The following is a 72,089-nucleotide window of genomic DNA, read 5'->3' on the forward strand; positions in this document are numbered from 1 at the left end:
GCAGCCTGGCTTCATGGATTACTTTAGGTCCGTAACTCTCCTTAAGCACTATGAAGGTGTTTGGGCACTGAACACAGAGTATGTATTCTACTACGTGGCAAAATATATGAAAGAACAAGAAATTGCCACATCAGGCATTTCCAGACTTATCTCCAGTCTCAAGTGTTCTATTATCTAGTGGAAAATGGATGACAATCTGGAGTCTTCGTTCAAGAGTTTCTTAACAATTCTGTGTAATGTACTTGTTACCAAATTAGAAAAAGTCCTTCTCTGCCTGGTTGTTCTGCTTTCCAGTATTTTAAATACACATCTAGATAACGAATCTTTTTTTTTTTTTTTCTAGAAAGAAAACAAGAACTCAGAAAGCTGATGTTCTCACAAAACTGCATAACCAACAGTATTTTTTCCTCTCATAGTGCACTCTGGAGTGGTGAATTATCATGCAATGGAATAAAAGGAATTCAGATTCTCACTCTGGTAAAACTGGCATTGCCTATGTTTTAAATGTGAAATGCCTTCATTTGGAGCAGACGCTCCAGAAAGGCAGTTTTTATTCTGATATATACCTCTATAAAACCAGTGTGTCATTGTATTTTGGCTATTTTTAAATTGAAAGTACTGTATTGACACCCCTGGAAAACAAAGTTCTTCACTCAACAATTAAACATACAGAAGCCATGTGGAGACATCAGAAGTTTATCCTCAAGTGCTTCAGATTGAAACTAGCACTTGTGTAACACATAGTTATGTCTTTGCTTTTTTAGTTTTAAGTCGTGGTCTGTGTGGTGGGTTGACCTTGGTGTGCTGCCAGACCTCCACCCAGTCACTCTCACTCCCCTACTCAACAGGACAGGGGAAGAAAATAAGATGAAAAAGCTTGTGGGTCAAGATAAAGACTAGAGCATGAGCATTGTGGGGCGATGGGGGATGGGGATTGCAGTCAATCTGTAACAGTTATTCTCTGCTGATCCTTCCTCATCCTGAGGTTGGGACGTTCAGTAACTGCACCAAAGCTATAATACAATCTTTTTCATTAAATAATGTTAATATCATGGCCTTGGCCCAAAATATGTTTGGTTTTTTTTTCTGTCTCCAGGTAGTTATGTTAAATTTACGTCATTTTAAGAGAATTTTAATATCCATCTGGAAAAGAAAAAGTGTTACCAGCTTGGATCTTCAGTCTTGGTTTTCAGTGGGTACACAATAATGACTGCCATTTTTCCATCATATCACTGCAATTTTCTTTAAAAGAATTTATTAAATTAGCTATAAAAAAGAAGTTAAGTAACGTTTTGGTAAAGTTTGGATCTACGTGGTAATCTGTACCTAGGTGGTAATCTGTAGCTGGTAATTCAGGACTTCTAAAATAGCTTTTCCAGGGTATCTATCTGACTTGTTTGTATTAATTTAATTTAATCACCTGTATTAATGACTTTCATTAAACCTTCTCCAACAAAAGATTTCAGTTCTTCAATTCAATGTTCTTTGAGCAAAATATGCTCATCTTGAAAACACAAAACAGCTATATTCCAAGATCAGATTGTATTTTGTTGTACTTTTCAAGTTTTAACCACTCAGGGCAAGACTGTCAACATTAATTAAACATTTCTACGGTAAGGAACAGATCTGGTTAGCTTCAACATATTCACAGTCTGGTTTGTTTTGTCGAATACACGAGAGAGAATTCAAGAAGGATTTGCACCTAACTTTAAGTAGGAGCGCTTAATTTTAAGCATTTTCATGATTAGATGTGACATACTCCTTTTCCTAAATGCTTCACATTTTCTATTGCATTTCCACCTAAAAGTGTTTCTTATTTTTACTTTTTAGTCAATATTTTCTTATTAAGCAGTTCTATTTTTGTACAGAACAAGAAATTTTATGTACATGTTGACAATAATTGGTTCACTATTTATTTTTCTTTTGCATCATTTATTCTTTTGCCTTTATTTTTTGAATCTGTTGCTGCTATCAGCAGTAAGTTTCTGCACATACATTGTGTCTGTACAAAGGAATAGTTGTCTTTTGAAACAGATACAGCTATCACTGACATTGGTCAGAACAAGATCAAATCATAACAGCTCAGACAAAGCCAAACACAGTCCATTTTTTAAACATATCTTGACTTCAGCAGGCTTTGGATCAGGCTCAAATGCCTGTGTTTTTCCACCTCCATTTTCCTCAGGCAAGCAAGTCCTTGCAGGAAACTCATTTGATTCTGCGGTGTAGGAGCTGGCTGTAGGAGGTCAGACCATGAGGAGCCCAGGCCAGTGCAGAAATGTCTTCTGAGCCCCAGGAAGCCCAGAGGCAGAACTGCACAGCTCAACCAGTTCTCATGCAAAGAAGTTAACAGCAGCTCAAGGCGGTAGCTGAACAGTGTTTAGAAAGAAGCACAATTACATTTTCCAAGAGTCTTACAGATCAGAAAAAGAGATATTAATTTAAAATGTGCGTAGAAGAATGTGTTGAATGCTATTTGAATGTACTTATGTTGAATTTGTATTTGCACATTTTGCAGGTACATCTAAAGTGCTTTTTTTTTTTTAAATGTGGACCTCTGACAGTGTTTACCATTTTGTACTATTTTTAGAGCATTTATCAGTAGCTATTGTATTAATATAACATCAAGCTGGATGCAAACATTTTTATTGTGCTGTAGTCACTAAATTGACAAAAAAAAAATAAATTATACAGAACTAGCTGTTTCCAAGTCTCATTAACAACTCAAATACAGTTCAATCAAAGGTCTGTAAAGCTTTGAAGAGGACTTTAGCACTGTTTTAAGGAAAGCTCTGTGTTTTATACATGTATTTTGAAATCACAGAAAATAGAGAATATACCAAAGCACTAAAAAGATATATACAAAATTAATTACTACATCATAAACTAAAAGACGTAAAAGAAAGAGTCAGAGATATTTGAGGCAGTCAAATCTTCCAGGTAGTCACCCAGTGAGACAGAATTATGGTATTTATCAAAAAGATGAATATTACTCATATTATGGTAGCATCTAGGTCTACAACAGATCTGTGATCATCTATCCCTTTAATAAATTCTGTACAAACTCATACAGCCCAAAAGGTATAAAATAATATAATTATCAGGAAGAGGAAGGAGGAAAAGAAGCAGGAAAGGGGAAGCAGAATGGGAAGGGAAGGAAATTTAAGGGTCTAATAATATTCTCATTTACCAAACAGGAATTCAAAGTGTAATAATATTAAGTAATATTAAGTAATTTGCTCAAGGTCACACATATGTGGGAAGGTAATTTAAATCTCCTAATTACTAGCTCCATGAATTATCTAGAACTGATATTCAAATGTCTTGGAACCCTTCCCATTAAATTGTCACCTTTGATATTCTTTTTTCACAGTAGCTTTTCAGGAAAACTTATTTCCTGTCTCTACATTATGGATTGAGGGGAACAACCAATAGAAGATCTTCTCTGACTCTCTCCCAAGACAATTACAATTGCAATACTTCAAACCAAGCAATTGAAGGCTCATAAACTGCAAGATGTGGTGACACAGTTCAGTTACTGTCACCCACCTGTACCTGGAGCACAATCTTTCCCTGAGTTCTGTCTGGCTTAGTATAGCTCTGAATGGCTTCCAATACATGTCTATCCAAAATGCACAAAAAGTAATCATAGCCTCATAGAATCGTTTTGGTTGGAAAAGACCTTTAAGATCATCGAGTCCAACTGTAAACCTAACACTGCCGTGTCCATCACTTAACCATGTTCCCTAAGCACCACGTCTACACATGTTTTAAATACCTCCGGGTGGCAACTCCACCACTTCCTTGGGGAGCCTGTTACAATGCTTGACAACCCTTTCAGTGAAGAAATTTTTCCTAATATCCATCCTAAACCTCCCCTGGTACAACTTGAGGCCATTTCCTCTTGTCCTATTGCTTGTTGCTTGGAAAAAGAGACTGACTTTTCTACAACCTCCTTTCAGGTAGTTGTAGAGAGGTATAAGGTCTCCCTTGAGCCTCCTTTTTTCCAGGCTAAACAACCCCAGTTCCCTCAGCTGCTCTTTGTAAGACTTGTTCTCTAGATCCTTCACCAGCTTCATTGTCCTTCAATCTTTGTTGCAATCAACCTTTTAAAAAATCACACACTATCAAAACCAAAACACAATCAAGATCTTGTTCACTTCTTCCTGAGGCAAATGGAAAAGCAAATGGAATTAATTTTTTTTATGTGAGTTGCATTTACTTCTCTGGTGAATGCTATTTTCAAAAAGAAAGCCTCCTTGGTGAGAATTGGTAAAATTATGAAGCCTTATAAAACTACAAGTTCTCTCTACTCTTAGAGATAGGTCTGCCTTTGTTTGGAAATGGAAGAAAAAACATATGATAACAAAGATTTAAACAGAAGGTAGTTATTTAAATCTAAAATTGTAATGCCTACTCATCTGTCACTGAAGTGAAACAAGATTATACTAAATCAGTCCCTACAGTTACTATTACTAAATTTTCCAAGTTAGAAATCCTGAACAATGTCGGATCTCCCTAATTCCTACTGAAAAAAAAAACAACTTAAGAAATAATATAACACACAAAATGTAGCTGGGACAGCTGTATACTTCTAAAATGCTTTTGATGAAAGATTCTGAAGTGCCTTTAAACAAACCTGACAGGTTGAAGTATCTATTCGTACAATGAAAACCTGAACTTCAGTTTCCCTCCATGCATGAAGGATTGCAAATGTACGTTTCTAATCCTCATGACAGTCACTTAAGCACTAAACTGGAGGCTGTCAGTTGGATATAAGAAAGGGTGGTAATGCTTTCCTTCCCTCTAAAGAACCTGTTGTATTAGCAGAATATGTCAAGATTTACTGGGGCAGGAAAAGAAAGCAAATGTAAACATGTCTTTTTGTCTTAGAGTTACGACATTTAAGCAGAGATGAAAAACCTTGATTTCCCATCCCTGTACCAATAATTTATTATATTAGTTTTACTTTCTAATGAAATTTAACATAAGTAACTGTCAAAAAGACTGTGAGCAAAGAAATAAAACTCACCTATCTCCTTCAGTCCCCTTTCGTAAAACACCCTGTTGGCTTTTGTCAACACCCTGATCTTCTTAATCAGGTAATTTAAAATTATTTACTCTTAATAGCCCATCTTAAGCAGGAGGAAAGCGTGCTAGACTTATTCTAGTATTTCTAGCTTTCTAAATTTGGAGCTACAACACTTCTACAAAGATAGCAAATTGTCCTGGTTTGGGGTGGAGCAGAGCCAACTTTCTGTTCAGTGAGGAGAGAGGCTCTTGCTGATACTTGTTGCTGTGGCAACCAGGGTCAGCTGACTTGTTTGTTTACCCCATGGAGGGGGTTGCACCTGTGGGGAGGCGTGGACAGGTCAGGTGACAAAAACTGACCAATAGGGTATTCCATCCCATCTGCCATGCTCAGTATAAAAGGTGAGGGATCAAGGAGGGATAAGGGTAGTTTCTTGAGTGGCTTTTTTTCTTTCTTCAGTGGCTGATGTTTGAGAAGGACCCTGTCAGCTCATTAGCCTTTTGATCCCAGTCGGTGAGTTCCAGTTTGTCACTGAGTCAAGTTTGGATCTTCCCCAGTGCCTCACAGTGATATCTCCCTGGGAGGCTGATATGGTTTTGTATGTATTGTATCTATTCCATTATTTCCTATTTTATTATTAATATTTCATTGAAGTAGTTTAATTTTTTTCTGAACTCATAAATCTCTTTATCTCTCTTTGTTCTCTCCTTGGAGTGTGAGGTTGGGGGAGAGCATCTGTTATCTTGTCATTGGCCAGTGCAGCCCAAACCACGACACAAAGACGTATGTGAAATCCCATAGCAAGTAAGATACATTCAGAATTGATTTTCTGTGACGCAGATGAGACCAGAGTTAAGTTTTTTTCAAAAAGTACCAGGGTTTTTTTTTCTTGAAAAAGTGGTTTCACGTATCTATTTTCACTCTAGAATTAGCAATCTCCAGTGTGGCATCAGATACAAGAGAGAGACTGCTGCTTAGCACTTGACCACTGGCTATATCAATGTGCTGGTAACTTTGGATCTCATTTTCAGGCCTCTTCCTCTCCATATGTGCTGTGAAAAGAGCCTTGGTTTCTAACAGAGGGTCCTCAGCACCCTTCCAAGGACAATTCCAAGCAGAGAGGCACCAATATTCCTTTTAAAACTCACTCATAGTTTTACATGTACTATACAAATACATATAACTACCACAGCATATGCTAGAAAGAGTTGGATACAGCTGAGTGGTGGATCAAAAAAGGTAAGGTTCATTTTACTATGTATAAGCCTTCAAAAGCCAGGTATAGTATGTAGGTGTAATTCATTCCACCATTCAAGAATGTGCTAGAGGGCTTATCACTCTCCACTGGCTTGGAAAATATCCAGTAAAGTTCATGTAGGTTAAATAGCTAACTTTTAGAGAATTCATCCATTTCAAATTATGGGTCCATGCCCACAAGATGATTAAGCCTATCCTCTTAAGTAAAGTTTGACAGTGCTGTAAAGAAAATACTCAATCTTCTCATGATTTGGCCGTTTTACCTTTTAAAGCTGATTCCAGAGCAGAAATTTTCTGAATACATGAATTCAAATTCTAATACACAACTTCAGTCTTTAATTCAACTTTTTTTCTGTTTTATTCAATTGTCCGGTGGTTGTTAAAGCAGAATGGCCCCTGCCTTTTTGAGGCCCCTTAAGCAAATCCCACCATGTAGTTATAAAATAGAAATGGTGTAGTCATGCCTATCACTAAAAAGATATTTGATATAACATGTTATGCATTTTGCTCAAGTGCACCAGTGAAAAGTACGACATGAAAGCTTGCAGATTATTAGAATGAGATACTTGTAGGGGAATCTTGCTACATAGTGCACACAACAAAAAGATGCAATCTTGTAGGGAAAATGATGTGCACATAACAACCATCATTTTAGCAATCAAAAATAATCCATATACGTTTTTACTTTTGTTCATCCATGTCAATGCCAAGTCGGGTTATTGTACAGATTCAGAATTTTAGTTTTAACTTAGATGGCTTTTTATTTGAAATGCATGTTACTTAAGTGCAGTCGGTGTGAAAAACTCACAAAAAGTCTACTTTCTTATGTAATTTCCTTTTGCTGTATCCTGTTTTCAATTTTAGCTTTAACACTAATTTAAAAGGATTTTTTAATAGTAACTTTGCTGAGAATTCCAGAACCTCAAGTACAGATATTTATGAAACTTATAAAATTTATAATATGCATTTATATAAATGCAATAGAATACATATTCAATGTTACATTGTACATATTTATGTAAAAGTTATGTTCACTCTATTGTGATGTAACATTTGTTAAAGTTCCTAATGTCTATAGAAAAACTACTGTAAATATCATTATTTTGCCTGTATATGCAAACCAGTAATGAATGAATTCTTTCTGTGACTAAAATGCAGTATTTATTTCTAAACATGAATGACTACTGCAGTCATTCTTGGGGGGAAAAAATGCATCACTGTCCATATATTAATAAGGTGGGAGATGTGATTAAGTTATTTTGTATATTCTGCAGAATAAAAAAGGCATTCACTTCTTAATATGGGCATCTATGTCTCAACACAGATAACTGTTGATGTTGCATCTGGTAAAGTCTGGAAGAAGCAGCTTGGAATCTTGATAGGTATGAAAGAAGCAAAAACAACAAAAGAGTTGATGGATGAAAGCCTGTAGATTAAACAGAATTACGTAACATTGTAAAATATCTCAGACTGCTTTTTGAAGTTACACATGCCCTGCCTACTGAAGCATGGACAACACTATGAGGTGGGGAGTGCATGTCCCCGTACCATGCCCTGCAGCCCACCTTCAGCCACTGAAGCATTAGTAACTTTGCTGTTCTTGGCTCACAGCCCCTAGTCGTTCCTCTGTGTTTTCACTTAGAGAAGTTCAGATAACTTACTGGAAATGTATAAAGCTTCAGGGGTTAATTACTGTGTGATGTTTTTCCTATGGATCAGTCACAACTTTGAGAGCAGGTACATTGCTCATTTTGTATAGCTTTTTTCCTTCCAGCTCTGGCTGGCTCACTTTTCCTCACCTGAGCTTAGCCAGGGAACTGTTCTGAAGAGTAAGAAATGTGCTCCTACACAAAGAGAGGAAAACAGATGCTTTATACACTTTTCCCCTCCATTTGGCCTCACCTTATTTCTGTGTGTGGTTTTGCTTTATGATCTTCCCTAAATTAGTCAAAGTGGTTACAGTATTGTAAATATAAATGCATGATTTGCCCTGTTATGCAAATATAATAGATTACATTCCCTGCATAGGTAGTTGGGATAATATACCAGAAGGCGAAAGTCATACAACACTTCTAATAAACACATACATTCTAATAATTTGCTATTTATATGCTCCTGGTATGAATAATTCATTTAAATACATGGTTCTATGTTCCAGGCCTTTTTAGTAGCATTGCTACTTTTACCCTGTTTGTGTCACAGGTTTTTTTCTTGCCATTAATATATTAATTTGTTTAATAAAGAGGTCTGTGTTTTCTATTTTCTGTTTTTTATTATGCTTAAACCAGAATCAAATCTTACCTATTATATGTAATACAACAGCTACATGAAATGTAGTAATGTAGCTTGTGGAGAGACAGAAGAGCTTGGAGTTATATATACATTTATATATAATACACACATTCCTTCTCTCCAAAGCTGTAGTCAGTTTGGGATTAAGATATTATGACACTTAAAGCTTTAAGATAAAATACTGAGTTTTGTTATCCTTAAAATAAGAGTCTCATAAGTTAAGACAAGCTCAATAACTTATCTGAGCTTTATACATCCAGCCATCCTTAATTGTTTAATTCAGAGTATAATTATGAGGTAATAATGCTATATTGTATTCATGAAAGGTATTTTGCCTGAAATTACTTTGTAAAAGTTGTAAAATATTATATTCAATAGTTTAAGGTTTTGATTTAGCACATGGGAGTCTGTATTTAGAAAGAAAAACAAACCCCCAGTAATATGAAAAGTCAGTCTTCCAAAATGCTTTATATTTCGGAAAGGAATCTTGTAAATATCACAGTCCTGATTCTTTGTTTTCTAGGTCATTGTGCAGTCATGCAAATTGGATTATAGATATTTGTTTAAAGTTATTTTGTACTCTGTGTACATATACAAAAATAATTACACTTGTTGAAAAGCTGTACAGAATTAAGCCAAAGAAACACTTGGATTTTGATAAATAACTTATTTTCCTCTATCTACATTAACAAGATGAGAGGCAAATGCAGATGTAATAGGGATATTCCCATTCAATATTTTATAATTTTAGTTTAGAAACATGCTAAATGGAAATGGCTTGAACCGCTGTCAAATTTTGTAGATAATTAGTATAAAAAGGAAAATGTACAACGGTAATTAAGGAGAGGGAAGTCTTGAATCTCTTGATTCATTACTAGGAAAGAAAAAAAAATCAAAATAAGTTTGAACAGCTTAATTTACGGATATTTTCAAGGCCACTACTTTCTCTTTATGTTTTTCTTTAAATATAAATAACAATAAAAAACATTTGATGAATTAGTTGGGAAGCCAATGACTTAATGACTAATCAGAGGTATGAATAATTAAATGGAGGAAATGAATAAATTCAAGTCACCATAAAACCATAGAAAGACTTTTTATCTCCCGATCATACATTCTCAGTCTTTCCCCTCCAAATTCTATAAATTCTATATTTATAGACTATCAGGACAATTCTTTTTATCAGGAAAGTGTTTCTACAAATAAGACATGAGGGACCTGCACTGACATTCCCTTTGCAAGACATCTTCTGTGAACTTGGAAAAATCCTAGCAGCTCTCACAGAGGGTTCCCTCACATACAGCTTTAGGCAGCTATGATAAAGGTGTCTACATCACCTGGTGACCCATTGTAATCAATAGAGAAAAACTTTTTTTAGAGCAGATTCATTGATTTACTTCAAATGTCTACATCGTGAAGAGACAATGTCTCATAACCACAAAAAGAGCCTGGGATGAATCCCATTTTACAGCTCTTTCTTTTGTCAATTGTAAAATGAGGGATGTATTCCTGCCTTTCTCCTCACAAGAATCATGAGATTTAAATCTGAAGCACTGTGAGTTGTACTGGGATTATAGATATATTTTAACCTCTGGACACTGAAATAGAACTTATAGATCCAACTATAAACAAATAATTCTGATATAACAACCCACTAATGGATTACATAGAGTCAAGGGGAACAGCTCTCCAGAACACCTTTGGAACTGAGGGCGTTCACTGCGTAGAGGTGTGAGACACAGTATGGGGTGTAGGAGAAGAACATTTTGGGATTGCACAAGACTTGCTATGGGATGTTTAGGTGAAGAACCAAAGGTGGGGAAAGGGAGGGATGCAGATGATTTGAAGTGACAACAACTGAAGTGGGATATCAGGTCATAAGGGCCGGTGTGTCTGTGGTGTCAGGGACTGGAGCGAGTGTACGTGTGTGAACAAATGTGTAAGCACCAGCAAAGATCAAGTTGGTCTAGCCAGCAAGAAGGTGAAGTGGCCGGGGAGACAGGGATGTATGTGTGTCTCTAAGGGTAAGCTGACTGTTGGAGGGACCAGGGGTGTGCAGTCCAGCTGCTGCAGAGACACTGGGGTCTGGGGTCTCAACTGGGACACATGTTTTATTCTGTGTACATGTATGTGTGTAGGGGTGAGGCACCCGGGGAAGATCCAGGATGAGGTACAGGATTGGCTGAGTGTCCATGGCCAACTGGACGATCTGGCATGTGTGTGGTTCTGCACGAGCCACGACCTCAGTGTCTTGTATGTCCAGACCGAGGGTCTGAGCCCAGTTGCAGGAAGGTTCCACATTGCACGTATGTATACATGCACATGCATATTTCCTACCAAGAGCTATTCACCCTAATCAGCCAGAAAGGGAAATGGATGAGGCCATTGGTGCTGTTTGTGTTTGTTTGGGTGCCGAGTGTGCCCGTTTCTGTTGGCTCTGTTTGTGTGTGTGTATGTATATATGCACATATACACACGTGTATGTGCTGTATGTGTGGTTTTGTGTGTGCATGTACCTACTAGGAATACATACTGAGCTGTGCTAGTGGTTGACATGGGGGCATGGAGCTGTGGCAGTCTCATCTCTGTTGGGCTGCCAAAATTCATGCCCCACTCCCTGGAGTCCCAACATCCCTAATAGTGTTTAGACAGGTTTCCATCCATTTCTTCATCTCCTGCCAGAGAATGAAAATAATGGTAATCTGAAGTTAGGAACTTTTCTTTAAACAATTATCTCTAAATTTTGCTCGGAAATAAAGCATAACAAGTGATGGGATATAGACTAATGTTATTTACAGAACACTGATTTGTATACAAATGAAAAGTAACTAGGAGAACTGGTAGATGCGAGCATTAAATCTCCTATCCCTTATCTGGTAAGGTTTCCTAGATCATGCAGGTGGTTCTTGACAGTGAGAAAGAAACAAGGAGAGGAAGAGCCTTGTCTGTCCAGTGGCCTGTATGTTAACTGACTTCCTTCAAAGTATAAATGTTTAAATCCACAAAAAAATGGGACGCTTACTCATCAGAAATAAAAGTGACAGGCCTAAAATCTTTTCAAGGCGTAATGGCAAATGGGCTTTCAGATGTGACCTGAAGGAGAATGGAGGTGGGGACTATGGTATAGACGTGGTATGTTTAAAAAGGCATCAGGGACAAAACTGTGTAAGGATGTGTATGTGTACGGATATACACATAAATGCTTGTGCATATTTTGCACGTTTTACACACACACACAGAAAGTTCTTTAAATATACTCTTCACTCATTTCTATTCAGAGAGAAAGTTGTTATAATAGCACTTGTTTTGAAGGAGAAAGACATGTTCATCTATTTGATATACTAGATGATTTCTAAGCTAAAGAGGTAACTTATGGTATTAAACGTTATCTCTGAACAGTATTGCTGTTCTGCAATCATTACAAAGAAATTGTAGTGTGGAACAATACACAGAGAACATCTGCAAAAGAAAAGATACATTTTAGATGGTTTTGCGAATACGTGCCCTGCGGTTAGATTTAACTGTAGAATTGTGTTTGAATGAAACCCGAGGTGACAGTTGAGGGAGCACACTAATTTAATAACAGTTGATGAATTAAGAAACTGTATTACTTTTTAAAATCACTTAGGAAGTCTCCTCTCAATCCCCTTGGTTGCCTGGTTGATTCTTCTAGACAGAATGTCAAAAAGATTAGGAAACACGCAGTCTGTACAAACCACTGTGTCTGGTTTAGCCTCTTTTTCACTTTCTAAAGAGAGTTACATCAAAGCTTTGTATTTCCATTCCAATAAATACACTCCGTATGAGAGTTTTCTTCCTTTTGGGACAAAATACTGCTGATTATCACAAAATTTCTTCTAAACTGAATACATAACCTTTAGCATCCATCACTTTTAAATATGTTTCCTTTCAAAGAAGAAGAATATGTCAATGACACAAAGTCATTAACTGAAGCATCCTTAAGGTGATAAACCACTCCTTTATGCATAAAAGAAAATGAAACCATTTATAAAAATGTACCTTTCCAGGAAAAACTCTTCTATGGTGGCCCAAATACCTAATGATTAAAGCCAAATACCACAAACATTATAAACTCAGCACCAGCAAAATGAACATGGAAGAACTATTTGAACTTGACAGTTGTGCTTTCTAAAATGTTTTCAAAGCAATCAGGGAATTACTATGATTGAGGTAAAAAAACCCTAACATACCCAAAAGATAATTCCCACCACTCACAAAGACCTCAGACAAGTAATTTCAGTTACTTTTTTTATGGATTTAGACCTTTTCAGAGTTACCCTTGATATTTCCTTTTCTAGAATAGATTATTTCAATATATGCTTCATGAAGCACAAATTAACATGATGCCTTATCTGATAAGAAATCAGTGCTCCTCTGGGTAGTGGTAGATAAGGGGAATGTCATTATATATAAAAAGGCAGAACTTCTGAAACAAGTGGTTTTTAATTAAAGAAGAGACAGTAATTATAGTACAAACAAATATGTTTCTATGCAGCACAAGTTCTAGCTACAACTTCTCATTTGTCAGGGGACCCTCCGAGGCTTAAAAAAAACAGCTAGCACTGAACACCATAAACAACATTCCAGTTTAACAACTCTGTGAAAACAACATTGAATGGAGCACAATACACTTGCTAATTAATTTTCTCTCTTGCTTTCGGAAGTGGTTCAAAGAGCCAAAAATGTCCTGAGTAGTGGATTAAAAGTCTTCTCCCACGAGAAAGACATGAATTCTCCCCTCCTGTAATAGCCGTAATAATATACTATGCACATATAGTACTTGACCTATGATACTGTCTCTCCCTGTCCAGATGTTAGGATTTAAATTATATACATGCATTTAGTCACAATGATGCAAGAAAAAAAAAGGAGTTGTATTTTTTTCCTGGCCCTGTGTGTATTAAAATGCAGAAATTATTCTAATTGTAAGCTATGTAAAAACAAAAACCTCACCATTGATCTTAGAAACCTAGAGCTGAAGTGAGGCCCCTGCTCCAAGGATGCATTAACTGTACTCACAATATTCTTGACAGATGCTTGTCCAGCTTCATTTAAAGACCCTCATAACAGAGATTTAACAGTCTCTCAGAGAGTGTATTTAAATGTTGTGACACCTTTTTTATAAAGTTCCATGGGTGGTTTTTTTTAGCTACATCTAACCTGATTTTCCCCCATTAAATTTTAAGACCATTATTATTTTTGAATCTTAGAAATTATTCCTTTCCTTTTTTCACCATATTTTGAGGTATTAAAAAGAATGTCACCTTGCTCCTTCCTTTCTCTTCCTTAGGATAAACAGTTCACTCAATCTTTTCATAGAAATTATATTTTCTAGGCACTGTTAATCTTTTGATGTTGTCTGGTCTTTTTTACAGCTGTTCTAAATCATTCTTAATGTATGACGCAAAAACTTTACAATAGGAGTTAAGCTGAGGCCTTTCTGGTTTTAAATAAACAGGAAGTATTACTATTTTTTGTACATCTGTTTTCTTTGCAAAAGTAGTCTTCTTTAATCACAGTCAGTTCATGAACCACTATGAAATGTCAATTTTTGCAAAATTTCTATCTAATAATTTTTTTTCTGCTGGTATTTGGGTATTTTCTTGTTCTGTCTCAACCAAAAAGCCCCTAATACTTTACCAAGGGATCCAAGGATTTTTTTATTTATAAGTAATATGTATGCATGCATTCATGCTTCTGTATGTCTATATATGCATGCATATATATTTTAGATGGTGATCTTTGTCAGTGATCTTTCTTTCAAACATTTGTTTGTCTTCAAATAAGTAAATAAACAGCAAAAACGTGTTCTTCCTTGTTATTACAGAGTAAATGTGTTCATACTCAAACAAATGGTTCAGCACTGTGTAGCTGCTTTGTCCTACCTTAAGCTTTTCTGTAACTTACATGAAAAATGTCTGTGATTCATGGCTGAAAAATCCAGATTCTATCATGGAGCGCGAATGTAATTCTCTTTCACATCTACAAAGGGCCAGTTACACAAATAGTATGTTATATGCCAGGGAAAATACAAACATACAGATTTTAAGCAATGCAAGAGTGAATTTTGGTAATTACTGAATTTTGACTGAAATAAATAAGAAATCACATCTTCGAGTTAAGCTATTTAATTTAATTTTCAGTCTGCAAATGACATTATGATTACTGAAGACCATGAAGCTACAATTTGTTCATTGATACTGCACAGCTGACACAACTCCAGGAGAGTGAGTTAAATTCTTGTTATTAGAACTCTGAATTCAAACCTTACAATGAGATCTTTTCTGTAAACCAGAAAAAATGTCATTTGCCTGTCAGATCCCACAGTAAGCTAACAAGACTGACAGTTAAGAAGCTTTTTTTTTTCCATTTTCTTTTTTTTTTTTTTTTCTATTTGCCATAAGCTGTAAGAAAATCTCTCTGGAGACATTTAGAAAAAGGAATGAGCAGTGCTTTTACAGCTTTGGTCATTTAGGTTGGCTTTATCAAAGGGTCTTGTAAAATAAAGAAGAACCCAATGTAAGTTTATTGCCCCTTTGTTTTTCCTATTCAGCTCTGCAAGTCAAGAGGAGCAAACACCAAACACAAATAAATATTTTTGTTGTTCTCTCACATTCCTGTGGACACAATCACTATACAGAGGTGAAGGAAAATAAAAGACTTATGCTCTCATTTCAGGGACTTCTTTTCCCATGTATATTAAAAAATCAATTTTAAATAAAGGCAGTCTTTGATAAAATACTTATTAGAGGGTTGTGCAGTCTCTACAATGTCTTTGCTAGTATGAATGAATATGACCAGTGTTATGGTAAAATATTATTAATCACTGATATTTACTAAATTTTCTACTTAAAATCTCAATTATTGTACTTCAGGAATAGCAAATCTTTAATACTTCATTTCATATATTAAAATGTCAGGCTTTGGTCCTACATTTGCTCAAGTTCTATCCCCTATGGGTTTTCTGTATCAGTATAGTGCATATATATGAATATATAGCACTATGCACTAATATCCTATACTAACCTCAGTGCATTCATAGATTTCTGGGTGATTACAGACATTTAAGAGGTCAGGGAAGAAGGATTTAATGTCTAAGAAGACAATCACATGGAAGTAAAACGTAATAGTATTAAAAAGTCCTATTCATAGATGATGAAGTTCAGCCATTTCTCATTAGTGCTGTAATGATATTTTTTTATTTATATATTTTTGTTAAAACTTTCCCTGTTTAGAAGCTTAAATTCCAGAACAGAGAGCCCTTAGGTATTTTTTCTTTCTTGTGATTTAACCCTTGCACAGCCTCTTCTTTTTCCATTGTACCTCAACATATATGAGGCATTCCACTGTATGTATGAACAGAAGTAGCTCTTTATTTGAATAACACAAAGTATAGTCTTGCTGTTGTTTGGAAAATGAGGTTCTAGGAGAAAATGTAGACAAAGAGTATATGCTATGGGGAAATACAGAGTTTTTATTTCTTAAAAAATCATCTTGATAACTTAAAAAGCAGGATCTATAATGTGAAGAGGACTCTTGTCTGGAAAAAATTGGAAACCATCAAACATCAGTTCAAGAAAAAATACCACTGTAGCAAATTCACATTTTTTAATAAATGAAACAATAAATAAAAATAGATAAAAATGCAAAAGAAAAAATCTGTATGCCTTATGGACTAATGTTCATGCAGAGAGATTATTGTAAATTGTGCTCTTTGAATTAAAATTGCTGGTAACGATTATAACATTTTCAATTCTCACTCAGTTTTGCTGATGAGAAATTGTTTTAAGGTATAGTATAAAAGCCAGTCTGCCTAAATGCCACCTAAGTGCTTAAACCCTACATTTTGTTTCTGCACTTTATTACTTAATTCTATCGATGTCTACCTGGCTGTCCACCAGAAAGTTTTCCCAGTGTCTACTCAAATTTTGTTATGGCAAAGGGGAACACATCATAATCATGGAGCTGAGAATTTATTGTTATTCCAATTAATATTTTAAATGTCCAAAGGTCTAAATTATCTAATGCAGAAAATCCTCACTAATAACAGAGTTAGGTTTATTATCAAAGCAAGTGGGGGTCCTAGTGTCAGTAGTTGGAGAGCCCATAGCTCTCTGGATGTATGGAGGGTCCAACAAACTCTGTAATAATTTCAGGTAGTGCTGGGAATTTCATTTTTGATTATGCACCTAATATGCATTACTAACTGTGAAGAAAATATTTGATAACTGTCACACGTTTCTTTTGTATAGACAACCCAAACCTGTTACCAAAGATAGAATTCCTTATTGAATTTCCTGAATTTGAAGCTTAACCTGTTGATGGGCCAGACAACTTATGTATTCCAATACATGTTTACTAGGAATGATCGACAAACACGTGTAATGGTTGCTGGAGTAGAAAAAACTGATCCATCACTATATCCACGGCTTAAGAAAGATTGATGGGTAAATAGGTAGAGAAACACACATACATCCGCAGCAGATAGATGCTAGCAGAGCAGCTTCTTTATTTCCCCTCAGCTCTTTTTTCCTGTTTTGGTGCTGGCAGCAGGAAAATGGATTTTCTTTAGTAAATGTCTCACAGGTAAAGCTGAAGACTTGGTTAGAGGATGACGTTCAAATGGAAATGAAGAAACAATTATGCAACATTAATACTACAGCTTCCTCTTTTATGCTCCACAGCAGCTGGTCTTAAAAAAATAGACAATCCAAACGTTACCTGTGATTTTCCATTGTCTTTTCTAAGTGGTATAGAAAGTACTAGTATTCTCTACAAGAGACAAGTACTAAAGTAGAAAGTCTTTCTTGAGATTATGAAATTATTTCCTCTCAGATCTTTGAAATATCCTCTTGAATGCCCATTTTTACATGATTTTAAATCCCTTGATAATTGGACTACTGAAGGTATATTAGTGACATGGTGTTTCTACTGTAACAGAGTTTCTGTGGTGCAATATGTAAATTGAGCAAAAAAGAACTAAAATCACTATCTTTGTACAAAAGGCCAATAATAAATTACAGATAAATCACTGAATTATCATAATGCTTATCATTCCCTCGTATCAAGGAAAAGTACATAGATACTGACTTAGATACATAAAAAAGGACATGACATAGATACTTAAAAAAGGATAAAAGAAAAGAAAAAAAAAAGAAAAACAAATGCAAACCCACCAAAAACTGAAGGAAAAAAAAAAAAAGAACAAAACTGAAAGCTCTTACACAGGAACTGACTTTATATTTTCCTAATAAAAACAAAATTAGGCCTTCTCAGTAATTATCATCTTACTTGTTCTTAAGCCCATGAAATTTTCTCTAAACTAGGTAGAAGGGAATTGCACTGAAATATTTTGCTCTGCCACTAGAAGCTGTTCCAAGCTGTGGGAATCAGTGGTCTAGCTCTTACATCTATCATGTGAACATTAAGGACATGCCGCAAGTCATCTCCTTCATGATCTCCTTTAGCAGGTTGGAATAATCACCTGCTACTAATCCAAGAGCAGCCACTGCACAGGCTTGCAGGCCTGGCAGTCGGTTTATATGGGTGATCTTAGACAGGTGTGCATTTTAAGAGCCTGGCATCTAAAACTAGTAATTTGTATTCTTATATTACGTTCATGAGAACTGATAATCTTAGTATAGTACACTGTAGGAATGTGTCTGAGAGAAAATGGTCATGTGAGCCAGCCTCCCTACTATGAGAGATTAGATTAAGAGCAAAACAGGTGGTAGAAGATGGAATTAGTACATGGGAAAAACAGGAACCGAGAAGGTAGAAAACATGTTGTGCTAATGACTAAGCAATTTACTATGTGAATTCTTGTAACCAATCTGATCTGTGAATGAACTGCATGGACAGCGCGTGGACAGTGTAACTAGCTAATCAGAAATAAGCAAGTGGCATGTCCGGCTACAACACAGGGTATAAAAGATGATGATCTGTGCTTAATAAACGGCTTCTGTTGATTCACATTGGATCGTCTGGAGTCCAGTTATTTCTCCTCAGTACACAAATGGTTTCACACACTGTTGTCAAATAGAAAAGTTTGAACTTCAGCTTTCTTTAAGCTTGCACCAAAACAGAACCCAAAATAGAAAAATATTTATGAAAAGCTGTTCATAAATATGTTCAACTTAAGAAAGAAAGAAAAAAAAAGGGGGGGGGGAGGGGAAGGAAAAAAAGTATATAATTCCTAAAGGGAAACATTCCATTAAATTTTGCCTGATCCAATTTTGGTTGTTACAGCCATTGAAACTCGTGTCATAACTGCCATAATACTCTCTTGTCTTGCAGTCTATTTCCCACATTCCTATTATTTTTGTGTGGCTAGGCTTTCCAGCAGTCAAGCTAGATGGAAAGTTGTAAAGATAAAATGGACAGTATTGCTCAATGAATAAACTTTTTGAACAGAAAAACATAAAATAAAATCATAAACTCACCTCTCACAATTTCCATAGGGTTTTATGAAAGATTAGAGGTGGGTAATGTCAAAATAGAACAGTCTGACTATATTTCATTATTGACAACTGTGTTCAACTCAAAAAATTAGGTGTCATTTTTGGCAAGAAAGTTTTCCTGTGTGAAACACTGGGGGTTTTGAAAACACATTTTTTCAATCAAGCTGTACTTTGATGGAAAATTCCCAGCCAACTTGAGCTGTAATTGGCTGTAATTCCTTTTCTTTTCCCCTCCTGTATAAATATTGCTTTACTTGTTTGTATTGTGATGTTTTTGCCCCAAAAGAGAAAAGAATCCAAGTAATGAGTTATACACTAGTAAGTTTATTAGTACCTTAGACATCTGTTTTCTTTTAAAAGCCCAGGACAGAGACTGCACCATTGTCCAGTGAAGATCAAGAAGCAAATCAGAAGTTTAAGAGAAATATATGACAGGCTATGCAGAGAGCAATGGATCAATACCTGCAATGTTTTTATCTTTCTTTAAGCTTTTTTATTCTTCTTATTGATTAATTTCTTTGTGGGTTATTTCGGGCTTTTTTACAAACTTGTTTTGATTAAAGCATTGCTTATGTTTTTCAGTCCTCTCTTGGATCTTCCTATTAGAAGTGAGACCAAGGAGAGTACTCACAGAATACTATGTGCATTAAATAAGTAATTTTCACCTGCTTAGGTATTACTTGTCTGGAAAAACTTTTTATATGGGAAGAAAATTTTCAAATCTTTGTGGGAGTTAATTGTCATATGTGGGTAGAAAACAATCACATATTTGATTGACATTAATATCAATGAATTACTTTACTTCTATCTAATTTTCTACTTTCAAATTGTAGGAGTAAGGAGCATTTTTGTGTCAATTTCTGAAAAAACCTTTTGAACTCATGTTTGTGTTTAATCTCAATGTAGCAGATGTTTCATTAAATTTTATAGATTATTCTCTGTGATTATTTTAAACATTTGAATTTTTCACTTCCTCCTCAGCTGGCTAAATAATTGCTCTGGTAGAAACACATCCAGGTTTGTACTACCTTTCAGAGCTTTAGTTTGCAAGATTAATATAATACAAAATCATCATAAGAATAGAAATTGTTTGGAAATTCTATTTAAAAAGATTCCATGCAAAAAGCCAAGAAAGCACTTCTTGTTATATTTATGTCTGTGAAAATTGTCTTCTACAGTGATCCTACACATGTAAATATTATGAACTTACTAACAGCCATCCTAGGTCAAATAAAAGATCCATTTAGGGGATGACTAAGAATGACTAAAGTACATTCCTAGAGAAGAGTATAAAAAAAGGAAAATACCATTGTGTGCATTTTTCCTCTAAATCTGCGTGGAAGTATCTAGTCCCAAGTAATAGATAACATACCATATAAGGACTGTGAAAAGACAGATTACTTATTAACACTACCATGAAGCACTGCACTTCAGCCAAAGAGAGGTCAGATATCCTTTCCACTGCTCAGCATTAATATTGCCCATACCTTCTTCTCCTTAACAACACACTCTAAGAAAACATAGGATTTGAAAGTTGAAAAGTGGCCTGATCTATTTTCTGAGATAATTCAAAGTCCAACTAAAACCAAAGAGATCTCATTTCTCTCCATTTGAGAAAACATATGTGGATAAATGAACCTTTTTGAGTAGTCCCATTGAATACTCACATTACATGTAAAGGAATTCCTATGTTTTTTAATATTCATCTTTCTTAAAGAGTTGTCATTCTTAGAAAGTGACACAGCATTATCTGCAGTGGTTCATGACCCAAAGGAAGGTGGTAAAACCCAAGACAATTAACTGAGGTGGTGATAATCAATGTGTAATAAACTACCAACAAACACATCTGTGATAATGTATTTATTGGAAAAAGTGTATGCTTATTTCAATCATCAAAGCCTAGGAATTTCATATTGTTTAAAAATTCCATTGATACAGTTGCAAATATGATCCTAGTGAAGTGGCAAATTAAGCTGAGGAAACGATAAATCACCCAGGGAACAGCACAAACAAACTGAAAAGATGACCTTTTTAGGATAATTCATTAGGTATAGTCATTCTAAATGCTGCTTAACTATACTAGATACTTTTTTTTTTTAGCAATATCAAAAGTTCTCCAAAAGTTACTTTTGCTAGAAGCATCATAAGCAAATAAAAAAAACCACAGCTCCCCAAATACCTGAGTGTAGAGCTAAGCAAATTGTCATATGATTTTTAACAATCAGAATCTATTTATACCAAATAGATCCTGATTTTTTAAATTAGTTACATTTAGAGAAGCACCTTGCTCCAACTGCTGCTTCATAATCCGAAAGTTTCAAAGTAACATTTTACGTAAAAAATATTTTTAATTTAAAATATACATTTATCACATACTGCATAACAATTTGGTCTTCTGACAAATAGGATATATAAAGTAAGAACTGTTAAAGCCTGGAAGATCTTTTGAAAAAGTTAGATTATCATTACCTTTGAAATGTATGAAGAATTACAACACCAATATGTAAAGAAAACAAGGTTTATTAATTCAACTAGTACAGAAATGGATCACTCTACAAGTGTTTCAGATAGTTTCAGCATTTTATTTAGAAATTTGAAAACACCTGTCACATAATAAACAAACAAACAAACAAAAACTTTTAACAATAAACTTAGGTAACCACAATACACATGCATTCTGACCAACATCAGAGAAGTAATGTTTAATTTGATGCAGCATCGATATTACTGCTTCTTTATATCTTACAGAACTTAGTTGAAATGCTTTTATTTCGTGACAGTATTTGCTGAGTATTGCCTTTTTCCTTAACTGCATATTCAGGAAGCCTACATATAGAAGGGAAAGCCTCTTCTACTTTGTCCTCAAAAGTCTTTTGCAGAATCGTATTAGAAACACAGATATTTTGCCTGAAAGGGACGTCTGGGGCTGTCTAGTCCAAACTCCTGCTTCAAGCGGGACTATTGCTTCCTCTAGACCAGCTGTGACTTTGTACAGCCAAGTCCTGTAGATCTCCTGGGGACTAAGTTTCCACAGATATTTTGGGTAACGTATGTCAGTGCTGCACTACCTCTCCTAGTGAAGAAGGTTTTATTATTATCCAAATATCTTTCAGGTGTTTACTATTGATGTTGACCCTTGTAACGTATGTTGTGATCTTTACATACTTATCTTTTAGGAAAAAAGCGGGGAATCACAGAATCACAGAAACTTCAGAGTTGGAAGGGACCTCTAGAGATCATCTAGTCCAACTCCCCTGCTAAAGCAGGATTGCCTAGAGCACATTACTCAGGACTGCATCCAGGCGAGTCTTGAAAGTCTCCAGAGAAGGGGACTCCACAACCTCCCTGGGCAGCCTGTTCCAGTGCTCTGTCACCCCCACCGTAAAGAAGTTTTTCCGTGTATTTGAACGGAACTTCCTATGTTCTAGCTTGTGCCCATTGCCCCTCGTCCTGTCACTGGGAACCAATTAAAAGAGTCTGGCACCATCCTCCTTCAACCTACCCTTTAGATACTTGTATGCCATAATAAGGTCTCCCCTCAGTCTTCTCTTCTGCAGGCTAAAGAGTCCCAGCTCTCTCAGCCTTTCCTCATAAGGGAGATGCTCCAGTCCCTCAGTCATCTTAGTTGCCCTACGCTGGACCTGCTCCAGTAGTTCCCTGTCCCTCTTGAACTGGGGAGCCCAAAACTGGATGCAGTATTCCAGTTGTGGCCTCACCAGTGCAGAGTAGAGGGGGAGAATGACCTCCCTCGACCTACTGGCCACACTCTTCCCTATGCAGCCATTGGCCTTTTTGTCAACAAGAGCACATTGTTGGCTCATGGATAATTTACTGTCTACCAGGACCCCCAGCTCCTTCTCCTCAGAACTACTTCCCAGCAGGTCCACCCCTAACCTATACTGGTGCTTAGCATTCTTCCTCCCCAGGTGGAGGACCTTGCACTTGCTTTTGTTGAAAAAAGGGAAAAACCAGACACATACTTTTCACCTTTTCAGGGGACAGTGTCATGGCAATCTTCAGAATAATTTTTGTGAAGTTAACATGTGGTTAGGCCTTATAGTTAAGAACAGTCACTGGTCTTGTCTACTTCCAATTCATGCTGGCTGCACGCTTGGTGCAGCAACATCCTTAAGTTTTTGCACACTTTTTTTTTTTTTTTTACATACATCTCTGCAGACAAAACCATGGACTTCTAAGATGATGATGCATAACTCCAGATCCAAAAGACATCATTCCTTAGCTTTAATGGCCCTTTGATCAGGACATGAATCAAAAATTCAGAAGACATAATTTTCTTTACAAAATTACTTTTACACAGGAAAGTAATAAAGTTTCTGTTTATTCTGTGGTCATTTTTATGTATAAAACTAATGAAGGAGTCTGAGCCTGCAGGAAGTCCAGTTGACTTCAGATGACACTTCAGTGCTCAAAACAGTGATAGATTTCAGTCTATAATAAACAATTACTTTAGAATCTCTAGAACATAATTCAGACTTTGTAATATCATGTATGCCAGCATGAATACAGCTATCCTCAGCACAGCATTTCATTTCAGGAAATCTGAATGCATGAGTGGTCGATAGATGGCAATGCCACCTCCCCCCATCTCTCCTGAAATTATATATTACTTAAAGACACTTAGGTAACACATGAGGCAGTTAAAGTCTCCATATCTTAATCTTCACTTCATGATATCTCATGGAATCATTTACCTTTTTTGAATAGTGTAATTTAAATGTTACATTTCTGATTTATTAGTGTTTTACATTCATCCTTAAATCATGTGATACAAGGGTGTGGGATATTGAACACCTCAGGCCAGATGAAATGAGCAATCTAAATCTTTAATTGTTGCTCAAAAACTTGTCCTCTATAACACATGACCTTAGAGATTTTTCACTGTGCTCCAAGTACCCAAAGATCCAGGGTGTCTGGATGCCCATAAACTAGCCCAGAATTGGCAGCCTGGAATTTTTCATTTTATCAAGTTTCTTAAAGATTTTAGAGGATCTTTGGGGTCTGATTTAGCAGATATATTGAAAGTATATTTGACACACAAGAGTTTTTTAAACAGTGAAGTTGCAACAACCTTACATTTACAAAAGAACATGATTGCATAGACTACTACTTAGGTCAATCCCATCTGTTAAGAATATCATGCATTTAATTGCTTTAAGTCTGAACTTCTTAGGTAATTACATCTCATATGAACTGTGTGAACATAATCCATCACAGGGATGGGAATCTGTAATATTCTACTTCTCAAAAAATACGTATAACAAAGTTACAAAAGAATTCATCTTCTTGTCTCCTTTCCCAGGAAATGTGCGTTTTTTCTGCACAGCACACTAGGCAGTTTCAGCAGGGAAAGATAGGGGGAGTATCAAATTATATTTGACAGTATTATTTTTTTTTAATATGCCTTGGTATGGAACCATTTAATATGCATTTAACTCAAATATGTGTCATTGTCGAAGTGTTATATTTGCTTTGAATTCTAAAAAAATGCAAAAATGCTGAGATGACTCAATTTAAAACCAAAAGTAATACTAACTTTCATGAGCTAACTAAATAAATTGTATAGTTTATTTTAAAGTGCAAGTTTATGCTAACATTCCATAGTATTTCTGCATATATAAAAAGGCTTCAGACTTCTTTCTGTTTGAACAATTATCTCTTCTTTTGCAGTTTATTTGGTAATTAATTACAACTGGAAGATTTAAAAATTTCTTATATTCTAAAACAATTTTTCTCAAAATTAAGTAATCTGGATGAATTGATCTACAAAGGCAAACAGCTGAAGTTACAATAAATACCATTTCTCCTTGAAATATTAAACCAAGTTGTTTCTTCTTTTCTGTTTTCCATCATTCCATTGCACAAAATTAAAGTAATAGTAGCAGTCCTTCCAGTAGTAATAGGAGAAACACACTGTGAATATTTTGAAGTAAATGTCTTAAAACAGAAAACTTTGCTAAATGTTTTATGAAATGTGCTGTGCACATGTACTTGCACTCCATCTTGATGTATCTGAATTAAAAAAAAAAAAAATCTCTTCATTGCATCTTGCTTTCATGGAGCTGAGCAGCATCTGGCATTTTACTTTCTTCCTCAAGGTTAGCTGCTTTCCATTAGACTGTGGCTCTTAGGAATTTGTTCTGCTGTGTAAAAAGCCAAAGCTGACTGTTAAGAGATGTGCAGGAAAGAAAGTGCCATGCTATATCTTTTCAGTATGGGGATTAACTTCCCCACATTGGTTCCAGCTATGGTTCACTTCTGTTTCAAGGAAAAAAAGGATTTGATACCAACTCCTCGAACACGATCAAGAATGTCATAAACTTCAGAAAATCAAAAAGGGACAGATCTTTTGACTTATACAAGATCAGTGTAGATCCATCTTCCCTGTCTCAAATCCAACATCGTGTAACAAACATCAGTTCCCAGAGGAACTGACCATTGAAGGCAATGCACACACTGCAAAACCTCTCCAAGGGGTAGTTTCAATTGCAACAGAAGATTGTACTGCCAGAGAGCTGTGTATGGCTAAGCAGAATTTGTCTGAGATGGAAACGCATTAATGGAAATGAAGGTATTCTGTGTTGGGGAGCACAAGAGAAGAGAAACGTGCCTGAGTCCTTAGTAAGTTTCTCAGTTGATCTTTTGAATTAAAAGAAGCGCTTGTTTTGTTTTTTTTCCCTCATGATGATTTCAGTGCATCTATGTGAAACTTGCAGATTGTGTTTTTGTGGCTGATAAAATATAACGCTGTAGACAATGGCATCCTCAGAATGATAATCCAGAATTGCTTCTGATGATGAGTTTGAGATTCAATCTCTATTTTTGCCTTGCCACTACCAGTTTATCCTGTGAAATAATGTTTTATTTGTGGTAAATACTTTTTTTTATTAACATGCCAGAAATGGATCTTTTTAAGATGGTTTGCCATCCCAGTCAAACTTATCTCTTCAGTTTAGCATACTATACAATTAGTAATCTCTATGTAGGTAAGTAAGTGGCACATTGTAAACATGTGCTGTTTGGGGTCATACTGAGGACTTCTTTGTCATGCAAAGAGGAGCCAAAACCTGATCCTCAGATTCCAGTCAGAGAAACAATGATGGCAGGTGAAAAAGGCTTGGATTCAAGCCTTGGTAGATTTGACACATCACTGACAAAAATGTATAAACTCAATTTCAATCTGGAATTTGTTTACAGAAAGGTTGATCTGTCATTCTAATGGAGAAGAATGTTTGAAAATATTGGACCATTTCTGAAAAGGCAAATCTGCTAATTTATGTGTAAATTTGCAGGTTTTGGGATGGGGGATTGTTTCTTTCTGTTCAGAAGCTTGGAGAGGCATCACTGCAGGTAATATATTTGAATATCAATACTAAAGCCTGTGTGAAAAATACCTGTAGCAGGAAGAAAAAGAAATACATTTGACTTTTATGAAGTTGAAAAGATAAAACCAGTTTAAAATAAAAAAGTGCTGTAAATTGTTTTAATTTCTGTTTATTTAGGGAACAGATCTATAGTGTTATTTAATATATTTTCTTCACTCAAATGTGAGGGGAAAAAAGGTAGTGTTGGTTACCTTGAGGTACCCTAACAACAATGACATAGCTTCCACGTACACCAGTGTGCTTGACAAAGCACTGTTCTCGCACTCAATTAAACTATCATGCTGACAGAAGAAAAATGGATCAAACATGCTTTGCCTTCCAGCCTCCACTATTGTAGCTAAGTGAAACATATAAAACCACTTAACTGTGCCTGTCAATGGAAAATAAATATAAATACCAGAATATGGTTTTAACAAAAAAATTCTGAATACCCTTCCCAAATTTCTGCAAACACCAGTAACATTAAGGACACATTTCTGATTGTTTTAATGAAAATTTCCCAAGGAACTTTTAGGAACAGATATTGCATCCTGCTTTCTTTGTATGTGATGCCTTCCTTATGTCATGATTCATTTTTTATCAGCAGATATTGATATTCGTTAGCTGAAGAATAATCATGTAAGGCCAAATTCTCATCCCTTTTAGTTATGGCAATATAAAGTTTCCTTATAACTGGAAAATCACTGTCTGAGAATGTTATGAAGAAATAAGGCTATAGGTAGAGCTCGCTCTCCTCATCATACAAACTTTCACTACATGGCAGTCCAGTAGGGACAGATGATAGGAACGTGGATGACATGCGCCATATTTGAGTGATTCCTGGATCCTGCAATACCACTTACAGTGTTACAGACTGCCACAGAGTGCAGTTGCCCTTATATAAATGAATCATGTGAATCTCCCTGCTAAGAGAAAGCTAAAAGCTAAAACTCTCTTTAATTCTGATGAGTGATGCTCTGATATAGCTATGTAACTGAGTTGCTTTAACATGAATTTAGCTCACTTTTTTTCTGATGCTTTGAGACTGCAATGAAGAAGGTTTTACCACACAGTTGTCCTCAACATTCTGCCAAACAACTGTTAGCAGTTAAGTAAAGTGACATCTGTGCATGTGGCAATTGTCTTTACTACTTCTCTTAAATATAAGCCTGAGGGCCTGAATCAACATTTCCCTGCATCTTACCAATCGTAGGGTATTATTTTTACACCCATTTGTTAATAAAGGAAATAACTACTGAAATGAAAGATGCTGAAATACTAAACTCTGGTATCAAGTACTATGTACATTTTTGTTGTGTTTTTTGGTTTGTTTATTTTTGTGGGGTTTTTTTCTCTATATCATTTGAGATCTCTGAGCTTCAAAAAGCAGCAATATTTGCAGGTCTGATTCTTTATTCAAAGCTTTCTAGGGTCACTTCCATTGACTGAATTCAATTTTCCATTGGATCTTAATTATTTCAAATAATAAATCTACTTAGTTGTTTTTTGGTTTGTTTGTTTGGTTTTTTTTCTGTGTGAAATTAATTTGTTTAAATTTAGACATCTAGTGTCATTTTGATGCTCTGAGTCATCCCACCCAGGCTCCAGTTTCTCCTCCAGATCAGGGCATGGGTTTCCATGGGTTCTATGGCATTTCCGTGAAGCCCATTCACATGTCTTGAATATGCAAGGACAGCTAAAATAACATTACATACCTAAGTTAATGTAAAGTCAATGTAGCTGCATTTTCGCTTTTGTCTCACCCTTACATGCATAAGTAACACTTATCATTATCTTTACTTGTCTGGAAAAAAGATAGCAATGAAACAAATATGTTTTCACCAGATTTACTCTTCTTAATCCTCCTAAATACATAGGTTTTCTGAACTAAATTATTCTCATAAAAAGAGGAAAGGATAGTGATTCTCTAATAAGTGACATTTTGATTTTTAAAAGCCAAGTTTGACTTCCATAGCAAAGTGATGACACCTCAAAAACATTAATAAGGAAGATAATCTGTTAACAGATAAAACATGTGGTCAGATCCTCAAATTAGAGAAATTAGGATAGCACCTTCAAAGTCATTATCTCTATGCAAATTTGAAAGAACTGAGAATCTGACTTTCGTATGTAGTGTAGGAAAATTTTCTGTCAGAATCTTACATACAAAGAACATGAAGAACTCACATTTGTATATACAAATAGGTAAGACATCAACAGTAAGCTCAACTAAAGAATATAACTTTTTACTTTGAATTTATCAAGACTTCAATGCTAACTTTAGCATACATATATAGACATGTAGTAATTAAGCTGATCTTTTGCTATACAAATAGAGATTAGAAAAAAAAGTTCATGCATAGTCAGTTTACAAAAGATTTGCTTAGAGGAAGATAAATGCAGGTCAGAATTTGTGTTTTGGCACTGTCACTCATGCACAGAAATTGAATGTCCTTACTGCGCTCTGAAGAAGATGCTTCTGTCCACATAATAGGAGTGAGAAGAGTTGTGTTTAATTCCCAAACAGTTCTAAATTGTGCATGCAGGATTTGCTGCCTTCTTTAAAAAGTGACCTTTAATAAAAAGACATTTAAAAACCTCTTTATTTCTTTTTAATTGATAGAGAGCAGTTCCTTGATTTGCTTGAAAGGCAGCCAGGAATAAGCTTTTTCGTTTCTTGTGAGTTGAAAAAAAAATACAAAATTATACAGAATAAATAGTAAATATAAATCTAGCTAGAATTCATTGCAAAAATAAACCTGCAGTGTTCTACTTTTTTTTTTTAACCTATTTTTCCCACAACACTTAAATTTCTTCTAATTTCAGAAAATATAACATATTTTTGTACAAACAACTAAATACTAATATTCTTCCACATGTGTGTGATTCGTTGCAGTTATTCTGCCTGGGAGTTGCTTTTGAGTAGGGTGGGAAAGGACCTGTATTTGAACTTGGAAGTTCCTAGCCACAGCAAACTCATTTCCTCCAAGAATATTTAAAGCCAGCACAGAAGATATTTATATATATATAGATATATAAAAAAACCCCAAACTTATTAAACACAGTAATATATTTACAGCTGATTCTCAGTAGCTTTTCAAATTGCCCAGGATTATGAGTTGAAACACCAGTGATGCACAATATTTTATAGCAGCAGCTCAAGAAAAGATTGTCCAAACTTAGGTAAAGCTATCAGGGAAAGTAGCAAAAGGCTTGCTTTTTTCTTCTTATTGAAGATGTTGGGTAAACATAGTTACGTGTTTTTCCTTCCACATACTGATACAGAATGCACATGATGAAGTTCCATGTAAAATACTTAAATATTTGCAGGCTCTGGGTGCATACACATTTTTTTTTTTTCTTTTCTTTTTTTTTTTTTTAACTGACATTTAGTATGACAACAGTTCAACTCCTTTCGTATTTATTATATGGGTATGTTATGTGGGGTTGCAGACAATGGTCATGTATGCAGTGCATGTACTAACGTACCTAACAAATACACTCTAATTTTGTAACTACAAACACAGGTGGTTTTTTTCAAAATGAACCTAATTAAACTGAGGGAAAAATGAAAGAGTAAAGGTAACAAATATTTCCCATACGTTGGGTACAGAATGGAGAGTGCCATACACACCTTTGTAAAATGTTAGAGTAATATTGCAATAAGCAATCTTCCTCCCACAGTTCAATCACACAAAGTTCATGTTTAACTTGGGGTGAGACATATTGCCTGCACGCAACCCCATGGCTTCCCACAGTGATCCCTGAGGTTTTTTTTGCTAGGATTACTGCTGTGCTTAAGTTCTGACTGTTGACATGTAATTATAAGGCACTTTTATTTACAACCGTTCCAACTTAAAACAGAATTACAGATAGTCATCCCCAGTCCAACATATTATCACTTCATGTTTGCTGCTCCAGGACTTCCAGGTAGTCAGGCTCAGCATGTAAGTTAGCTTTGAGTTCAAAATACTCATTTTTAGTTTGTTCTAGAAAAACCTTTCTTGGCCTGGAGTACATGAGTGTCTCCATTAGCTTCAGCTCCTCATGTGTTCCAGGATAATGAACTTCCACGTCAGGCTGGAGTTGGACAATATTTTTTCTTAGGTACTCTGTGATCCCTAGTTGCTGCAGTTCTCTCTCTTTTTCAATAATGTTTCTATAAAAGCAGCTGGCATCCTGAAAAGACAGAAATTCAGCAGATTGATCTGTAGCCTTATATTTGACATTTGAACCTGTAAGAGGTGAACTGTTCTCTCTTTCCAGGAGACTTCGTCGGAGATGTTTGGAATCATTAGCTTCTTTTTCACTTCCCTCCTCCTGTTGCTCAGAATGCTTAGGGCTGAAGGATGGGCTGCGGTAGACCTGAACCATGGGAGTAACCATACGTTGCTCATAGAGAGTTGCAGCTGGGTGCTCCGTTGTGTGGTGTGTTGTTTTATGCCCATACATGCTGTACTGAAGGTGAACTGGGCTGCTATCCCTCATTTGTTCATCTGCTTGTTTCCTTTTGCATCTTCGTCTCCGATGAAGAACAAGAACAACTATTCCTGCTGCACAAAATACAATAGTTATAAACACAATTAGAAGTCCTAGTATTAGAACAGAAAGTGGGACAGCATCTGTGAGAGACCTCAGGATGGTGTCTGCAGTGTTGGTAGTAGTAGAAGAAGTTGTCACAACTACAAAACTGGCATGAGTTGGTAGGGCAGGGCTGTTTATTAAACCTGGACACAAGACTTCACTGTTCAGAGATTTCAGTTCTTTTTTTGCTAGATGTCCTGGAGATTTACAAAAAATATCACCCATCATTGTGTTTTTACTCAGTTTTTGTATCCATTTTTGCAGCCCAACTGAATCACAGGTACAGTCCCAAGGGTTGTCTTCAAGTTCAATTTGTACCAGCATATCCAGTTCATCCAAGACATTGCTTACAGGCAAATGAGCAAATTGGTTTGTTTTCAGATTTAATCTGGCAAGTGGAACACCTGAAAAGATATGGGGTGGCAAAGTCTGCAGAAGGTTGTTATTTAAGTAGAGGACCTTAAGTTTTGGCATTGCACTAAATGTCCCTGGCAAAACTTGTTTGATGGCATTATATTCAAGGTACAAGTATTCAAGGTGGTGAAGGCCAAGGAAGAGATTCTGACTTAGCTTTGTAAGATGATTGCCATTGAGATACAATTTCTGCAGTCTAGTCAGATTTAAAAAGGATCCTTCCTCAAGGATTTCAATGCGATTATTCCCCAGATGAAGCATTTCCAGGCTAGCATAATCCACAAGATCTGATTTCAGTAATGTCTGAATAATATTTCCAGCTAGAATAAGCTTTTTAGGATTTGGAGGAGGCGGTCCTAAATCAGACAAGCTTTCAATATTTCGCTCCTGGCAGTGCATGAGGACTCCTGAGAGCATATGGCTGGTGCAGTGACAGGGGATGGGACAATAGATTCCTGGAAACTGACTAGTAGGCTTTGAAGTATGAATCATTAAACTTGGTTCTTTAGTAGGAGCTTTCAGGATAGGAATCACCTTAGTTGAAAGGTGACTATCACTGATAGAGGTGGTTACAACCAAGGGCAGCGACCCTGAAGGATCTTCAAGTTCATTGACAGGATGAGTGGGACAAAGTGATTCTTTTTTCAATCGGCTTAAGATGCTGCCTTTGATAACAGGAGGACTATTGCATACAACGTCACCTATTATTGACTGAGGAGGCATGTTTTCTAGCCATATCTTCAGCTGTAGCAAATCACAGTTACAGGCCCATTTATTATCTTCCAACTGAAGGTCTAGTATTCTACCAATGTGTTCCAAAAAGCCAACATAGGGCAGTGTCTGTAACTGGTTTCCACGAAGATCTAAATGGGTCAATGGCACAAACCGAAATATATTCGGAGGAAGATATTCAATGGCATTATCATTCAAAATAAGCACTTTAAGCCTGTTGAGCTTGCTGAAGGCACTTGCTTCAATCAATGTGATGAAATTGTTGTCTGCTTGAAGAAACTCCAAATTTTCCAATCCATTAAACGTATCTTCTTTAAGTGTTTCTAAAGAATTGTGATTGATATGAAGTTGCTTAAGAAGGCTGAGACCATTGAAAGACCCAGGCTCAATATCTGCAATATTATTAAATCCAAGATGTAGAGAGATAGCATTAACAAGGCCAGCAAAATCATTCACATGTAACATAGTCAGGCCATTGTTTAACAGATTAAGATGGAAAGGCCGTGATGGTGGGACACTTATTTCTGATACCGTCTTGATGCCTCTTTCTTCGCAGTTTATAATCATGGTATCATCCTTTTCTTCACAGGAACACAAACTCTGACAAGATCCTCTGACTGAAGAAAAAGAAGGCTGTGACTGTAAAGGATCAGATGCAACCACAACTGAATATAGAATAAAAATCCAGAGCTTCATCTTGCCCAGTAGTTTCTATTAAAAAAAAAAAAAAGAAAAAAAAAGGAAAAATGAAAAGTAATGGAGTTATGATTTCACAGCGTTTGTTTTGTGTTTTTTTCCTGGGGTGCAGGGGAGCAATAACCATTCCTAGTGCTTGTAATCAGCTGCCTCACCTTTCAAAGAATATTATATCATGCAAAAAATATGAATGATTCTCTAAACAGAGAAAAACATATTTCATTTAATGTACTGAATCAATGAACACAGTCATACGGGGAGTGTTTCAGTACTTTCACTCCGATACACCAAAGTAGAAGATAATCAGGAATACGTTGTCTTTATTTATATATCATATAGAATGTTTTGCCAGTAGACAACAGTAATAAGTTACAACCCTGAGCAACTTATATTAAGGCTAATACAATAGTTTGGATCATTGCTTTGTGTCACCATATAGCACTGCAAATTTTAGGAGTACCTTGCTAAGCTTGACTTCAGCTGCTGAAGGGAAGAAGTAAGATTTGGTTTGGTTCAACAATGTGTTGTGAGCAAAAGCCCATTTAGGCAGGAGACAGGGAATCTCTCCTTTGTTTCTGCATTATGTATGTAAATCATAAGGTATTTCCTTTGCAAGCCTTGTAGCCCCAAACTGAAAAGGAAGTAGACAATTTTTTATTTTTTTTCTTTACTTACATTTTAATGCTTATGTTCTAGTTTGTGGATATTTAATGAAAGTGGGAACACAGCACATAGTAGTGTAATATGTTTGTATATAATATACACAAAATAGTTGTGCACACAATTAAAATAAAAGAGAACTGACAACACAGTTCATGTCAGAAGAAACAGGTAGGCAAGGGGCAAACATTTTTTTGTGATTAATTATTAGACTTCTTCCAATTATTATAATCATTAATTACCACAAAAATTCTGAAATGTATATGGAACTAACTCTGGTTTATGAGTTAAAAATGGTCACGAGTATCATCCGTATGTTATATAAGTTAAATTATCAGCTGTCAAGCTGGTCTTGAACTTTGCAATACCTGATAAATGCATCATTACAGTATAACTATGGAGTCACCAGCAAAATTTACACGTTGAAATCAAGCGTTTGTTATTGGTTTGAATTAATTTATGCTACACTGTTCATTTGAAAATCCTACATTTGTTTCTATCAAGGTAGTCTAATTAGCAAAAACAATGGTATTTCTTGATATATGAGATGGAATGAACTCTCTGTTTATAATCTTTAATTATTTGCACATTTCCTAAAAGAAAAAAAAAGTTACAATGGAATGGATTATTTAAAACACAAGAACTTTTTTTGGGTGCACTATTTATTCTAGGACTGAACTAAGCAGGTTTCTTAAGTAATCCATCTAATAAAGGTCACTTGATCTTTCAAAGTAAGCTATTGAAACATGGAGTACAGAATGTCACTACACAATCAACCAGCTGAAGTGTCAATTTCTGAAAGACTAGAATGCTATAGAAGAATCTGTTCAATTACATACATGAACATTCTTATAGTGTGGCAACATGATTTGGCATCTCATCAATACATATTTTAATTATCATGTACCTTTGTAACCAGCAACACTGTTTACTCAAGGCTTCCCTTGAAACAGATTGCGAAGATTTATACATGCAGGCACTTAAGTACTGTGATATGAGTATTACACACACATAAAAGCAACAACAGCAAATGTGTGCAGTGAATTATGTTTTTCTCCATTATTAGTTCCTGATAAGTGGGAGTAGATGTATGAGGTTAGAAACAGTAAGTGCAATTCACAGTGTGAGAAAAAGTGACCTTTTATCTTCCTTTCAGTCGAACAAATAATTTTATTGTCTCCTCTAACACTCCTTGAACTCCAGATGCCTATGTTTAATATACATATCTTTAAGTTTGTTTTCCAAAAAAGTATTGGTTAAGACACAACATGTCAAGATGTAATTTTAAAGTAGGCAGAGTAATCCTAGGACCATATTATGCTAGAGATTCATTCATGCTTTACATGCATCAATATCCTTTCCAGTGACCCCAGGTAAAAAATGCAGGCTCTTGACACAGATGCCAGCTTCCAACCTACTGTATGACTAATTAGACTTTATTTCTGTACACTTTTTCTCTGTAGGAATTCCAGCTTCAGTCTGCATCAAATTCAAACTGCATTTATAAAGTCCCTGAGCAAAATTAACGGGGGGGGGGGGGGGGATCTGAAAAGCATGTTGCTTTCTAGTGCATATTGAGAAATTAGGTTATAGAAATTAAAGCCCTCTTCTCAGAGATGAAAGTTACAGCATTTGTAACCAATTGGAAAACGTTCTCATTTTAATCATCATCATACTTCTGTGGGGAACACTGCAAGAACTCTCACACACACATATACACAGAACAAAAATTAATAGGAGTTGCATTCTTTTTTTCTTTTTCCTTTTTTTTTTTTTGTGTCTGAACACTCAGGAATATGTAATGAAGCTCTCAGTCGGCTACTATTGTAAAACAAAAAAAAATGCTTTCAACTAACAGATGATTAACATTTAACTGAAATAATTCACAATAAAATAAAATTCAATTTAAAAGACTTGACAAAGATGGCCTTTTTCTCTTTCATGTGGTGAGGCTTTTCAGCAAAGTCTACATGGTAACTTGAGTTTCCTGGCTTTATCTGCTTTCATTTAAGTCACTAACTGCATAAAGTAACTAAGCTTTTTGCAATATGAATTCTGAAAGACTGAAAACTGCCACAGTCCTTTCTACGAGGCAAAGTTGAATACTTTCAGAAGTAGTCACCTTATAGCAAAGGCATCACATGCTTGACAAGTAATAATCAATAATATGTTTTTAAAACATTGAATTATCTTGTTTCATTTTACTTGGTGTTTTGTTTTAATTCAGCTATTTAAAAAGTGCTTGTTGAAGAATTTCAAAGCCTCAAGCTAAGAACTGGTAATTTCTAAAAGCCTTCATGATTGCCTCTTAAATTCTGATGGGAATCATAGTCAGATGATGCATTTAAGACCGTTCTTGTTCTTCAGAAAATAAAAACAAGTGCCCATTTCTCCCCTCTCAAGGGATCTCAAATCGGTGTTTCTTTTAATACACACATTCCATGCAGTTGGCAGTTTGAATAAATGCACCTGGCAGAGCATTTGAAATACAGTATAAACGGCCATAATTTAACGTAAAAGTTATACAAAGTCACGCAGAAAAATAAATTCAACTGACACTGAGAAATCAATTTATTATACATGAAGCTAATTAACTAACTGGAATCTTTCTTACCTGTACAGCAGTAACACTCCTTGAAACGCTCAGTAATGCACAGTTGCAGCAGCTGTTTCAATGCAATGTAATTTTTCCCTGTGAAAAATGCACACTTTCTTCTGAGTGTCACTCTGCTGCAAGCTCTGGTAATACTACAGCTCCACAAAGTTAAAATCCTTGTTCAGAAGACAAAGTACAAAGCGTTCAGTTGACGAAAATAATCTTCCAGACAGCGTGCACGTTAGACCATCCTGTAAGCAGTTGTCCTTTTTCCTCAATTAAAATTCACAGCATACTTCACAGCTATGCTGGCTTTTCTGCATATAGTTAACTGTTTGCAAGCATTTGGATGCAGTAAACAAACAAGATGTTCAGCAGAGCTTGACTTGATCACTTGGTTTGTCAAATTTTTAGATCCAAGCTGCTTCTATGTTCTCTCTGCTCTTTCTAGTCTTTCTTGTTAGCTCAGTTTGTTATTAGTCAGATTGCCAGGGGCTGGGAGGTAGGCGTAAATAAAGAGACTTCTTGGCTTTTGACTCAGCCTTTAAGCCCTTCCCCACCAGAGAGCTTTAATCTGCCAGTGTCATTTAATACAAGATACAGCTCCACCTTGAGACAGATCAGCTCCTCCTCCTGCAATTTCTCTCACCTCTTTTTTCCCTTATCTAAGTGAACCTCGGAAAGTAAAATTCAGCTAAATATCTTCTAGATTACTTAAGGTCTGTTAATGGCTGATTTTGCAAAACAGTAAACATCCACTGCAGCTCTTGCAGTTTGTTCTCTTGGGCAGATCTTGCATTTAGTTTATATCTGCAAATGCTTGCTGTTGAAACTGAAAGCATTCCAGCCCAAATACACTCGAAAAAAACACACCACAAGGGAAACCTTGTACTCTGGAAAATATGCTTATTACAATGAAGTGCAGGATTGTTCAAAGACTTAAATGACAGTACAGCTCTCAATCCTGTTCACCCAATGTGACTGAGGTAGGGATGAGTATGTACAGTTTTGCATACTTTATTTCTGAAAAAAATAAATTGTAGAATATTAGTGTTTATACTTGCACACTAATTGCCGTCAGTGCTTTTTAAACTGCCCATCTTGTTCTGTAGGAAGAAAACTGGGTTGATTGTAATTGTCTGTTTTACAGATGTTAGCATAGTGTGTTGGTATCTATCCATGTGAGACTGTAGTGTATTTGCATGAAATATTGCTTTGATAAAAAACAGTTGGGGGGGGAAGGTTAAGGGGAGTGTATTCTTAAAGGCATCTATCTGGTTTAAGGTATTGTTTTCTTCATGCTCATAAACAACTAATTAGCAGATACAGTAAGGCTATGGTAAAATGTTTATTCCATGCAAGGAACGTTTTCCTCATCCCTCCTGCACTGCATGGGATGGTTTGATATGCTGCAAATGCTACTTCCTTGTTCATCCCACTGCCATAGAGCCACAAAACCTTTTGGTGAGGAACAACAGATCTGGTGATTCAGTCTATTTACCATGTAGAGTATACCGTTTCGGTTTTCTTATTGTGCCTGGGATTACTTTACAGATTGTTTATTACATCCTCAATACCAGTCAGATTCCAGTAATGTCTTTTGTGCTGTTAGCTCTCCACGTGGCCTTTGAGGAGATATTGTGATGTACTGTTCCATGTGATGAAGGCTATCAAGATCTTGTCCTATATATACAAACACTCATATATAAACATACACATACACACATAAATATACACATACACACACACACATACACACTTATTAGGATGAGTTCTTTAGTACTTAATTTTCTACAGATGAAGTATATAATTTTGCAAAATAATAAAAAGAGATAAAATATTCCTAAGAAACAGCAACAATTTGATTTCCTTTCATTTCAACACATCACTTATTTAATTGCATTTTGCTGCTTTTAAGGAATCTTGCCGCTCTGTCTTGACTTGCAGACATTTTATTGTTAAGGCTCAAAGATTCTCAGCTACCTGTGTCCTGCCAAATAAATCATTACATTCTTTATTCATTTTGAATTTCTGTATTGTAAGTCAGATTCTCTCTAATTTTAACTGAACATTTCACAAGTGCTCACACTTCAACTTGTGGTTGATTGTTTGAGATGGAGAATATCTGTATATACAGATACTCATATCAGAAGTGAATACAACATAGTTCTTTGCTTTTCAGTTAACACCCACAAGACTAAAACCTGATCACAAAAATATTCCAGAAATCACCTACTAAAAATAGGAGAGCAGTTCCTGACCGTACACAATTAAAAAGCAGCAAGAATGCTTATCAATAATGTTTTTCATTCCACAAACTGTATATTTACCAGGTTTATGAAAATATGGCTAATGATTGTTTTTCTACCACAATTTTAGGAATCATTAAGCAGTTTATTATAAAGAATGTGATTCTGCAGGTATTTCAGTGGAAGGTAAAGCTGCCCTCCCCCCTCATTCACAAGTCATTGCCACTTCTCTGTGTGCACATGAGGAGCCATTAATTCCACACAAGATGTATGAGACAAATAATGTATCCTGCCCTACCTGCAAGAAGCTGCTAGTCCACATTGGCAACTCTTCCCCTATATTTCTTGCAACACCAACTCTTTGAACTGTCCGTAAGTGCTGGTCTGAGAGCTTAAGACACTATACCGAGAGGAAGTCGGTACAACTAAGTCGGTACAACAACTGGAACAACTAAGTAGCGTCTGAGAGGTGTAGTACCTGAGAGAGCAGACTGAGCAACTCTGTTGAAACTCATATACATAGTATATATGAAAATTCCAAATGGAGAGACAGTCACCAAGGATAAATCTTGACTAGGTAGAATTAGGGAACATAGAACATACTCATATTTACACACACCAAAAAAAACCCCAAGCATAATACAGCATAGCTACAATTATGGAAACTACCAGTGCCTGCTGTAAAGACAATGCAGAACCCTTGTCTCCCATGACAAAGGAAATTAAGAAAGGTTTTCTTGAACTATAAGTTTCACAACTGTCAAGTGCACAGGAAAGAAATAATGAAGACTGGCATTAGGAAACAGAGGGTTTTATTTTGTAGCCATCCATTTATTTAATTTAGATACACAACACCTATTTCCCTCACAGAACTATCATACTTTTTTTTGCATTGGGATAGGTCTTACTCAACATTTTATGCTCTGAACACAGTACTTGTGTGGCTTTTTGCAGTCATGAACACATTGCAATTATGTAAACAAAAATCAGGATTCCCCTGTAAAAGTGATATGCAAGCCTAATGACTATTCTATAAGTAAATATTTTGTTTAATTTTTTTATGACCTTTATTAAGAGGCAATTCTCTGACAAATATTCTGAAAAACATCTTAAATTTATAAGAAAACAATGAGGTTAAAAGAACAACTTTCTACTATCCTAGTGCAGCTTCTAAGTAACTAAATAAATTTAGACCTGTACAGGCATACCTAACATATATGTATACATACATATATAATGATGTATGTGTTAATAACCATCATTGTGCAAAAATCACATTCCCTGAAGTAAACTATTTTCAAGAAAGTTATATTGAAGCTAATATTTTTTATATTTTGTTTTCAAGGTAAAAAGTCACATGGTCCTTTGAATTTCCTGATGGTTTGAACTAGAATAACATATTTTATCCCACTATCCTTAGCACCATGGTTCCCTATGTCTTCTCCTGAGCTTCATAATATTTGAATGTCAATTCAAAATATACGTAGAGGTGACTGGTCTATAGAGAAAAAAAGTCACCTGAGTACCTGCAGTCTTCAGTTATGATGAATCAGATCCATATTTTTTCAAATGTACTCTTCTTGCCAATGACCCAAGAACCAAAAAAAATATTGAGTCATAGTCTGGCATTGTACAGCATGCTAGCAACCTAAAAACCTCTCTATTAATCTGCTTGTGCTCCCTTTTCTTAGTAACTTCTGCAACCCGAGAAGCATTGTTTATTGACCTTAAATTGCTGTAGTTTTAGGGTGAAGTTGTCCTCTCCATGACCACATAGCCAGCTGAAACTTTTTAAAGCAAAATAGGGAAAAGTGCCTTTTGTCCATGTAGAAGAAAAAACACAGTGTAAAAGCAACAGAATTTCCCTAGACTTCTTTGGGATTGACTTCTTTTGATTTCTCTGGACTTATCATTTAAGGTATATTTGAATAAAATCTAAATTTTAAATATCCTTGTCAGTTTATGTATGCTAGTTAAGTTCCACTTACTTCTTTTTTCACAATATGATAGTCAGCCAATTAGTTACCAACTACACCTTTAAGCGCTCAGCCTCACATTGTAGTTACAAATATTCCAATTGAAGTATAGTCAGATTTTCTGACTTTCATGTCTGACAGTAGTTGAATGCCTAGCTCTCATAAAAGCCATGAAAAAAAAATCAATACTTAAAATTGGTTTAACCCATATATATAGGAATTGTGTAAAGCTTTTGAAGTAAGTAGTGAAATATTTCTATCTTATGTACAGCATTCTTTTAAAAACAAAAATACACACGCACACATGCTGTATGAATTTGCAATGTACTTATGATGTTCTTTTTCAAATTACAACCTAAGATGTTCACGGTTCCAGATGAACTGCTAACTTTAGATTCATCTGTCAATAGTTTAAAAAGTTTACTGCTAGCACACAAAAGTGCAGATATACTTTAAAGGAAAAGGAAAAGGAAAGGAAGGAAAAAATAATCACTGGGTGTGCAGTAATCAATGATCAAAACAAAGGATATGACATAATTTACATACGTTTCCATTTATTTTTTCAGTGTTAAATAATTACTATGCTTAGTCTTTCTCAGTAAGTCTGAATAGAAAAACATGAAACGTTGAAACTGCTGTGTAAAATGATTTGCTTTCCTTTGGCTATGAATAATGCATTGATATTTAACATTAGTATCCTGTTAAACACAAATGAGTTTCTACATGCTGACTATGCCTAAACCTATTTATGATAATACATGCTTGTGCCTAACCTAATTGTACGTTACATGCTACTGCTGTTCCACAGAAATCCAGCTAACGTAGATTGTATCAGGCAACTTGGAAAAACACCTGAAGAGTAAATTCTTCAGTAGTCAATCAAGTTTGAAAAATCATTAGATTTCAAATAGCCATAGCATTCAATTAGTTTCTCTTGAGGACACTATATACAAACGCAGTAAAATTCACACACCCAGCACAAGTCTAATGCACTAATGAATTAATATTTAAGCTCTGCATTGAAGATGATTTCATCTTCTTTCTGATAATGCATATCCCTTACAGAGGCATTGTCCTGTATTCTGAACTCCAGCTTTAAATATGTAATATAGGAACTGAAGCAATTGAGCACAGGTCAGAGAATGAACACTCTTTGGATCTATAAAGTCATGGGTGGTATTCAAGAGAGTAGTAGATCTCAACAGCTGGAAGCGGGCCTCTCGCCACTTTGAATTCCCAATACAGGATCGATGGGAGCAGATTTTCAGTTTAAAAACTCATTAGTTAAGTCCAAGTTCATCGAATTATTGTCCATTTTTTAACACATGGACAAATCAACGATAATTTGTCTTGTATACTTTAAGATGCCAATCTTTGGAATGCATTACTCTGTAAGTCCCTATAATTCATTGAGATATCTAGAGCCTAGCTTAGACTTGGACAAGTAATTTTTAGGCATCTGCAGTGGCTGAGATAAATCCTACCCTAAATAGTTTTCTGTGGTTGGCAGCCAACAGTGTATACGGGGTCTGGCTGGGATGGAGTTGGTTTTCTTCACAGCAATCCATATGGTGCTATGTTTTGAATTTGTGACTAAAACAGTGTTGATAACACACCAGTGTTTTGACTATTGCTGAACAGTACATGTACAATGTAAAGACTTCCTATTTTTTGAACTCTGCCCCACCGAGGGTGGGTTGGCAGTGGGCAAGCAGTTAGGAAGGCACATAACCAATACAGCTGACCCAAAATAACCAAAGGGATATTTGATTCATATAGTATAATGCTCAGCAATAAAAACTGAGGGGACAGTCATTTTTTGGAAAGTAGCTGTTGCTTGAAGACAGGATGGGCATTGGTCTCTTTGCACAAGGCGATGAGTGATTGCCTTTGCATGATTTTAGTATTTAATTTATTTATTTTTCTTCCTCTCTCCTTTGTTTATTGAACTATCTGGGTCTTGCCCCATGAGTTTTCTTGCTTTTGCTCTTTCTATTCTCTCCCCCATGCCACTGCAGGTAGGGAGTGAGCAAGCTGCTCTGTGGTGCTTAGCTGCATACAGGGTTAACCCACAACACAGAGGTACAATAAATCTCCCTGTCTCTAAATTCACAGGGGTCATGTTCCTCTTTTGCACAATATCTGAGTAGTCAGGCTTTTCAGAAAGTGGTAGAACTGGGAAAAAAACTCTTTATTTTGGTTCTCCTCTGCTTCCAAAATGTCTGTAGGTAAAGCTACCCTTCTCTGGTGCAATTGCGGTATGGAAGAGCAAAGACTGCAAGAGAATTGGACTCTAATAGGAAGCACACAGGATATAAAAGAAATCTGAATATACCTGACAACAGATACAACTCAGGAAATGTGTGACAGATCTGTGCTGTGTTGTCCATGATGGAATATTTTTATTTGGTTAAAAATGCATGAAAAGGAAAATAATGTATTGAGTAGGCCAGCATTATTCAGTTAATCCGTGCATCTAAATCCTCAGACACTCTTATGAGCAGCTAACGACTTGAATATCTTTTCTTAGCTTTGCATTCTGCCATGTAGCCATACTCCTTGTTTCTATCCACACTATTGTCACAGAGCAAATAGAACCCATTAAAGAAATTAAATCTACCAGATTTAGAACCCGTTTCAGCCTTTCTGTCAAAGTGGGAAGAGCACACAAACCTACATCTGCCAGTGATTTCATTTTTGGCTTCTATTCTCAAATAGCCACTTATTTTTAGAAAACAGCTTTTACAAATGTGAGGGTAATGTTAGTCACTGTAGAAATAAACACATTATGTAGAAGAAAAATGCAATGGACAGAGTAAAAAAGTATACAGTTTCCTGAATTCAAAAAATATGTTAAAAGTTTCCAGGGGATTTCTCTCTATTGAAGAAAGTGCATAGCTATGTCTAAGCCTATTTTTGCAGAAGGAATGTCAGACTTCTGCTTAAAAAATGTATGCCTCAAGTGCATAAAAGGTGCTGAAAAGCATTGAAAGGTGTTTTTTGATCAGTTCAGCATGCTATATTATATGTGTATGTATATGTATATATATGTATATATAATTTCAGCTTAGCTGTAATTTTGATGGCACAACTTCAGCTCTAACATCAGACTCATTAGGTTATGTTCTGTTTTATTTCCAAAATAGGAATGTGCTTATATTATTTCCTTTCTTTTTTTTTTTTTTTTTTTTTTAGGCAGATGTGGACTCCTGTTTTGTTTTTATGCAGTCAGATACTGCAGACCAAATGAACCTTTGAATTGACTTTTGAGGTGAGAGTAAGAATTTTTATTCATATATAACAAACTGCATCTTATCTTCATCCTTTGTGGTTCAGATCTTGTGAATCTGGGTTTCTTACATGGACTAGGAAGAACATTAGTACAGCAAAATCAGACTTTTTCCCTCTGTAAAAGGGAAGAATATCCTCTTTAGGATGAAGAAAGAAAAATTCAATTTAGTATCCTCAGGGGTGAGGGATAAGGACAAGAGTGGGAATATTTCCAGTAAAGAAAAAAGCTGAAAGTAGGTCAGCAAGAGTGAACTTTCTGTTCTTTCTGCTATTGAAGAAGATGAGAATAGGGTAAAGTAGTGACTTTATGGAGAGAGTCCATCTCAACAGTTGTGGTGACATTGTTGCACACCCTTACCTTTCCTCAGTGATGCTGATAGATACAATAAGCAGGAATATATACATTATTTCTGCTTCCAAAAATCTATTGCCCTACACACTACCTGCTACGTACCTTGCCTATATATGTCTTTTATAATTAACCTTTTCAATTAAATCAGCCTCATTTTCACATGAGATTTTGTAGATAAAGCAGCTTAGTTTAGAACCCATACTAAGGGTAGCTTCTGAATTAATTTTCTGACTTTGTTTTTCCTAAATCTTTATCTGACTTAAAGATCTAACTACAACTGACCATCTACTGGCAACTGTGCAAAGCCATATGGATTTCACTGAGTCACAGACCATGAGCAGGTGTGAGCTTCACTGTAGGACAGCTTCTGAGTCAGTATTAGGGCCTGGTATTCTGCATGACATCAGGGATGGATTTTTTCATCTAGATCACCTATAGCATGGTAGTCATCATCTCAGTCCAATTACTAACAAAGAATGTGGATAGTGAATTAATACAAAGTGCTGTGCAACTGTTGCGTGAAAAGGGACAAAACAGTTTTGGCAGAAAATAAACCCCCTTGCGTTCTAAGACTCCTCACCGAGGTGGGAGACTAGGTGCGGCTAGGTTCAAATTCTGAGTGATGCCCAATTCACCACTATCAGTCCAATAGTGTTTAATGTGTATTGAACTATTACGATTTGGATACACTAATAGTGGACTGCACCTTCAGTCTAGTCATGCTTATGAACTAGCATGGCCACTTTCGAGCCTTTGGTCACGTTCAGTGAGAAACTGAAACAACTAGCTACTTAAAAAAGTGCAGTTTATTTAAACAACAGATATACAGGTTCTTTAGGATTGCCGGTGATAAATACACTGTCTGCAAAGCACGTGCAAATAAAGATATTGTTACATATACAAAATATGTGACAAAGTTATAAACAATACGGCCTGGCTATAAATGTAGGAGAGAGATTCTCTAGAGAAATTTCTAAGTTCCCCGAGGAAACACTCGGTATAATCTAAGTCTTACCCAAAGGCGTCCCTATGGCAGAGGAAGAAAGGCTCAGCCCATCGACTGAACCCCGCAGCTAGTGATGGAGTTCTCCTGACTTGTTTGCGATGGTGTCTTCCCTGATATCCCCCCTCTCTTGGGCTATTTTTATTCTATTTTTTTATCTTCAAAGTGGAGTTTGAGTGACTTTAGTCATAAATATTTTTATTATGATTGGTGTACTCAAGGAGGGGTAGTCGCACCTTGGGGGCGGGTAGCCACTGGGATGGAGGTGTGTTTTGGTACATTGTAATGAGCAAAGTTCGCACAAAGGACAGCATTTCATCAGAATTTGACAAAATGTTGGCTGGGGTAGCGAGTCAGCCGCTTATCTGTTTCGTAGTAAGCAAGTAGGCAGCTTATCTATTCCGTAGTACCATCTCATTTCCATATCTGCTATTTGTCACAAGGCAAGGCCACGGAACAATCGCGTTCCGTTCCATCACTAGTGTAGTTTCGCAAACAACCTTGTACAGGGAATCGCAGATGTTGCATTCTTTGTGTGCCAGCTGCGGCTGTATTCTACCTCAGAAGCCTCTTGATTTTATGACTTTCCTTAATGTGTCAACAATGCTGTACTTTTGTATTCTTGGCCAATTTAGTAATTATTCCACAGCAATGTGCAGTGTAATCTGACTGAAAAAATATAAATTATTTCTCCACCTCTGTTTTCAGGTTGTAGGGTTGTTTTGGTTTTTTTTGAAACAATGAGATATAGACTCTCAGAAAGAGACATATTTTCAGTTTAGAGTGCCTTTATTACATATTATCCATCCTAATTAGAAAAATAAATATCTGGATTTAGTACCAAAACTAATTCTCTTTTTCAGAGGCTTTTTTGTGTAAATGATGACCATATGTTTGCCAAAACTGAACTTAGTTCTTCCATTGATATTTTAAGTCATTCAGAATTCTAATATGCACATAACTGATGTGCGTATGCTACATTTAACAAATGAGTGGCAGCAAACACGTAGAACATAAAAAAAAAATCTAAGAAAAAGCAACGGTTGATAGTAGTAGGCAACTCTCTTCTGAAAGGTACGTAGGCACCCATTTGCCAACCTGATGCACGAGAGGTGTGCTGCTTACTTGGACCTCATATCAGGGATGTCACTGAGAGACTACCAAGTCTAGTACAGTCCTCCGACTATTATCCGCTGCCGTTGTTTCATGTGGACACAAGTGATACAGCCAGGAGCAGTCTGAGGAATATCAAAAATTATTATAAAGCCCTGTGAGCAGCAGTCAGGGACTCTGGGAATCAGGTAGTTTTTTCATCACTCCTCCCAGTCAAAAGGAAGGGAGTTGAAAGGGCCAGTCAAATCTGGCAAATCAACAAATGGCTATAGGACTGTTGCCATGGTCAGGGGTTCATCTACTTAGACCATGGGACTCGCTTTGAGAAACCTGGTCTACTGGGGCTTTATGGGATCCACTTGTCAGAGAAGGGGAAGAGTATCTTCGTTCAGAGGTTTTCCAAGCTTGTAAAGAGGGCTTTAAACTAGAGTTACTGGGGAAGGGGAGCCTCAGTCTGTCCCACTACTACCAGCATGATGTCAATGCCCGCAATAGATACCAAGAGCCTGGAGAAGGATCACAGGTCAGCAGGAGAGCACTGGGAGTGCAGCACAAAGGAATTCCAGCCCCTCCAGCCAGTAAGGACATCTTCATCAAGGACGCAACTTCAGTGTCTCTGTACAAACACAGGTAGCATGGGCAATAAACAGGAGGAGTTAGAGAGGTGTGCATGCCTTCAGGGGTATGATCTTACTGACGTTATGGAGACATGTTGGGATGGCTCCTATAACTCTGTTGGAATGGAAGGATACAAGCTTTTCAGGAAGATGAGGAGGGGGTGTGGCCCTCTATGTCAATGACCAGCTGAAGTGCATGGTGCTCCTCCTGGGGATGGATGAGGAGCTGACTGAGAGCTTATGGGTCAGAGTTAATGGGAGGGCAGGCACAGGTGATGTTGCAGTGGGGGTCTGCTACAGGCCACCCGACCAGGAAGACTGAGTGGATGAGGCCCTCTATAGACAGATAGGAGCAGCCTCACATTCACAAACCCTGGTCCTCATGGGGGACTTCAACCACCCCAATATCTGTTGGAGAGACAGCACAGCAAGGCACAAGCAATCCAGGAAATTCTTGAAATGCATCGATGATGATAACTTCTTTCTTCAAGTGATAGAGGAGCCAATGAGATGTGCTATGCTGGACCTTGCTTTCACCAACAAGGAGGGAATGGTGGGGAACGTGAAGCTCAAGGGTAGCCTTGGCTGCAGTGAACATGAGATGGTGGAGTTCAAGATCCTTAGGGCAGTGAGGAGGGCACACAGCAAGCTTATTACCCTGGACTTCAGGAGAGCAGACTTTGGCCCTTCGGGGATCTGATTGGTGTAGTACCATGGGATAAAGCCCTGGAGGAAAGAGGGGGTGAATAAAGCTGGCTAATGTTCAAAGATTACCTCCTCCAGCTCAGGAGTGATGCATCCCAACAAAGAAAAAGTCAGGCAAAAATACCAGGAGTCCTGCATGGAGGAACAAGGAGCTCTTTGAAAAACTCAAACAGAAAAAGGAAACCTACAGAGGGTAGAAGCAAGGTACTCCCAGGTACTCTGGGAGGAATACAGAGAAATTGTCTGAGCAGCCAGGGATCAGGTTAGGCAAGCTAAAGCACAAATACAGTTAAATCTGTCCAGGGATGTCAAGGGTAACGAGAAAAGCTTCTATAAGTACATCAGTGATAAAAGGAGGACTAGGGAAAATGTCTGCCCTCTCCAGAAGGAAACAGGTGACCTGGTTACCTGGGATATGGAGAAGACTGAGGTACTCAATGACTTTTTTTGCCTCAGTCTTCACCAGAAAGTGCTCTAGCCACACTGCCCAAGTTGCAGAAGGCAAAGGCAGGGACTGGGATAATCAAGAACTGCCCACTGTAGGAGAAGATTGGGTTTGAGACCATCCAAGGAACCTGAAGCTGCACAAGTCCATGGCACCTGATGAAATCCATCCATGGGTCCTGAGGGAACTGGTGGATGAAGTTGCTAAGCCACTAGCCATCATATTTGTCATGGCAGTCCGGTGAAGTTCACACTGACTGGAGAAGGGGAAACATAACCCCCATTTTTAAAAAGGGAAAAATGGAAGTTTTGGGAAACTACAGGCCAGTCAGTCTCACCTCTGTGCCCAGCAAGATCCTCCTGGAAACTCTGCTAAGGCACATGGAAAATAAGTACATGATTGGTGACAGCCAATGTGACTTCACCAAGGGCAAGTCGTGCCAGACAAATTTGGTGGCCTTCTGCGACGGTGTTACAGCATTGGTGGATAAGGGGAGAGCAACTGTCATCATCTACCTGGACTTGTGCAAAGCATTTGACACTGTCCTACATGATATACTTGTCTCTAAATTGGTGAGACATGGATTTGATGGATGGACCACTTGTTGGGTAAGGAACTAGCTGGATGGTCACACTCAAAGAGTTGCCGTCAACGACTTGATGTCCAAGTGGAAACCAGTGGCAGACCTCAAGGGTCAGTATTGGGATTGACGCTGTTTAACATCTCTGTTGGTGACATGGACAGTGGGATTGAGTGCACCCTCAGCAATTTTGCCGATGACACCAAGCTGTGTGGCATTGTTGACATGCTGGAGGGAAGGGATGCCATCCAGAGGGACTTGGGCAGGCTTGAGAAGTGGGCCTGTGCCAACCTCATGAAGTTCAACCAGGCCAAGTGCAAGGTCCTGCACCTGGGTCACAGCAATCCCAAGCACAAACACAGGTTGGGTGGAGAATGAATTGAGAGCAGCCCTGAGGAGAAGGACTTGGGGATATTGATGGATGAGAAGCTCAACATGAACTGGCATCATGCACTAGCAGCCCAGAAAGCCAACCGCATCCTGGGCTGCATCAAAAGAAGCATGGCCAGTAGGTTGAGGGAGGTGATTCTGCCCCTCTGCTCCACTCTGATGAGACCCCATGTGGAGTACTGTGTCCAGCTCTGGAGCCCCCAACATAAGAAGGACATGTTGGAGTAAGTCCAGAGGAGGGCCACGAAGATGATCAGAGGGCTGGAGCACTTCTATGAAGACAGGCTGAGAGAGTTGGGGTCGTTTAGTCTGGGGAAGAGAAGGCTCCAGGGAGACCTTATAGCAGCCTTCCAGTACCTAAAGGGTCCTACAGGAAGGATGGGGTGGGACTTTTTATCAGGAAGTGTAACGACAGGATGAGGGATAATATTTTTAGACGGAAAAAGGGTAGATTTTGAGAATATATTAGGAAGAAATTCTTAACTGTGAGAGTGGTGACAGACTGGAACAGGTTGCCCAGGGAAGCTGTGGATGCCCCTGGAAGTGTTCAAGGCCAGGCTGGATGAGGCTTTGAGCAACCTGGTCTAGTGGGAGGTTGTCGCGTTAAAAGGACTGTAGTTTCGATATTTGTCTGTCAGAGTCCCAGGACTTTCACTGATTTACTATCAGAGTCCCACCAAAGGACTTTCACTGAATCAGATTCACAAATAATCAAAATTAGTTACTTTATTGAGAGCGACAGTTGCAGATTCGAGATTGCCGTTGATAAATTCACTGACTACAATAGCGCTAATTACTTAAGGTTAATATTGCTAGCAAAAATAACGATAGTACAACAACCCGGGGTAACATTCACCAGAGGGTGCATGGCGCAGCGCTTACCCAGAAAGGCGTCCCTGCCTGGGGTGGAGGAAGAGAACGCAGCCCGTCGACTGGTCCGTCAGGTATCAAGTTTCTTCTCTCCCAATTTAACAGTCATTTTCTCCATCCTTTTATCCCCAAAATGACAAGGTTTCCCTCCCCTAGGTGACGTGTAGTATGATTTGGGTGGAGAGACGAGTGCTATAGTCATATATGTTTAGCATGATCTCTAAAATCTTCATTAGCATATACAGGGGTGTCAACTTTAATATGCATTTCACAGGTAATGAGGCAAAGGTCAATTACCAGGCATGGCAGCCTCTCAAGGAAACAAAGAGCTACACAAAGTCTCTGTTATCTTGATTTTACTGTCTCTGCTGACGAAAAGCAGGGCTGTCCTGGCTCCCCAAGACTACCCCATTATTTATGTATCCTGTGATAGCCAGACAAGCCTTCACTCCCCTGGGTTGCACAAGAGATAGCAAAGCCAGTCTTAATTGCTCTTTGAGCACAGAGACTTCACCTCATTATCCAAATTCCACAGAGGTGTCCCTTCCCATGGCAGGGGGATTGGAATTAGATGATCTTTAGTGTCCATTCCAACTCTAACCGTTTGATGATTCTAGGATTCTGTGAGGTACTTTTCATTTTTCTACAACATTAATTTCTTCTGCATACTTCAGGGAAGACCTATAGATCTTTTTAAAGTTACATGGAAAACAAAAACTGGAATCTATTATGATCTTGATAAGTTCCTTAATATATCATTAATATGAATGCAAAATTGTAATTTGCTCTGTGATCTCTTGTAGACTTTATATCCTGAAAGAATTAGAAAAAGAGCAAATGTGTGAAACATTTTCCAAACATGTACGTGGATATAATTAATGTGTAGTTCCCTTTCTTCATCTGCTGTCAAAGCAAATATGGATGCAGTATATAGCTCTAATGTTAAAATTATTTATATTTTGAAGGGAAAAAGTATTATTGTCATATGAATGAAGGTTTTTAGGTATTAGCTAATGAATATATCTCTTTCTATAAAACAGCAAAAATAGATCTTGATTATCTGCATCAGATAAAATGAAAGGATAGTGTGCAAAATTATGGCTTCCCTGCAATAATCTCCTTGCAGGTGTTTAATAAAATATAGTTTCTGTTAAGGTCAGGGTGAAGACATAAACTATACAGAGTAAAGTTAGAGAGGCAATTGTGTGGACAATGTCTGCAGCTGCAGTCTAAAACTGGCTGTTTTATGAGAAAAGTTATCTGTCAGAGCTACATTAATTTCAAGAGCCACAATAGCCGCCGCCTTCTCATAGACAATGTTGTCAATCTCACAACTTTGTGTAGGAAATAGTCTCAGTTCAAGAGAGAAAATATAACATTGTCTTGTTCAGCTCTGACATATGATCAACCCGATCAGTATCACTATCTAAGCCTATAATTTTTTTCCAGCTGAATTTGCATGATGTTTGAATTTATACCTACAGAGAATACCTCATAATTTGTCAATGCATTCAGTAGTATTACTGCAGAAAAATCCTTAGTTTGTTTCTTCCAAAATTTTTCTGGTGTGTGGTTAGTGAATATTATAGTGTTAAAAATATTTTCTCCTTAAAAAAAAAGACAACCTATTTTATCCTGACAGCCATACAAACATGAGAAAAAGAGAAAAGAAAGAGAAAAGAAAAAGAAAGACAGAAAGAGAGAGAGAAAGAGAGAAGAAAGAAAGAAGGAAAGAAAAAAGGAAAGAAAGAAGGAAAGAAAGAAGGAAAGAAGGAAGGAAGGAAGGAAGGAAGGAAGGAAGGAAGGAAGGAAAGAAAGAAAGAAAGAAAGAGAGAAAGAAAGAAAGAAAGAAAGAAAGAAAGAAAGAAAGAAAGAAAGAAAGAAAGAAAGAAAGAAAGAAAGAAAGAAAGAAAGAGAAAGAAAGAAAGAAAGAAAGAAAGAAAGAAAGAAAGAAAGAAAGAAAGAAAGAAAGAAAGAAAGAAAGAAAGAAAGAAAGAAAGAAAGGAACCAAAAAAGTGATCATGATTTTGTTAGAACTGAAGTTCTCAGTCTATCATCAGTTGAGAGTTGATTCACAAAATACTTCTTGATGTTGCAATCACTGAGATGATGGCCATCAAACCATGGAACAGGTTGCCCAGAGAAGTTGTATAGTCTCTGTCTTTAGAGATATACAAAACCCAACTGGACGTGTTCCTGGGCAAACTGAGACAGGCGGGGTGGACTAGACAATCTAAGCAGATCTGTTCAAACTTCAGTGATTCTGTGATTCTGTGTGATTCTGTGAAATGCTTTGAGAATCCAGCATGTAGTGGGTTCATAATTTTAAGACACATGACTTTCAAATAATCCTTAGAAAATTATAATTAGCATGTAATTAGTGTTGCACAAGGTCATGTACTGTCATATGGTTTCTCTACCATGGAGAGAAATGGAAATAATACTTAAATTATCTGAAAATGTAGCGTATATCTCTAAAATGCCATGTTAATGTAATATAGTTCATAGTAAACGAGCAATGTGGTATTAACTTAGAGAAATTCCAATAAATTATGAAGATCATTTAATGCCAACTATGATAACTAAATGTTCATTTAAAAACTATTAGGGTTTTAAAACTTACAGACCCTGGACTCGTCTTTGGTTCATTCCTAATATTTATGGATGGTCTGGGGTAACATAGACTGGTGTAACATAGACAGTGATCTCCTTACAACTGAAAATAGTGATCTAATCTAGTTTTTAAAGATATAATTTTAAGAAAAAAATTATGCCATGAATGCTATTTTACTTGATATTTCTTGTTCCAGTTTACAAAACAGATGATCGAAGCTCATGCTCTATAAAAAAAAGAATCCTTACACTCCTGTGACATTTAGTATATCATTGTGGAAATACACTTTATTATTAAAGCTATTTTAAAGAAAAGATTTCTCATATCAATGGGTGTCTGTTTAGAAGTACTGGATACTTTAAATGAACTGCTAGCTAAAATATAGACCAAACCATAAATCCATACATAACCTAGCTTTAAGATCACAGGTCTTCTGCCTAAAATTGACAAAATTGATTCAGTTGTCAATTTAATTATCATTCTAAAATACTGAAGCAAAATTATGTTGTTTAGTTTGTTTAAAACAAGTAACAAGCAAGCATTGAAGATCAAGGGGCTGATGCCAGTACAATGCTTATCAAAGTATTGATCATCTTTCACAGCCATTCAGAGTGAACACACATTCTTTAATTAATCACTAAGCTCAAGCTTAAACAGGTGTACTTTCATTAAAATGCATTACACCAGTTTATTAAAACACCACAATTAGAATTGGTCAATCTCTATTGTCTCGGTGGATGCAAGTAGGAAAAAAGAATGTATTTTTCCATCCTTGCAATGCTGCCACACTTTGTTTTCAAACTTCTGCATTAACTGTTTCTATGTTTCAGTTTCAGTTAACTTTTTTTATTCTTTTGACTCTGTCAACATTATGCTATTTTTTTTTTCATTTTCTCTAGATATGAATCACATTTCATATCTTGTGTTTGACTGCATGTCTTTTTTTAATTATGGAAGTAGCAACTGTTCAAGAGCTTGAACATTAATGGATTCATTTATTATTTATATAGATAGTAAATAAATTATAGTAAATAACCATAATGTCTGAATTTGAACTTTAAGGAGCAGAACAAAATAATGCAATGTGGGTAATTAAAAATTAGATCTATACATAGACTATTGTATACATAGGTATGTCCATATGAATGTAAAGATAAGGAATGTGTTGGCTATGTGTTATCTTCTTGTTGTCCAGTTGTGTGTCATTTTTTTGCCAGGTAATGTTGATTAAGATTTAGCTGCTAAAAGCTCATTAAGACTAACACTGAAGTAAAGAGCAAAAATGCCTATTAATTTCTACCAAAGCTTTTGCTGACCTTACAGACCTATTGGAAATGCATCCATATATCAGGGTTTTTTTTAATAGTTAGTATTATATAAGCGAGTAATTGACCAATTAGTGTTAGCTAATATGCTCCCATTAATCATAGAATCATAGAATCATTTAGGTTGGAAAAGACCCTTGGGATCATCGAGTCCAACCATCAACTCCACTTTACAAAGTTCTCTCTTACACCATATCCCCTAACACCACATCTAAACGAGTCTTAAACACATCCAGGGATGGTGACTCTACCACCTCCCTGGGCAGCCTATTCCAGTGTCTCACCACTCTTTCTGTGAAGAATTTTTTCCTAATGTCCAGCCTAAACCTAGCCTGCTGCAGCTTGAAACATACTTACATCTTTCCCAGTACTAACTTGCAATTTTAATTTCATTTTCATCTTCAGTTCTGTAAAACTTGACCTACTAAGGAAGAAAAAAATAACCATAAAACACTGATACCCAGTGTTCTGAATGATATTAAGAGATACTTAGAGTATGTAAAACTTGTTTTCTTCATCCAGTGTAATGCATTTCTACTCATTGGCCTGCATCATAAAGAGAAGATATGGAGGAGAAGTTTTTAAGTACAGATCAGTGAGATACAAATGTGGATTCTGCAAAAATCTGTTTGTTCATTAGTAAAGAGCACACTTATCAATCTGTACAAGGTTGCTGGCAGATCCTCAGCGTGAAGTAGTTGAGGATCTCAACCTCAAACTACAGTACAGTTGACTTGAGAGTCAGGTGGTGGCACAGAGTAAGATGTTTTGTGGCTGTGACCATGATCTCCTATTATGGACTACTGCTTTACCAAGTAAATAATGGGGGTCTGATAAGAACTACAATAATAATACTGCTTTCTTATTTCCCAGTTTATACGAAAAAGCTATGATAATTAATTTTGCATCATATTTTATACACAATTGTAGCAAATATAGTCACTTGTCTATAATCTGTAATTCCTTTGTAACTGCATAAGAATTTACATCAGGAAAATGATTCAACAGGAAAAGAATAAAGATTGTAATAAGAACTTCAATGACTTTTAAAACTGTAGTACTAATTATATGTCCGCATGTTTAATACACATATATGTTGATAATATACAATCACATTATTATGACTCATTTACAAATGTTTGTCTTTGGGGTTGGAAGGGTGGGAATTCAACAGAGATATTTTTCCTTCTTTATTTATTCTGAAAATATACATAGAGTACATTTGAAAACCTTACAGTGCCTTTGTTTTCTTTGAACTAAGTATTTGTCAAAATGGAAAGTTTTGTAATCTTTCTTGTGCAAAATAATGTACATCGATTCAAGTGATGACTGAATTTACAGTGAAGGCAGACGAGATTGCTTTAGATTTATAGTTCAACATCACCCTCTGCTGACAGTATGCCTGAACTAAAATATCTTCAATGGACAGTCTTGAAAATTTTACAAGGCTTATTGTATTTTTTGAAGAATATGAACATCACTTTTACTTATTCAAACCATATGCTTAACTTACTGAAGAAGAAGAAAATTAAAGTTGTCTTTGTTTTTTCTTGTGGCAACTGTAATCCACCAAAGTTAAACTTCCTAGTATGTATTCACCATTAATTTGAACTATTCTATTTTAGATTCATTTAAACGTCTGTACAAACCTGACCAGCCTTCAGACAGTTACCAGTTCATGTTTAGTTAACACTTTTGTATTTTAACCACTTACAAAAAATCGTTATTTGTTCCCTCTGATGATTAATCCAGGATATCAAAATGTTAGGGACAAAGTATCACCAAAGAAAAGATCAGTAATTTATCTCAGTTCAAATATAATGTGAAAAAGTGAAGAAAATACCACTGGAAATGCTGGGGAGAGTAACAAGTAACATATTTAGCTTATAAACGTGAGTTATACATTGCTGAGGAGTAGCAGCTTTTCTTTCTCTCTATTTACTTTGTAAGCTCTTTGGAACTGCTTCTTATGCACTTCCTTGTTTCCTATCACAATCAGTTTCCATTACTGACTGTATCTTTAGCAAAATTGCAATAGCTATCTGAAGAAATATACTGCTACTGTAAAAGCAGTAAAATCTATGCAGTCATGACAAGCTTAAGAGAAGAGATGTGGTAAAGGTCATCTGGAATCAATTCCTGTTAACATCTTAATTTTTAGTGATTCCAAAAATAATAAGCATGTGAATGTGAAAATTGAAAATAGATGACCCCTGTCATGAACAGCAAGGCTAAATTTGTTTTCAGGGCTCAACATCTTTCTCACAGCATCCAAATGACAAGCCTTTGACTGAATTGGAGCTTGACATTAACATCAGATATTACTCTCACTCTCTCTACAATTTTAAATAATAATCATATTTCATGAAATAACCTATCTGTTGAAATATATACACATATTTGTATGCAACCATCTAGCACAGTTTAGAATGTGTTCACATTTTGGCCCTATTGAAATCTTGCCATTCACTTCACTGAATCAGTAGTTTCATTTGGCATGTGTAAGTATGCCTGCTTCTGCTTATCTCTTCCATACCTGAGTTTTGGTGATTTTATGATCATATTTTTTTATTATTGTTTTTAAGAATTACAATAATACAATGTAGTAGTAGTCTGGCAATATTTGCTAGAAATACTCGACCCAGTTACCAGGTGTCCCCATATATATATATATAAATATTTTATTTTTATTTTTTATTTTTTTAGTTGCATTTCTGCAGATCAAATAATGAAGCTGAAATATTAAAAAACACCCACCTAGGAATGAGCATGACAATGATGAAAATTAGACTTATTACAATTAAAGCAATCTTTGTTTATTCTCTGTATTTATTTTTACATGAAGTAACAAAAGTATTGAAGTGTGTTTCTGATTTGTGTGTCAATAGTGGAGTGGAATAAAGGAGCTCAGATGTTATTGATAGTTAATTATACCTGTGGTTGTAAAAGATGACCACCCAAAGAAATAAATGATCATATAGAAATAACAAGATTATTTAACTAATATGAAAGAAAAAAAAAAGCAATAAAACAAGACCACAAATGTCTTTTCTGAATTCCTTGTAACCTTAGAATGAAACCTTCCCTCCAAATTTTGTTAAACTATCACTGTACAGTTTTCCTGGTCAGGGATAGTAAAATCTAAATTGCTTTAATTCATGGAAGAGAACAAGGTTTTGTGTACCTAAACCAGAAAGTTCTTTCCTTGCTTCTATTAGGCTTGTTGGCTTATTAGGGAGTAAGATTATCTGCAAGGTGGTAGTTCCTTCAATGAAAAGTGCTCCATATAGATGGATTAGGATACTAGGTTTCAAAAGGAGGAAATTACGCACAGTCAACATTTAGTGAGACAATATACAATTACTTTTTTTTTGATCTTTGATTTTAAAACAGCACTTTTGTTTTAAAGAAAAGTTTGCATTTGGGTTTGCATTTTTTTGTTCCTAGTGATGCACCTATGTATCTTTGTAATTATTTTTTTTTTCCACTGAGACTTCCATTCAATGTTAGTTACAAGTTCTTGCAATATAAAGGAGGTTTCCAGTGTTGAGGAAAATGGTATCTAAAGTAATCCACAGATTAGACAGTGGTTTCACGATTTTTATGAGGAACAACGGAATAGGAGATAGAGAAGGATAATCGGGCATCTTTTCTGGCTCTATAGTTTTTAACAATGACCTTTTTGTAGATAAGAAATTCATGAAAATTTTAATGATATTTCTACATGCTTAGCTGAAAAAAAAAATCTAATTGGGTTTTGGTTGATTTATAAGTTCAACCTACTGGAAGAATGTGGAATTTGCATCTTTAAAGACTGCTTCAGCCTAAACCTTAAGATGTCCTACAAATTAATAGATTTCATTTCATATTTCCAACATATGAATAATCAATGAAACATGGTAAACCACTGGTTACGGAAAAAACTCAAAGCCTCAAGACTCAAAGTGATTGTTGTGTACTTTTGAATACCTATGAACTCTTAAATCACTTACATATTCTGAAATGTTAGTAAATGACATGATTTAGTAAATGACACGATCTAGTGGGAGATGTCCCTGCCCATGGCAGGGGGGTTGGAACTAGATGATCTTTAAGGTCCCTTCCAACCCTAACGATTCTATGATTCTATGATGTAATATTACAACAGCATAAATGATAAACTAAGACTTGGCTATTGAAATATAAAGCCAGCCTTTCAAATGCATTGTGTAAGTAAGTAAGAAAGACATTGTGAAATACAAATCTGTCTTATGTTCATTATCACTGATTTAATCTTTTCCAATTTGTTCTTTTTTCATTATATTGTAAATGTTGACATTTCAGAAAAATTTCTTCGGTTATTAGCCTTTGATGACCTGTTAGCTCTTCTCTTTCTAATAATAAATAACAACAGTAACAAATAAATACAATAGTAGATTAACACTAGTTTAAGTTTATTTACTTTATTTTAAATATCCTGTTACATCCACTGTTGATGAATGATCAGGGCAATTCACCAAGAATATTCCTTCCTTTTTCTATTTTTAGCTCACTGTGATGTATTTCTTATACTTGCTAGAAACTAATCAAGCACATTAGATATTTAATTTTGTTGTAAAAATATGTACACATCTTGAATTATTTGAAAGTTGAAACATTTCATAAATAGATGCCATCGTATATGAAACAGAATTATTTTATTTCCGTTAATGAACATGTTTATTCAATATAGAATGAGGATGAAAAGAAAATAATTCTTGCTGTCTTAGTGAGTTATTTGATCAGCTGTGTGTTCTCAGACTAAAACACATAGAAGATATTTAATCAGATGGTGTCTACCCTAACAGATTTGCTTTTCTTCTGACTCTCTTGTTTTTTCCTTTGGGCTTCAGAACTTTGAGTCGACAAGAATTGTTTTCTGTCTTGACTGCAACATGATCTGGTCTGTGTTCTAGTAGCTGGAGGATATTCATTCAGACTATGCATTCTTCTACTTCTTCGCTTCTACTTCTGGGAAAAGCATTGAGAATCACCATAATCACAACAGTGATCTCAATTTATGGATTCTACAATGTGGTTACCAGCTGGTGGGCTTGAGGACTACATGGTCTCTTGCATTCTTACCTTGCTGTTACTTCTTGCAAACTTGATAACTATTTTTTCCAGTGTGTGGAAAAATTACTGTGCAGGCACATGGTGAACAGAAGCAAGACTCTTTAAAATCAGTCAGCATCCTAAAATTTATCTTATGTCTGTTTTTAAAAATTGTAAAAGTACATACATAATTATTTAAGAGGTATTTGCCTCCTAGAACTTTTGTAGGTAACATAATGCATATTCCCATATTGACATACAGACTCCATTATACTGTCAGGGTCCTGGGGGCCTCATTATGCCTTGCTGCCTTAGGCCAGCCTTGCCTGGAACCCCCTGTGTGTGGACCCAGGAGTTCCATTTCAGCTCAGGCCTGGGTACCTAGTGCCCACCTGGGCTATGTTGTAGGTGTGCCTCTACACAACTTTGTCCCTTGATGTGCCTGAATTGACTTCCTGGGTTGACTTTAGCTGTGAATTTTCACTTCGTGCTTGTCTAAGGATCTTTGGACTGTTGGTGAGACCTGTTGATGAGACCTGCTTTGGCCACCCTGCTCTGTTGCTGTGGGGCTGCACCCCATCAGTAAGGGTAGGGCCTGCATTGGCATCATCTTGGCTCCATGCTCATCCTCTTCGGGAGCAGGCCCATTCTTTCTGCTCCCTGACAGATGCTGCCAGGTCATATAGCCATGGAACTACTCACATGGGAAGGGAGTCCACCCCCTTGTTTTGATCCAAAACGGTCAACTGTAAGATCAGATGAGGATGTTCAGGCTTTATCCAGTCAGGTCTTGAAAAAATTCAATTTCGGAGACTGTGCAGCCTCTCTGGGAAAGTGGGAGGAGGGAAGGTTCAGCTGGTGAAGGAACCTACTAGGGGAAGTGCCCTACCGGACCTACTGTTTGTTAACAGAGAAGGTCTTGTGGGGGATGTAAAGGTTGGAGGTCATCTTGGGCAGAGTGACCATGAAATGATAGAGTTTTCAATTCTTGGTGAAGGGAGGCGGGGAGCCAGCAGAACTGCCACCTTGGATTTCCGAAGGGCAGACTTTAGCCTGTTTAGGAGCATGGTTGAGAGTGTCCCCGGGGAGGCAGTTTTGAAGAGCAAAGGTGCCCAGGAAAGCTGGTCATACTTCAAGCAGGTGCTCTTAGAAGCACAGGTGAAGGCCATCCCCACGTCCCGAAAGACGAGCCGACAGGGAAGAAGGCCAGCCTGGCTAAATAGAGAGCTTTGGCTGGACCTCAGGAAAAAAAGGAAGGCTTACATTCTCTGGAAAAGGGGCTTAGCAACTTATGAGGATTATCAAGATATAACAAAGCTATGCAGGGGGAAGATTAGAAGGGCCAAAGCTCAATCAGAACTCAGCTTGGCCACTGCAGTTAAAGATAACAAGAAGAGATTTTTCCAGTATATCAACAGAAAAAGGAAAACTAGGGAAAATATAGGTCCACTGATGAATGAGACGGGTGCCCTAGTGGTGGAAGACACAGAGAAGGCAGAGTTACTGAATGCCTTCTTTTCTTCGGTCTTCACTGATAAAGCCGTCCCTCACACATCCCATACCCTGGAGGCAAGGGGGAAGGTCTGGAGAGAGGAAGATTTTCCCTTAGTTGAGGAGGACCGGGTCAGAGACCACTTGGCCAAGCTGGACATTCATAAATCCATGGGCCCTAACGGGATGCACCCGCGAGTGCTGAGAGAGCTGGCAGATGTTATCGCTAGACCACTCTCCATCGTCTTTGAAAAGTCATGGGGAACAGGAGAGGTGCCTGAGGACTGGAGGAAGGCTAACGTCACTCCAATGTTCAAAAAAGGCAAGAAGGAGGACCCAGGGAACTACAGGCCGGTTAGTCTCACCTCTGTCCCTGGGAAGGTAATGGAGCGACTCATTCTGGATGTCGTCTCCAAACACATAGAGGAACAGGAAGTTATTGGAAGTGGTCAGCATGGATTTACCAAGGGCAAATCATGCCTGACCAATCTGATAGCTTTCTATGATGTTATAACGGGTTGGCTGGATGAGGGGAGAGCCGTAGATGTCATCTACCTTGACCTTAGCAAGGCTTTTGACACTGTCTCCCATAACATCCTCATTAGGAAGCTGAGGAAGTATGGGCTAGACGAGGTGACAGTGAGGTGGATCGAGAGCTGGCTGAGTGACAGAACCCAGAGGGTTGTGATCAGCGGCACAGAGTCCAGTTGGAGGCCTGTAACGAGTGGTGTCCCTCAGGGGTCAATACTTGGACCAATTTTGTTCAATATATTCATTAATGACCTAGATGAGGGGACCGAGTGTATCCTCAGCAAGTTTGCTGATGATACCAAGCTGGGAGGGGTGGCCGACACTCCAGAGGGCCGTGCTGCCATCCAGCGTGACCTGGACAGGCTGGAGAGCTGGGCAGAGAAGAACCTAATGAGGTTCAACAAAAGCAAGTGTAGGGTCCTGCACCTGGGAAGGAAGAATGCCAAACACCAGTATAGGTTAGGGGCGGACATGCTGGGAAGCAGCTCTGAGGAGAAGGACCTGGGGGTCCTGGTAGACAGCAAATTATCCATGAGCCAGCAGTGTGCCCTTGTCGCCAAGAAGGCCAATGGCATCCTGGGCTGCACAGGGAAGACTGTGGCCAGTAGGTCGAGGGAGGTCATTCTCCCCCTCTACACTGCACTGGTGAGGCCACAACTGGAGTACTGTGTCCAGTTTTGGGCTCCCCAGTTCAAGAGGGACAGGGAACTACTGGAGCGAGTCCAGCGTAGGGCAACCAAGATGATTATGGGACTGGAGCACCTCCCTTATGAGGAAAGGCTGAAAGAGCTGGGACTCTTTAGCCTGGAGAAGAGAAGGTTGAGGGGGGACCTGATTAATGTTTACAAGTACCTAAAGGGTGGGTTTAAGGAGGACGGAGCCAGGCTCTTTTCAATGGTTCCCAGCGACAGGACAAGGGGCAATGGGCACAAGCTAGAACATAGGAAGTTCCGTTCAAATACACGGAAAAACTTCTTTACAGTGAGGGTGACAGAGCACTGGAACAGGCTGCCCAGGGAGGTTGTGGAGTCCCCTTCTCTGGAGATTTTCAAGACCCGCCTGGATGCAGCCCTGAGGGATGTGCTTTAGGCAACCCTGCTAGCAGGGGAGTTGGACTAGATGATCTCTAGAGGTCCCTTCCAACTCTGAAGATTCCGTGATTCCGTGATTCCGTGAAAGCTTCTCCAGTGTTTAATTATCCACATAGCAATGCATTTTCTTCTTTATATCCAGTTAAAACCTCACTTATTTAAATGTATTGCTGTTTCTCAACCTCCCACCATGCCCTTCTAGTAAAAGCCTGTCTCTGTCTCCTTGCTGACCTCCCCATAGTATGACTGGGAGGGGGGTGCAGGCTGCTGTTTGGTCCCACCACAGCCATCTCTTCTCCAGGCTGAACAAACCCCATTCACAGCATCATAGGATCATTGAATTGTCTAGGTTGAAAGGCACCTTTCAGATCGTGGATTCCAACTATCAACCTAACACTGACAAAACCATCACTAAACCATGTCCCTAAGCACCACATCTACCTATATTTTACATAACTCCAGGGGTAGCAATTCCACCATTTCCCTGAGCAGCCTGTTCCAATGTTTGGCAACCCTTTCGGTGAAGAATTTTTTCCTAATATCCAAACTAAACCTGCCCTGGTGCAACTTGAGGCCATTTTCTCTTGTCCTATCACCTGTTACTTGGGAGATGAGGCTGACCCCCACCTCTCTACAACCTCCTTTCAGGTAGTTGTAGAAAGCAATAAGGTCTTCCTTGTTTTCTTGTTTTCTTTAGGCTAAACAACCCCAGTTCCCTCAGCTGTTCCTAATAAGACTTCTTCTCTAGACCCCTCACCATCTTCATTGCCCTTCTTTGGACTTGCTCCAGAATCTCAATGTCTGTCCTGTAGTGAGGGACCTGAAACTGGACACAGTATTTGAGGTGGGGCCTCACCAGTGCCAAGTACAGGGACACGATCACTTCCTTAGTCCTACTCACCACACTGTTCCTGATACAGGCCAGGATGCTGTTGGCCTTCTTGGTCACCTGAGCACATTCCCACAAGTGTCTCCTCAGAGGGCAAGTGCTCCAGGCCTGTCCATTCTGGTGTTCCTCAACTAGACACCTTCCAGGTGATCAAAGCCTTTCTTTGTACTGTGGGCCCCAAACTGGACACAGTGTTGTATACGTGCTCTAATCAAGTGAAAGGGAATAATAATTTCTCCAGATCTACTGGCTATGCTTCTGTTGATACAGCCCAGTAAGCATCTAGCCATCATCACTACCAAAGCATGCTGATGACTCCAGTTAGCCCCCTCTTCTGCAGGTCTTTTTTCAACAGTTGTTCTCCAACCAGCCAGTCAGTTGCCAGCCTGTACTGTTGCAAGGGATTAGTCCAATCGAGATGGAGGACCTTGCATTTTTCTTTGCCGATTTTCATGAGGTTGCCCATTCTCACAGCCTGTCTAGGACCCTGAGAATGGCAGCCTGTCTGCAACTGTATTGTCTGATCCTTCTCAGTTTGCTGCCCACAAACTTGATGAGGATGCATTAGTGTCGTGGTTTAACTCCAGTTGGCAGCTAGGACCACGTAGCAGCTCACGCAGTTCTCCCCTTTCCTCCAAAAGGGCAGGGAGAAGAAAGAGAAGAGGAGGAAAGGGAAAAAAACTTGAGGGCTGAGATAAAGGCAGTTTAATAGAACAATATCAGAAAAGGAAAAATAACAACAACAACAACAACAACAATAATAATAATAACAATACTGGTAAAAAAATATACAAGACACAAGTCACCCTCACTACCCAGTAAATTGGTGAATTGGCACCTTCCCAAGCAGTCATTGCTAGTATCCCCCTGCCCCCAGCTAACCCTTTTATATACTGAGCATGATGTCTATAGTAGCATTGGCCATTCCATAGTTCTATCTATGCTCCTTATCAGCTTCTATGAGAAGGTGAAAAAAGTCCTTGAAAAATATAAACATCACCTGGCAATAACTAAACCAATATACATTACTGACATTCATACCAAATCTGAAAGACAGCAATGACTAGAAAAAAAAAAGTTATAGCCTAAGCTAAAATAGGTCTCGATGGTGAATAGACAACATGGGACACCTTACCATTAGACAACTGTTAGGAGAAGCTTAACATTGTCCTGTAAAATGCTTTCAAAGAAGCAAATAAATTAAATATTGCTGCTGCCTTTCCATTTGCTGTTATAACAGTTTAGGTATAAAAAGACCCATTCTATTGAATAGTACATATTTGATAAATAATGGAAGAGTTCCTGTAACTAGAGTGATATATTTACTGCAAGGAGAAAACAGTCATAAAATTTTTAGCTCACCTATTTTTCTCTAGTAAACTGATCTCGTTATAATGTAAAGAAGGTGTACGCATTCCACTAATTACACCAGGAAATCTTTTAACTATTCTACAATGTTTTCCTTGAAAATGAAATGAGATCCACATTGTTCTCACTCAAATCAATCTGATTATAATTTTGCATATTAGATCTCAAAATGAAAGCTGGGTTTAAAAAAACAAAACAAAACAAAACAAAAAACAAACAAAAACATACCTTCTTTAGACAATAGAAAGAGTCCTAGGCTGTTCTCATTAAAGTGGGATTACATAGTGGAATACATGCACATTGAATATCATCAAGCAGAAGTTCCTGTTTTGTGAACTGAAACTGAAATAAAGTGGAATATATGTAGTTGGATAAAAGCATGGAACATATTTTTGTTACACATCTCTTTTGGTTCTTCTCATGTAACCTCAACAGGCATGCAATAACCAGAGAGAATTTATTATGAATTTTTATGAAGTTGTCCTGGTTCCGGTGGGGATAGGGTTAACTTTTCCTGGTATTCCATGCCATGTGAGCCACGCCCACCCTGAGCTGCCGGGGGAGGGGGCAGGACGTTGCTGCTTAAAAGCGGGCTGGGGCGGCCCGGGTCCGAGCGGTGAGCGGCGGGGGAGCGGCGGTTCCGTAGTTGCGTTTGTATATTCCCCTATCCGTGGTGTTGTTGTGGTGTTGTTGTGGTGTTGTTGTGGTGTTGTTGTTTGCCTGTTCCCTTTGCTGTTCTATTAAACTGCCTTTGTCTCAACCTAAGAGTCTTGCCTTTTCTTACGATTCTTCCTGTGTTTGGAAGGCACGAGCGAGCGGCACGTGGTTCTTTGTTGCCGTCTGAGGCTAAACCACGACAGTCCTTTTTGGCGCCCAACGTGGGGCTCGAAGGGTTGAGATAACGACAGAATCCAACTAGAACGTGGAAAAAACGGTTTTGGTTTTTTTTTTTGTATGCATTTATTTTATTAGGTAAGTAGTCACTGGTCATCATGTTGCTTGGTTTGTTCTCATGGCTGTGTTACATAAATTCCTATATGGCTTATATACTCCCTGCGATGCTGTTTACCATGTCTGGAACAGGGATGAGGATTATCATTCTGCTGTCCTGTGCGATATCTGTTTATGATATGATAACATCACTGTTCAGACGGCTATTTTGGGGTGTTTATGTGGTTTTGCTGTCCTGTCCGTACATTGGACACCGTCTCTCAGAATTTGTTAATAATTTCCCCAGCCCTTTTGCCTCCCTTTTCTCCTTCGGGTCAGGTATGACAGCTTTTGAGAATTTTGAATATCCTTGGGATACTCAAACTAGCGTGTTCCTAGTGCTATGTCTCCTGAATACATTCCAGGTCTTGTTTAGGGTTAAGCGACTATTTAAGACTACCACCCGGAGATCTGCTCCGAGGCTGGATAGTCAGGGGTGGCATGGCATGTGGGAGAGCATGGGCAGGTACCTAGAGAACTACTCACCTCCAATGGTCTGGGACTTTACCCCTGAACAATTACAGGACCCTGATAAAGTGGTAGAATATTTGAAGGGAAAATGCTGTGGCTATTCTAGAGAGGCACAACTCACCGCGCTGTGCTGGGCCCTGGCCAGTATCTACCAGGCACTGCTCAGAATTATGCAGCACCCTCAAGGGGAAGAGATGGAAACCAGACCTGCAGCCCCTGCGGCTGCTGCAATCCTTGCGGCGGACACTGCGGCTGCTGCAATCCTTGCGACGGACACTGCGGCTGCTGCAACCCCCGTGGTAGCCACTGCGGCTGCTGCAACCCCCGTGGTAGCCACTGCCACTGAACCAGGGAACCAACCCATGCCAGTATCAGTTGCCCCCATACAGAAGAAGAAGTACACAAAGAAATCAGTTCGCTTAGTAAGAGATGATGATGAACCAGGGCCATCACGAGAGCAGGAGGAAGAGGCAGAACCAGAGATAATTACTCGATCCCTATCCTTGAGTGAGCTGCGGGATATGCGAAAAGATTTTAGCCGACTTTCAGGCGAGCACATTGTCACCTGGCTGCTCCGGTGCTGGGATAATGGGGCCAGTAGCCTGGAATTAGAGGGTAGGGAGGCCAGGCAGCTGGGATCCCTGTCTAGGGAAGGCGGCATTGACAAGGCGATCGGGAAAAAGACCCAAGCCCTCAGCCTCTGGAAACGACTCCTGTTAGGCGTGAGGGAGAGGTACCCCTTCAGCGAGGATGTTGTATGTCAGCCAAGCAAGTGGACTACCATGGAAAGAGGTATCCAGTACCTGAGAGAATTAGCCATGCGGGAGATGATTTATTATGACTTGGACAATGCAGACTTACCCACAGACCCTGATGAGGTGCGATGCACAAGGCCCATGTGGCGGAAGTTTGTACGGAGCGCACCATCGTCATATGCCAACTCCCTGGCAGTAATGGAATGGAAAGGTGAAGAGGGACCAACGGTGGATGAGGTAGCTGGCCGGCTCCGGCGATATGAAGAAAGTCTCTCTTCCCCCCTTGTCTCAGCTGTGGAGAAACTGTCGCGGAAGGTCCAGCAACTTGAAGAGAATATGTCCTACTCCCCACCTGCACGGGCCAGCATCTCAGCTATTAGAAGCAGGCATTTCCCCACTCAAGAGAGAGAGTACAGAGGGTACACACCACGAGGCACCCTGTGGTTCTACCTGCGGGACCACGGAGAGGACATGAGGAAGTGGGATGGACAACCTACTTCGACCCTGCGGACACGGGTACAGGAGTTGCAAGGAAGGACAACCACAAAAGGGGATCCCTCCAGGAAAAGTGCCACCCCAGTTTCCAGTGGGCCGTTCCCCAGACAAAGCAGAAGGCCTGATCTTGCTTCTGATCCTCTTGAAGGAACTTCCAAGTCATTTATGCAAGAAGTGAGTAATGGATACTATGACCAGTATTAGGGGGGCCCTGCCTCCGGCCAGGTGGAGGAAAGGGACAACCGGGTTTATTGGACGGTGTGGATTCGATGGCCTGGCACATCAGACCCACAGGAGTATAAGGCTCTAGTGGACACGGGTGCGCAGTGTACTTTAATACCATCAAGCTATAGAGGGGCAGAACCCATTTGTATTTCTGGGGTGACAGGGGGATCCCAAGAGTTGACTGTACTGGAGGCAGAAGTGAGCCTAACTGGGAATGAGTGGCAAAAGCATCCCATTGTGACTGGCCCAGAGGCTCCATGCATCCTTGGTATAGATTACCTCAGGAGAGGGTATTTTAAGGACCCAAAAGGGTACCGCTGGGCTTTTGGCATAGCTGCTTTGGAGACAGAGGAAGTTAAACAGTTGTCTGCCTTGCCTGGTCTCTCGGAGGATTCTTCTGTTGTGGGGTTGTTGAGGGTCAAAGAACAACAGGTGCCGATTGCTACCACAACGGTGCATCGGCGGCAGTATCGCACTAACCGAGACTCTCTGATTCCCATCCATGAGCTGATTCATCAACTAGAGGTTCAAGGAGTGATCAGCAAGACTCGCTCACCCTTTAACAGTCCCATATGGCCGGTGCGAAAATCTAATGGAGAGTGGAGGCTAACTGTAGACTATCGTGGTCTGAATGAAGTCACGCCACCGCTGAGTGCTGCTGTGCCGGACATGCTAGAACTCCAGTACGAACTGGAGTCCAAGGCAGCCAAGTGGTATGCCACGATTGATATAGCGAATGCATTCTTCTCAATCCCTTTGGCAGCAGAGTGCAGGCCACAGTTTGCTTTCACTTGGAGGGGCATCCAATACACCTGGAATCGACTGCCCCAGGGGTGGAAACACAGCCCCACCATTTGCCATGGACTGATCCAGACTGCACTGGAACAGGGTGAAGCTCCAGAACATCTGCAGTACATTGATGACATCATTGTATGGGGAAACACAGCAGAAGAAGTTTTTGAGAAAGGGAGTAAAATAGTCCAAATCCTTCTGAACGCTGGTTTTGCTATAAAGCGAAGTAAGGTCAAGGGACCTGCGCAGGAGATCCAGTTTTTAGGAATAAAATGGCAAGATGGACGCCGTCAGATTCCAATGGATGTGATCAACAAAATAGCAGCTATGTCTCCACCAACTAGTAAAAAGGAAACACAGGCTTTCTTAGGTATTGTGGGTTTTTGGAGAATGCATATCCCAGATTACAGTCAAATTGTAAGCCCTCTGTATCAAGTAACCCGGAAGAAGAATGATTTTAAATGGGGTCCTGAGCAACGACAAGCTTTTGAACAAATCAAACAGGAAATAGTCCATGCAGTGGCCCTGGGGCCAGTCCGGGCAGGACAAGATGTTAAAAATGTGCTCTACACTGCAGCCGGGGAGAACGGCCCTACCTGGAGCCTCTGGCAGAAAGCACCAGGGGAGACTCGAGGTCGACCCCTAGGGTTTTGGAGTCGTGGATACAGAGGATCCGAAGCCCGCTACACTCCAACAGAAAAAGAGATATTGGCAGCATATGAAGGGGTTCGAGCTGCTTCGGAAGTAGTTGGTACAGAAGCACAGCTCCTCTTAGCACCTCGACTGCCGGTGCTGGGTTGGATGTTCAAAGAAAGGGTCCCCACCACACATCATGCAACCGATGCTACATGGAGTAAGTGGATTGCACTGATCACGCAGTGAACTCGAATGGGAAACCCCAGTCGCCCAGGAATTCTGGAAGTGATCATGGACTGGCCAGAAGGCAAGGATTTTGGAATGTCACCAGAGGAGGAGGTGACGCGTGCAGAAGAGGCCCCACCATATAATAAACTGCCAGAAAATGAGAAGAAATATGCCCTGTTCACTGATGGGTCCTGCCGTATTGTGGGAAAGCATCGAAAGTGGAAGGCTGCTGTGTGGAGTCCTACACGACGGGTTGCAGAAGCCAGTGAGGGACAGGGTGAATCGAGCCAGTTTGCAGAGGTGAAGGCTATTCAGCTGGCTTTGGACATTGCTGAGCGAGAAAAATGGCCAGTACTTTATCTCTACACTGACTCATGGATGGTGGCAAATGCTCTGTGGGGGTGGTTACAGCAGTGGAAGCAGGGCAACTGGCAGCGCAGAGGCAAACCCATCTGGGCTGCTGACCTATGGCAAGATATTGCTGCCCGGATAGAGAATCTGGTTGTGAAAGTACGCCATGTAGATGCCCACGTACCAAAGAATCGGGCCACGGAGGAACATCAGAACAACCAGCAGGTGGATCGGGCCGCTAGGATTGAAGTGGCTCAGGTGGATCTGGACTGGCAACATAAGGGTGAACTATTCATAGCTCGGTGGGCCCATGACTCCTCAGGCCATCAAGGGAGAGATGCGACATATAGATGGGCTCGTGACCGAGGGGTGGACTTGACCATGGACACTATTGCACAGGTCATCCATGAATGTGAGACATGCGCTGCGATCAAACAAGCCAAGCGTTTGAAGCCTCTTTGGTATGGAGGGCGATGGCTGAAATACAAATATGGGGAGGCCTGGCAGATTGATTATATCACGCTGCCACAAACCCGTCAAGGCAAGCGCTATGTGCTCACAATGGTGGAAGCAACCACTGGATGGCTGGAAACATACCCTGTGCCCCATGCCACTGCCCGGAACACTATCCTGGGCCTTGAAAAGCAAGTCCTGTGGCGACATGGTACCCCAGAGAGAATTGAGTCGGACAATGGGACTCATTTCCGAAACAGCCTCATAGACACCTGGGCCAAAGAGCATGGTATCGAGTGGGTGTATCACATTCCCTATCACGCACCAGCCTCTGGGAAGATAGAACGATACAATGGACTGTTAAAAACTACACTGAGAGCAATGGGTGGTGGGACTTTCAAACACTGGGATACGCATTTAGCAAAAGCTACCTGGCTAGTTAACACCAGGGGATCTAACAATCGGGCTGGCCCTGCCCAATCAAAACTTCCACGTACTGTAGAAGGGGATAAAGTCCCCGTAGTGCACATGAAGAATATGCTAGGGAAGACAGTCTGGGTTAGTCCTGCCTCAGGCAAAGGCAAACCCATCCGTGGGATTGCTTTTGCCCAAGGACCTGGGTGCACTTGGTGGGTGATGCGGAAGGATGGGGAAGTCCGATGTGTACCTCATGGGGATCTGATTTTGGGCAAGAATAGCCAATGAATCAGATTGTGTGCTGTTAATTGCTAAGTAACACTGTCACTGTATGTCCTCATTGCTATAATTGCTATCAGTTGTACTACAAATAAGGCACAGGGATGATGGGATAAGAACTGATCTCAGCAGCCGGTGCCCAGGAGTTTCCTCAAGATCTACATCTTCAGCCTACAGACTGCGTGCATGAGCCACACCAGGTGCACCAGTCACAAGCTCCAAAAAATACAGCATGCAACAGACCAGCACCACACAGCATCTCACCTGCCCTGAGAGACTGTTCTAACAGATGGAGCCCAAAGCCGTGGATTAAAAGAACTCAACGGACACTTTGGAGGGATGACCCATAAACTAAGGGTATTATATGTGTGTATATATATATATATAACAGGGGAAAGTGGTGGCAATTCATTGGAACCTGCTGGGCATGGCATAGATGGTATGGAATAAGGGGTGGATAATGTCCTGGTTCCGGTGGGGATAGGGTTAACTTTTCCTGGTATTCCATGCCATGTGAGCCACGCCCACCCTGAGCTGCTGGGGGAGGGGGCAGGAAGTTGCTGCTTAAAAGCGGGCTGGGGCAGCCCGGGTCCGGCCGGCGAGCGGCGAGCGGCGAGCGGCGGGGGGAGCGGCGGTTCCGTAGTCGCGTTTGTATATTCCCCTATCCGTGTTGTTGTTGTTGTTGTTGTTTGCCTGTTCCCTTTGCTGTTCTATTAAACTGCCTTTGTCTCAACCTAAGAGTCTTGCCTTTTCTTACGATTCTTCCTGTGTTTGGAAGGCACGAGCGAGCGGCACGTGGTTCTTTGTTGCCGTCTGAGGCTAAACCACGACAGAAGTATTGCTGAGAATTGTAGACCTTGCCATATATCGTAGAATATAGACCTGTAACTATAATGACCATTTAAAAATCCCAAGCATTAATTTAATGTAAATTATTTTACTTTCAACACTGAATCATAGAATCATAGAACCATAGGGTTGGAAGGGACCTCTGGAGATCATCTAGTTCAACCCCCCTGCCAGAGCAGGGTCACCTAGAGCAGGTTGCACAGGAACACATCCAGGCATGTTTTGAATGTCTCCAGAGATGGAGACTCCATGACCTCTCTGGGCGGCCTGTTCCAGTGCTCTGCCACCCTCAAAGGAAAGAAGGTCCTCCTTCCTATGCTCAAGTTTGTGCCCATTATCTCTTGTCCTGTTGCTGGGCACCACTGAAAAGACCCTAGCCCCATCCTCCTGACACCCACCCTTCAAGTATTTGTAAGTGTTGATAAGGTCCCCCCTCAGCCATCTTTTTTCCAGACTGACGAGACCCAAATCCCTCAGCCTTTCTTCATAAGAGAGGTGTTCCAGTCCCCTCATCATCTTGGTAGCCCTTTGCTGCACCCTCTCCAGCAGTTCCCTGTCCTTCTTGAACCGGGGAGCCCAGAACTGGACACAGTACTCCAGGTGCGGCCTCACCAAGGCAGAGTAGAGGGGGAGGATGACCTCCCTCAACCTGCTGGCCACACTCTTCTTGATGCACCTCAGGATGCCATTGGCTTTCTTGGCCACGAGGGCACATTGATGGCTCAGCAGGTCAGCCCCCAACCTGTACTGGTGCATGGGGTTATTCCTCCCCAGGTGCAGCACCCTACATTTGCCCTTGTTGAATTTCATAAGGTTCCTCTCTGCCCAACTCTCCAGCCTGTCCAGGTCTCTCTGTATGGTGGCACAGCCTTCCGGTATGTCAGCCACACCTCCCAGCTTTGTGTCATTGGCAAACTTGCTGAGGGTGCACTCTATCCCCTCATCCAGGTCATTGATGTATATATTGAAGAGGACTGGACCCAGTACTGACCCCTGGGGAACACCACTCGTCACTGTCTTTCAACCTGAAGAGAAAATTCCTTTGACAG

The 72,089-nt window shown here is 38.5% G+C and overlaps 1 protein-coding gene across 1 annotated transcript; it reads right to left on the reverse strand.

The window, feature by feature from the left end:
* Positions 1 to 28,065: 28,065 nt before the first annotated feature.
* On the reverse strand, positions 28,066 to 36,577 carry SLITRK6 (SLIT and NTRK like family member 6). Its single transcript, XM_054214242.1, has 2 exons — positions 36,145 to 36,577; positions 28,066 to 32,885 (listed from the first exon to the last, which is right to left on the reverse strand). The coding sequence occupies exon 2, from the start codon at positions 32,868 to 32,870 to the stop codon at positions 30,348 to 30,350; it is 2,523 nt and encodes an 840-aa protein (XP_054070217.1). The 5' UTR covers positions 32,871 to 32,885; positions 36,145 to 36,577; the 3' UTR covers positions 28,066 to 30,347.
* Positions 36,578 to 72,089: the final 35,512 nt, after the last annotated feature.

Source organism: Rissa tridactyla, chromosome 1, assembly GCF_028500815.1.
Source record: "Rissa tridactyla isolate bRisTri1 chromosome 1, bRisTri1.patW.cur.20221130, whole genome shotgun sequence".
Classification (NCBI taxonomy): domain Eukaryota; kingdom Metazoa; phylum Chordata; class Aves; order Charadriiformes; family Laridae; genus Rissa; species Rissa tridactyla.

Bases quoted from the DNA above. Each gene is read 5' to 3' on its own strand.
- SLITRK6 (XM_054214242.1), bottom strand. From the start codon at position 32,870: ATGAAGCTCTGGATTTTTATTCTATATTCAGTTGTGGTTGCATCTGAT.